This window comes from Papaver somniferum, chromosome 1 (genome assembly GCF_003573695.1).
Source record: "Papaver somniferum cultivar HN1 chromosome 1, ASM357369v1, whole genome shotgun sequence".
Classification (NCBI taxonomy): Eukaryota; Viridiplantae; Streptophyta; class Magnoliopsida; order Ranunculales; family Papaveraceae; genus Papaver; species Papaver somniferum.
The window spans coordinates 38,108,414-38,180,502 of NC_039358.1; the positions used below are offsets into that span (position 1 = coordinate 38,108,414).

The following is a 72,089-nucleotide window of genomic DNA, read 5'->3' on the forward strand; positions in this document are numbered from 1 at the left end:
TAAGGATACCCTTCCGTAGGGTTTAAAAAATAAAAATAAAAATGTCCAAAGTTCACAGTCCAAAGTCCAAAAATAAAGTGCAAAAACAAAAATGAAAGCCTAAAAAAAACAAAAATCTCTCTTTTTTTTTCTCTCTTTTACAAAATAAAGAAAATCTTCTTCTTTCGCTCCTTTAGCTTTGCTTTTCGCTCCCAAACTTTAAGTAAATCACCACAAGCTTTGGCAAAATTGTCTTTCGCTCCAATCTTCAAAAATCTGCAAGGAAACAAAAAAAACCCAAAAACGTAAAGAAGAACAAAAATAATAATAAAAATAAAAATAAAATAAATCTAAAAAAATGCTACCTAAACACAAATCCGCGTCGGCGGCGCCAAAAATTTGATGTATTTTTCAAATGATGTTGTAAAAGTGGTAAAAAGGGGTCTTTTCAGACTTGTGAAGAAAACAATTTTTTAGATTTAAATTTAAACAGGCAAATAAATTTGTTTGAAAACTTTAGGGAAAAACACCAAGACTTGGATTCCACCATTGACCCATTATTTGATAAATTCTAATAATTAATATTCATGCAATTTTTCTTTTAGAGTGATTCTAATATTATGCCTTTTTGTATATTTTTGAAGTAATAATTGTAATCACAAAGTATAAAACATCAAAAGTTTTTAAAACCCAGCATGCTTCATCAAAATAATTCACAACTATTCAATAAAAACTAATATTTCAAATTCAATTCCATGCAAATAATCAAATAATAATATTGCAAATAAATAATAAAGTTAGAATTATACCATAAATAAGGACCAATGGCTTCCTCCGTCGCCTTGGCTAAGGGGTTTAGCTCCTCATATCAAAAACTTGCTCAAAATTGCTTAATAGGTGTTTTTATTGATGATATGGTGTTTAACAGAATTTTTGCAACGCTGTATAAATGTTACAGCGTGACTGTTACAATGTTCGAAAAAAGACTGCCTGTAAACGATACTTCTGAACTGCAGCAAAACAACGACACAGTTATGCTACTGTAGGTACTATTGAAGAACGACGCTCCAGGAGCGTCTGTTCTTCGTTCTTCGTCTTCCTCCTTGAACAGCAGCAGCAGCAACAACAATCAATGGTATCTTCCTCGTTTCGGCTCTGAACTCTCTCCTATTTCTCTCCAAAATTTTCTAACCCCTCTAAGACTCGAAGCAATGCTTTATATAGCCAACAGAACCAAAATTCTCGTGCAAATCCGAGAGTATTTCTCTTTTTTTCTTCTCGAGCAGTTGAGAGAATAATCTCTTTTCTGTTGCTTTGTACGCGTCCTCTGGCCAGTTATTACGCTCCAAACTTCTCTTAAGACTTGAACAAGACTAGGTGCATAGTTATATAGCGTAAAAGTCTTCCACAAATCTCTCACAAATATTTGAAAGTGAACAACACGGTACTGTCCTGTTTGGACTTTGATTCATTCTCCCGGTCATTCCAGCCCAATTGGTTGGGTCCAATCGATCGTAACAGACTTGTTTACTCAATTACAGCCCATTAGTAGCAAATACAGCAATTGAATCTCCAAAAATCAAGTCCAAAATTCGATCACCAAATCTACCAGTGCTGTAACAAGTTTTCCCGCCAAAAACCCATTTTTGAATTTTGAGAAGGAATGCCCCCTATCCTCTGATGGGGTGCGAATAACAAGTGGGGTTGAAATAAAATTCTTGGGGTGGAAATAACCAAATCTTGGATGCCTTTAGTAATTTTTCTTGGATGTTTTCCGGACTTTTCCGGGGTTCCTCCGGGGTACTTCTGGGTGTCTCCAACATACTTCTGGGGTGCTTCTGGTAGTTATCAACGGAGGTCCAAATGCCGCATTTTTAGCCAATTTCGCCACAAAGCCTTATTCTTCCAAAAACACCTACAAATAAATAAAATAACCAAATAAGTACGATATCGAGCACCAACAATATATACAAATGAGCTATATTAGACACATAAATGCGTCTATCAAATACCCCCAAACTTATTATTTGCTAGTCCTCAAGCAAATCAACACTACAAAATAAAATCCTAACTCACTGTCGCAGGCATCGTCGATTGCATTTAGCGTATGCAATAAGCCTTTAAACCCCTAGGTCGCCCTAGTGGACGAGTTATAGTCTCGGGAGGGCTTACCAGAGATATACCCACAAAACCTGTACTCCTAATTGGTCACAAGTATCCAAAGAGCTATGAGGACATACATATTCTCAACCTATCTCCAAGTAAGTAGAATGCCAGAGAAATTAAAGGTTTCAGCTGTAAAGCTGACTGAAGAAAAGGGGAGACACATCTGCATGACTGCTAGATAAAGAGATATCCACTATACAGCTAGATAAACATTGTAAGATGTGTCCGCTGCTTTACAGCTGGATAAGATTAGGAGAGAGATAAAAATGAGAGGGACATCTGCTACACAGCTGGACTAATTACGTGTGATGAGTTAAACCAGTGCTAGAAAGATCTTGTGCCAGATTGAAAGCGGACTAACAAAGAAACCAAATGTATCTTTCTTCGACTCTCTCATAGTGCTCAGTAGAAACAACGTCTTCTTCGGTCTTCAACTGTTGATGATAAACTATCGAACCTCATAGAACCTTGACAATTAACTCTTCTCTTCGATTTCTTGCTTGACTTATAAATTTCGTCTTCCCTATGGCCTTATTGAACAAAAAGAACGTAATGATGTTTCATTTTTTTTTTTTCATCTTTTTTTTTTTTTAAATAGAAAAAAATACAAGACAAAAATTTACATGGCCATGACAGAAGGACTTTCAAAACTTGGCTCTTCGCAACTTGTGATGTCTTGGTATCATGGATTCTAACAACTTATATCATTTGCTCTTGTAACTTCTTGTAACTAAGTCTTCAACTTTGATTTTTGAATTATTCTTTTCTATTGTTGCTTCTAAACCTTAAAACGTCTTCACTTTCTTCATAGATTTTGATGTCGCTCCGCTTGTTGATGATGATAAGTTTCTACTGAGAGAGAGTCGCAATCCAGTAACTAAGACTACATTGTGAGGTTGCTTTGTCTTTCTGGCATTTCCTGACCTACTTGCCTTTCCATCATGTATGGTTAGGTCCATCACGGTTACCCTCTAAAAAGAACAAGTTCTCTCCTGAATTTCAAGGATCTCAATGTCTTTTTCTCTAATGTCTCAATAAGTTGTTATCTGTAGCATTCCAATTTCTATCTTTTCGGTGAGAAACAGTATGTAAACTTAGCTAACTGGATACCATGTGACGCTAGAAGTTTCAAAAGTGCAACACAAAAGTTTCTCCCATACCCCCAAACTTAAATCTAACATTGTCCTCAATGTTCTAAAGATGAAATTAAAAGCATGAACAAGGAGAAACTATTACCACTGGAGGGAAAAGAAATAAGGAAGGATATTACCGTATCACATGAACGCGGGAGCCTCCCAGTAAATTCTAAATTTATAGTCATTAGCTAGACATCAAATACCTCTAAAAGAATTGTCACCTTCCAAAGTCGTATACCAATAGTCCAAACAATTGTGGGTCCATAAGACCAAATAGAACTGCCACGAATAGGAGACAAATGCTCAAGATCAGAAAAATGAGCAGATAGAGCACAATCTGATCTGAAGTTTCTCGCAAGACAACTGGATTTATCTGAGGTGCCCACTTGGGCTTCATATGAGTGTCTCGGCAAACAGATTCATCCGAAAAACGGGTCTCTAACATATGGATTTTCTCCTGGACAGTATCAGGCGGATCATGTTGTGGATTCTGAATAGACTCGAGCGATACCTCAGATGCACTAGGCTTGAGTCCCAAGTTAGGGACTTCCAATGGGGATACTTGACGATTACAAGAATCATTACTACCCCCAAACTTAGGGTTTTCACTACTCTCAGACAAACCTTTAATTATTGCTTGGATTTCCGGATCTTCCCAGTCCTTAAAATGCTCAAGAGATTCTTCTAGTTCTGTACCCCCAAACTTAGAATTTTCGGTGCCTCTACATAGACTAGTCACAATGTTCCTAATTTCTAGACCATCGGGTTCTTGAAAAAGGTCAATTGCTTTCTCTAAGTTATAATCAGGTGGTTCATCCTCTACTTGCTTCATAGCTGCTATGGTTCACTCTAAAACTTCCTTATTTTATTGAAGCATGGTCTCTGGCCTATTCTCCTGATCACTATCCAAATCGGAAGTTATAGGCAAAATCTCAGATGGGCCTACAAATGCATAATTGGGGTCCAACTTAGGAGGATCTTTAGGCTCTTCGAAATAAGGGCTTAAGGTAGATCAGGTACCAAGTAATGGTTCAAACCTAGATTTCCATCTATCGGTATCTAACATAGGAATAGAATCCAACAGAGCATTTACTTGTTCAATGTTGCTATCATCGTCGAAATCCATGCTAAAACGGGCTAGACAACTCTCTAATGGATCTTCCGATTCGGTGTTTGGTACAGACTTCGGAACTAAGGTTCCTATCATGTTGACCTCTTCAATGCACGTGTCATCTAGCTCAGAATGTAGCTTATTGACATTAAAAATATTCAACTCAATAGTCATATTACCAAAGGACAGTTTCATAATACCATTTCCACAGTTTATGATCGCATTAGACGTGGCTAAAAACGGGAGACCTAAAATCACGGGTATTTGGTTCTCTGGGTCAGGGACAGGTTGGGTATCTAGGATAATAAAATCCACTGGATAAATAAACTTGTCAACCTCTATGAGAACATCCTCGATCACACCACGAGGAACTTTAACGGACCTATCAGCTAACTGAAGTGTTACCTGGGTAGGTTTCATCTCACCAAGTCCTAGCTTAAGGTACACATGGTACGGAAGTAAGTTCACACTGGCTCCTAAGTCAAGCAACGCTTTCTCAACACGGTATTTACCTATTGTACAAGAAATGGTAGGGGACCCTGGGTCTTTATACTTAGGAGTAGTGGTATTCTGAATAATAGAACTCACATGACTAGCTAGTTATGAAGGCTTTCTTCTGGACACTGAGCTTACGCTTTCGCGTACACAAGTCCTTAAGGAACTTGGCATAAGAGGTAATCTGCCTAATTGCATCTAATAATGGAAGGTTGATATTAACCTGCTTAAAAACCTCCAATATATCATTAAAGTTGGACTCCCTCTTAGTCGGAACTAGCAGTCGGGGAAACGAGGCTCTGGGAACAAAGTCGGGCTCATCAGGACCCTTATTGGTCTCTTTGGAGACTCTATCAGTCTCCTCATTTTCTGGCTCAGCAGGGTGAACTATAGTATGTTCACTATCATGCATGTAAACCTTGTTGTCAACTTTCTTTCCACTCCTCAGGGTTGTGACAGCATTCACATGATTGTATGATTTCTCTCCCTTGGGGTTAGGATCAGTATGACTAGGGAACCTTCCATTTTCTCTCTCACTTATAAACTTAGCTATTTGTCCTACTTGAAGTTCTAACTTGGCAAGACTCTGGGAATTATTCTTCAATTCCTTCCTAGTTTCTTGTTGAAAGCTCATGTGGTTCTTTGATAGCATGTCATGGTTACTTACTAACATAGTGATAATTTCCTCTAAGGTAGAGATCTTTTTCTCAGAAGTGTTCTGAAACTGGGTTTGACCTGAAGAATTCTTTAAACCAAAAACTGGGGGAGGCTGAGAATTGCTAGACTGGCCTTGACTCTGGCCCTTAGACCAAGAGAAATTAGGATGGTTTCTCCAACCAGGGTTGTAGGTTTCTGAGTATGGGTCAAACTTCTGACGGTTCTCAAACCTAGCATTGTTATAGACAGCATGGGCTTGCTCTTCACTAACCTGACCTTCCCAGAATGAGTTATCGGGCTCTATTCCACCACTAGAGACTTGGGCGGCTCTATTAGGTTCAACAAGGGACCTATTATTAGGCTGATTCAATTCCAAAGCTTTTAACCTTCTAGATAAAGCAGCAAACTTAGCATCTGAACCAAAACTTGTATCTACCACATTGGTGCTACTTCTATTGACCAAGAGTCTTTTAGGGGGTTCAACACAAGATTCCCACTGTTGGGATTTTTCAGCGATAGCTCCTAAGAAGTTAAAAGCATCATCAGCATTTTTACTAGTGAACTCACCAGCGCACATAGACTCAACCATGGCTTTGGTTGAATAGTCTAAACCATCATAAATAATCTGTACGAGTTTCATATTATCAAACCCATGGTGAGGACACTGAGATAGGAGATCATTGAATCGCTCTAAAAACCTATAAAGAGACTCTCCCTCTTGTTGCACACTAGCACTAATTTTCTGCCTAACAGCTGCAGTTTTATGCTTAAGGTAGAATTTCATATAGAAAGCAGCAATAAGTTCCTGCCATGTTTCAATGGATTCAGATGGTAGGTTGTTTAGCCAGGTCTTGGCTTTATCTCTCAAGGAAAATGGAAATATCTTAAGTTTCAAGACTTCATCAGTAAGGTATTTTATTCTAATTGTCCCACAGATTTCCTCAAAGTCCCTAATATGGAAATAAGGGTTCTCATCATCTTTTCCTAAGAATATAGGTATCATCTGAAGAATACTAGGTTTTATCTCAAAATTAGACGTAGTGGCTGGCAATTTAATGCATGAAGCTCGGTTGGTCCTAGTTGGGAACATGTAATCTTTCAAAGTTGCCATCGTTGGCACAACTGGAGTACTAGGGGTACTTTTGTCACTCAGAGATAAATTCTCAAAACTGAAGTTTCCAAAAACAGGGCTCTCAAAAGAAGAGTCTTCGAGCTCCCTGCTTAAATCAGAAGAACTACTAGGTTTTTCGCTAATCAATCGACCTAGAGTATCTCTTTTCCAAGCCCTATTAACAAAATCGGGCATACACTAAAAAGAATTCAAAAAGAAATAAAAATCCTAACAGGAAGGTTCTAGCAATCACACAGCAGGCTGACTCGACTTTACCACAGCAAACCTAAAGATTTCTAACAAACAACAAGCATGATGGCTCCACTTAGATTGTTTCTAGACCAGCTTCTAATCCTTCGAAAGGGAATTCGTTACAATTTAAGCAAACCCCTCTGGAATCAATCCGAGTTAAAGTAAGTTGAATAGAGGCGAGGGAAGCTCAGTGGAGCTTTGATACCCAAAACCTCACCGATCCAATGCGGCGCAGTCACGCATTCAACTCGCAGAAACCGTCAAGAACTTCAACGTGTGCTTAAAAGAGTAACCAATATTTTTCGAATGATTGTCCTGTTAAGCTCGATACCCTATAGGTCTATTTCTAGTCCAAATTTTAGGCTTAGGTTCGCTTTAGGTTTCGTTTTCCTAAGGCGGGCAAGAAGGGAACGGTGATGAAATCCGAACCCTTATCTTGTTTAGGCCAGGCCTTGCCCTTTACTAGGAATATAAAAATAGTCCGGTTCGTCCTCAAAAAATTATCACCTTAAGGAATACAGTAACCCGCTTGCAGTAGATTCGCGAGTGTTTCGATTGGACTTACCTCCCGTACCAGACGGGGGATGAACCGTTGTTGTCGACTTGGGCCACGAATCCTATGCCGTGTGCGGACCCGAGGGGCCGAGACGATATCGTAATCGTCGTCCTTCCCTGCAAACAGTTTGTATTTAAGGATACCCTTCCGTAGGGTTTAAAAAATAAAAATAAAAATGTCCAAAGTTCACAGTCCAAAGTCCAAAAATAAAGTGCAAAAACAAAAATGAAAGCCTAAAAAAAAACAAAAATCTCTCTCTTTTCTTTTTCTCTCTTTTACAAAATAAAGAAAATCTTCTTCTTTCGCTCCTTTATCTTTGCTTTTCGCTCCTAAACTTTAAGTAAATCACCACAAGCTTTGGCAAAATTGTCTTTCGCTCCAATCTTCAAAAATCTGCAAGGAAACAAAAAAAACCCAAAAACGTAAAGAAGAACAAAAATAATAATAAAAATAAAAATAAAATAAATCTAAAAAAATGCTACCTAAACACAAATCCGCGTCGGCGGCGCCAAAAATTTGATGTATTTTTCAAATGATGTTGTAAAAGTGGTAAAAAGGGGTCTTTTCAGACTTGTGAAGAAAACAGTTTTTTAGATTTAAATTTAAACAGGCAAATAAATTTGTTTGAAAACTTTAGGGAAAAACACCAAGACTTGGATTCCACCATTGACCCATTATTTGATAAATTCTAATAATTAATATTCATGCAATTTTTCTTTTAGAGTGATTCTAATATTATGCCTTTTTGTATATTTTTGAAGTAATAATTGTAATCACAAAGTATAAAACATCAAAAGTTTTTAAAACCCAGCATGCTTCATCAAAATAATTCACAACTATTCAATAAAAACTAATATTTCAAATTCAATTCCATGCAAATAATCAAATAATAATATTGCAAATAAATAATAAAGTTAGAATTATACCATAAATAAGGACCAATGGCTTCCTCCGTCGCCTTGGCTAAGGGGTTTAGCTCCTCATATCAAAAACTTGCTCAAAATTGCTTAATAGGTGTTTTTATTGATGATATGGTGTTTAACAAAATATTTGCAACGCTGTATAAATGTTACAGCGTGACTGTTACAATGTTCGAAAAAAGACTGCCTGTAAACGATACTTCTGAACTGCAGCAAAACAACGACACAGTTATGCTGCTGTAGGTACTATTGAAGAACGACGCTCCAGGAGCGTCTGTTCTTCGTTCTTCGTCTTCCTCCTTGAACAGCAGCAGCAGCAGCAACAACAATCAATGGTATCTTCCTCGTTTCGGCTCTGAACTCTCTCCTATTTCTCTCCAAAATTTTCTAACCCCTCTAAGACTCGAAGCAATGCTTTATATAGCCAACAGAACCAAAATTCTCGTGCAAATCCGAGAGTATTTCTCTTTTTTTCTTCTCGAGCAGTTGAGAGAATAATCTCTTTTCTGTTGCTTTGTACGCGTCCTCTGGCCAGTTATTACGCTCCAAACTTCTCTTAAGACTTGAACAAGACTAGGTGCATAAATATATAGCGTAAAAGTCTTCCACAAATCTCTCACAAATATTTGAAAGTGAACAGCACGGTACTGTCCTGTTTGGACTTTGATCCATTCTCCCGGTCATTCCAGCCCAATTGGTTGGGTGCAATCGATCGTAACAGACTTGTTTACTCAATTACAGCCCATTAGTAGCAAATACAGCAATTGAATCTCCAAAAATCACGTCCAAAATTCGATCACCAAATCTGCCAGTGCTGTAACAAGTTTTCCCGCCAAAAACCCATTTTTGAATTTTGAGAAGGAATGCCCCCTATCCTCTGATGGGGTGCGAATAACAAGTGGGGTTGAAATAAAATTCATGGGGTGGAAAGAACCAAATCTTGGATGCCTTTAGTAATTTTTCTTGGATGTTTTCCGGACTTTTCCGGGGTTCCTCCGGGGTACTTCTGGGTGTCTCCAACATACTTCTGGGGTGCTTCTGGTAGTTATCAACGGAGGTCCAAATGCCGCATTTTTAGCCAATTTCGCCACAAAGCCTTATTCTTCCAAAAACACCTACAAATAAATAAAATAACCAAATAAGTACGATATCGAGCACCAACAATATATACAAATGAGTTATATTAGACACATAAATGCGTCTATCATTAAGGTTACCTAAATGTTTCATATACATGTGAAATAATAGCCACCCACAGGTGACTACAACTCACATTATATTAGATTGAACATATTTAGAATTATTGGAGTTTGTTAATACATTTTAGGACGTGAGTTTCCCACAGGTGATTCTAGTTATGGTGTTAAACAAACATAATGTTGTATGTATGAGAAGGTAAAATATGTACTAATGTTTTTCATGTCTCACATTGTTCCTTGATAAGGTTTTTACCCACAGGAGAATCTTATAGAAGGTATGTAACTATTGTAAGCTTAATTGTCATTTATCTCTATTATAAATTTCAGTTTTTGTTCTTATTAATTGTTGATTATGATTATTTTGTAGACTTTTAATGGTCCATTTTTTGAAGATAAAATTGTTTATCACCTGAATTTTTTTTCGCGTTACTGTGTACATCTACCAATTGCATTATGAATCCCGATCCGTGGATGTTTTCGCGAACATTCATTATTGAAATTGAGAGGCAATTATAGATAAAGTGAAAATCATAAAGTCTGACAAAGGTGGTGAATATTGTGAAAGGTATGACAAAACAGGATAATATCCTAAATCTTTTGCATAATATCTTCAAAATTTTGGAATTTTTGCTCAATACACAAGGCCAACTTATCTTTGGCATAATAGTGTATATCAAAAGGCTAAATCATACTTTTATGAAAATGGTTAGAAGCATGATAAACCATGCATAATGGTTATACATTTGTGGATGTTTTTTCTTTCTGCAATTGTGTAATTTAAATAGATTTCCAGTAAAGCAGTTTCAAAGACACACTTTGGACTAGAAATGATGAAAACCTAATTTAAATCAAATTTAAGTTATGGTTTTTCAGTTGGAGGTGAGGGCTTACATTCCAAAGAATGAATATTGCATTTGAAAACTATTACTGGATCATTGGTTTTCCTAAATAATCCAAATGGTATTCATTAATGTTCTAACCGTAGTACGGGAATTATTGAAATCGAAAATATAAATTTATTAATGATGGCATAATCAGTGGGAGTACGTGGATATATCTGTTCAAGAAATCATGATAATGATCCCTTTATTTAAGATTTCTACAGATATTGTGAATCTTCTCATTATCAAAATGTTAGATAATGAAAGACCACAAATTACTGATCCAATACTCCATAATATAACTAATGCCAATAAAGAAATTTTTTGATAACAACATGAACCAACATTAAGAAGGTCTCAACATAGATTGAAAGAAAGTTATTCATGTTGTTTCAGTGATTTTCTTACGAGAATTTATTACATTTTGATATGGAATAGCAAAGACTCGGTTTTAGGTTCACAAATATTATGTGTAATAATTTTGATTAATGGATTGATGCTATGTGAGCAAAAATCATTGGTTGAAAGTCAACTATCGTATATTGTTTAATTGCTCGAAAGACACAAATCAGTTGTATGAAAGTGGGTCTTACTGACCTAATACGACTGTAATATCAATTTTAAACGGTATAAAGAAAGAGTTATTACCAAAGATTTTACTCCTAAATGATGCATTGATTATAAACAAAGTTTTTCTCTCGTGTCAAAGAAAGATTTATTCAGAATTTTCATAGTATTATTAGTAGCTCAGTATGACCTAAGATTTGCATTAATTAAATGTGAACGTAGCCTTCATTAATGAGAAATTTTAGTCTACAAAATTTTAAAAGTCAAAGTATGAAATTGGAGCATCCTCCCATAATGGTATATGAAATTCAACAGAACTATAAATGTTTCAATTTTTGTATGAAATTATTACAGATTTATGCGTATACCTCAAGATCAGTGGGAGAAATTCATACTCTTGGTCTTGTATGTTAAGACGTACTACCTACGAGTAGTGATCTTGACTTTATGCATATCTCTATAGTTTTTTGAAGTAAAGAATAAGAATGAATCTTACCATGTGATCGTAATATCATATGGATAAATAAAGCTCTCATATAAGGCATATATCGAATATTCAAGGAATTTTGAGATAATAACATATTTAACAGATTTTATTTCATGTTGGATAGAAGATATAAATTTAATCTTCATTAGTCTTAATTCTGATATGAAACTTATAACTAGTTGTTGATATGTTAAAGAATCGAAGAACAAATTACAGGAAAGCTATCAAGAATTTTGAGATACTATTTTAACTTATGCCTTATAATTAGTTAGCAAACCCAACAAGAGTTTATTGGGTTTTTATAGACTTCAATTTTGTGGATGTATGGATTCTATAAAGGAAGAATCCATTAATACTAGTCCCACAATTGAGTTTGAATATTTATGACTGCGATACTTAGGGACTTAAAGTTTGTTTCTACATTGCTGAAATTTATCGTCTTAGCTTCGCAGCATTAAAGCACGATATGTATACGAAGCGAACAAAACACATGAACCTTGAGTATATATGCGTGAATTACGAAATTCATAAACAATAGTTGTTAATTTATCGCTTAAGCACAATTGCATTCGGAGATGCACTTAATGAATAATTACCTTTTAAGACCTCTTAAGAAAAGATTAAAATCGCAGGTCTGTGGGAGTAATTGATTATTTTCAGCTACTTTATGTGCTTATTTTTGAACAGTTATTGATCTCTTATTAATATTATTCTGAATTATTTTTGTATCCATGTTTAGTATACATTTATGTGAATGGATAAATGTTTACAGAAATCGTCTTTCTCAAATACATCACTGGACCATTATGATACTCCTCTTAAAGGCCTAGTTGAATAAGTTGTTTATGTTGTAGTACATGGAAGGGAACATGTTGATAACAAGACAATTTGCAACTGCTATGACTCGCATGAATAGGTTATTTGATCAAGGTATTACGTTAACCACTAAAGTTATTATTTAGAAATCACGCGCGCCTTATGTTTCCTGAAATTAACCATTTATAGATTATCACATGGACCAGTGGGAGAATGTAAGATAATTTCTTATGTGATAATTATCTCTATTGCGCCCATGTGAGAATCTGGTTATATTTAGGATATTGCTAAATGTCTAATCCATGGTTTATATAAGGAGTTAGTATCCTATTTATGCTCTTCCTTGATGGACGGTCGAGATCTAATGTCTAATACTAAAATCCTAGGAACCTGGTCCTCTCTCTACCTATGAAAGGGAAACAAAAACCATTACTATTGTATCTAAGAAATGACCTCTCATTACAGCTAAGGTCAAGAGAGAGAAACCATGACCTCCACAAGGTATTATTCCTACTCCAAACATGATCGGCGTATGATGGATTTGCGATCCCAGATACTCCGTATAAACTTATTCTTGCGTGTTTTATTGTGTGATTATCATGAAGTTCACGATCCTTAATTAAGTATCTATAAAATTAAAACTTATATCGATGAGTTCAAAGATAAAAGGAGACAGTTAAGACGACCCGTTAAAGAGTGAATTCCGTTTAAAAAAAACGTGGCAGTTTGGATTTTATTTGATTTTCTGTTGATGAAAGACTATTAGGATGGCTTGTTTAATTAGTTATACTTACTAATACTTTGGTGTTGCCAACCTCTCTTCTTAATTCTGTTATTTGAATCGATTTCTTTATCGATTAGTTTTTACTTTGTTGTTTTCTTGAAACAAACAGGAGAAGTTTTTTAAGTAAAGAAAAACTTACAAGGAAGAGGATTTGACGAGTTCCACCAGGTACAGTACTGAGTTGCCTGCATATATAAAGCATGTTGGAAGAGATCTTGAGCCACTTTTGTTTGATATGAGTGAACTAGCAACATGAAATTTCTTGAGAGTAAACAACGATCCTCGATGGGACTGCCAATACCTCTTTGTTAAGGTTTTAGATAATCCACCTTGGGTTATTACTTGGCATTCCAATATTACTCCTTGTGCTTCTGCTAGATTTAGCAAACATGATCCACCTGCAAGAATAATCAACCTAACAATAGATGCTGCCAACATTACTCCTTTAATTAATTATATCAACCTAGCTACAACTGCTGCCGAGGACATCATTCTTTGGTAGATCAGACCATATACTGTAGTAGCTCGTTTCACTCAGCTCATCCTTTTGATTGGATCGAATTTTTTCACTTATTAATTTTCCATGGCAAGCTGTCACCGTAGCAAAAAGTGTCATTCCTAGATAGTCAACAATCAGATCTTTAGTAGTGTATAACCATGGACGGTATAGAAAAAAGGTGATCTTACACAAAAGCAACAAGTTGGTTCAATTCGAGGGATTATCAAGAGAGCGAATGCCAAGGCCCTCATTTGTTTTACTCTCTTTGTTTACCACTCCCACCAGTTGATGAGGTGAAGCTGGCTTGTACGCTTGATTACTTGTTTTAGGTATAATGGCGGTTGCCATGAAATAAACAGGAATAAATCCCAAATCAGATTGGATAAGCTGTGTTACACCTCCGTGAGAAAATGTGTGACGCTTCCGCCCTGTTAGCTTAGCTTTCACCTACTAGTCATACGACTTGCACCGGTTATAATATTTGAATCCCAAAATACTTTTCGTGGTTCCCCATTATATGCACTCCCATGGCAGCAACAACTTCTAATTGAGTAACTTTGGCAAAACATCACGGATGATGACTTGGATAGATTGAATGCCTGCCCAGACCATAATTTCCTTGTTAGCAGTGAGAGTCTTACTGTTTATGTTCCCAAATACTAACAGGTCAGGGAACGTACTAGGCACCACCAATTAACTTTGTAGCCGTTATGGAGACTTTCGATCTCCATATTCTATAGCCCCCCTGCGTGAACAAAATAAATAGGTACGGTGACAATTGGCAGCTTTGCCTAATGCCCCCGCTGTTATAAAAATAGGAAAAAATACGGTTTAGTCCAAAATTCCTGACCCATTCAACTAGGTACAAGTTAGTCCTTTTTTAAGGAAAGTACACAAATAACCTTCTGGATTTACAGTTTAGTCCAAATATTTACAGTTTAGTTCAAAATGACTCACGGTGATGTCAGCAATTTTAAACAATATAAAATTTTTAAAACAATTTATCTTTCGAACCGTTTGTCCAAAATTCGCAAACTTTATATATTTTTTGAAAGATCTTTCCGAGAGCTACAAAAAGATTACCCATATGACTATAAAATTCTCATTTTCAAAAAAAACTTAGTTTACATTGGTGTACAAAAATTCATCAGTGTCTTCCAATAATAATCCACCAAATGGAATAGACTGATGGTCGTTTAGTGACATTGCGAGTGCTTGCTCTAGCAGTGCAGTGTCGTCCTCCTGTTACCATATTCAGAAGAAAAAAATGTTAGGTACATATCAACATACTGTCATAGTGAATTTAGCAAAAAATATGCGGGCAACAGTTGTGCACATTTCCAAGGAACAAAAATAACCTAGAGGAACTTGTATGTTCTACATCAAAAAGATTGTATAAAACGATATGAATATAAAACAGTGGATGCTAGAGAGTGCATGGAGAAAATGCAGTTAAATCAGTACCAGATATAACAAGATGCACTGCAAGAAAGACTTTACGAAACTAATAAAGTACTAGTACAGAAGCATATGGAGATTAAAAGGGTGCGGAGCGAAAATTACCTCGAAATTTAACACAATTGAAAGAATTCGTGGTGTCTCCTAAAATTTTGAAGAAACTAAACTCTAAGCTACTCTAACAAGACATGGTAGTTCACGAAGATGTGGACCTAGGGATATAATATTCTCATTTTTGAATATCATGTAATTCACATTCACAGTAAGGATATAATATCCTCATTTTTGAATATCATGTAATACAACTACAATCAGACAAAAACTTAGTACATGTAAAACAGAAAAAGCACATATTGACAGAGAGAAACACATACAACAGGTGTACAATTATGTACACATTAAAAACCAACATGTGTACAATTATGTACACCTTTGTTATTTACATGTGCACTAGTTTGTACACCCTAGTTTCATGGGAGCCTATACTCAGTAACAACTAACAAAGAAAATATCCATAGCCAGAAGGAAAAATTTAACAAGTCCACAAATAGTGACCTATATAAAATCTCATCTGCCGGCCGAGGTGCTAAATGAACGATAATATGATTTAACCGAAATTTGCGACTACATGGAGACATTGTAAAAATGGAAAGGTTCACATACACCGCAACCATGACAACTTCATTGAGAGCTAGTTAAATCCAATATTTGTAATAACAAAAAGTGAGGTTTTCATTGATGTCAACCTCATGCACTTTGTAATTGTGCTCAAACACACTTAAAATGCAAAAACATATGTCATTCTTTAACTTGCATGGCCTAGTCAAACAAGAATGCTATAGTTTCGCTAACAACTACGTAATTTACATGAACACCAATTGTAAAAATACAGTAAGATGAAAAAAAGGATATATATACCCTGGTCTTTTTCCATGCATTATATTAGTGGCAACAAAATCCACTGTATTTGCTAGCTCAGCTCCGCTACCATGCCTCTGCCATACTAAAGACGATCATAGAGTCTACATCTTCAGCGATTGGCAAATATATACACATTAAAATCAAGAAGCAGATCGATTAATATCTTTCAAACCTAGAAGTTTCAAAAATTCAGCATGTGGTTCAACTATGTACACATTAAAATCAACAAGTGTACATTTATGTACACGTTAACAATAGCAGGTGTACATTTATGTACACGTTAATAATAGCAGGTGTACAACTGATGCAGTAACGGTCTGTCCAACTGCAACTTATGCAGCCTAAAAAATATTTGGTAACAACAAATTAGTTACATGCTTGACAAGAGGAACACAAAGAGAAAAATTAAAGCGAATCTTTTGATTCACTAACCTTTCTCAGATCGAGAAGGACAAGAGTTGTGTTTCTATTGTCTTAAAATGCATGAAAACATTGAACTGTTTTTTTTTTATCAGAAAATCATGTTAAAAAAAGGAGAGCAGTAAAGTTATTTCCTCTTAACATAACATCCAAGTGGCTCTCACCTTGACGTGGCTCCCAACCAACTTTCTTATACACAATACTAACAGAAACATAGTCAATATGTGTACAGTTATGTACACATTAAGAATCTACAGGTGTACATTTATGTACACATTAAGCCTCCCTACTGCTACAGATCACACTAAATTAAGAAAGTGAAGATTATCTTCCTCACTGTATAGCTCCCTAGAGGAACGAAAATCATACGATATGAAGGGAGAGCATGAATCAGCTAGGGACCTACGATTAGGTATTCCTTGCCTATCAGTCTACTTGTCCTAAGCAAAAGAAAAGAGTATAACAAACAACATCCAATACCCCCGCTGCAGTATCTAGTTTCACTCAGCCATAAGCATACATCAATGACTCACCAGATTCAAACAATCCCCATATTGATGCCTCCAGTAGGAGGGCATACACCTACTTGAATTACCCCTAAACTTAAGCCAAGTTTGAGAAAACCCCACATATTATTGAATATTGCGGAATATAATAGTTCTCTGATTTTTTTAATTTTCCTCCCGATTTTTAGTTGTTCATAAAGACAGAACACACTGTCATTCGGTACTCATATATAGTTTCTAAGGACAATGCCAGGAGTAAGAAAAATTAGCAAACAAAAATCCAGATATCAAATGCAACTAATGGACAAAAGTGTCGTTCAGTTAGCAATTGTGAGAAATGATAATAGTGAGAAAAGCTATCCTTGAGATTACGACAAGCTACACTTCTTTTATAAAAAAAGAAAGAAAATGAAAATCCATCTTGTTTAGTCAACCAACATACACAGTCAGTTTTGTTAGGTTTTATCAAAGTATTAATAACATAAGGGTCTTGGTTATACAAATGTCGTCAGAGTGAAGTATTTCATCAGTTTCAGATGATTTATTAACTCTCGGTCACCAGTAAGGACGATATACTTATCACTGCTCGGATCTAGATACAAAAATTAATTTGGCGTCCCAAAATTCAGGTAGAAAGGTTGCATTGGTTCAGTATATTATTGGACTTCTTAAACATTCTTATTAAACCAAAAGAAAGAGAACCAATGTAAATACCCTTACCAATGTATCATTTCTACTAAAGATTGTCTGCCATAAATATCCTGAAGCAGAAAAAGAAAATTCAGAGATCAAAGTGCAATTTAAATGATCACCAGACAAACATCATCACTAGTAAAAGCATCATAAGAAGGTCCACCCCGAGCAAGTTAAGTCCTAAGAAATATCAACACTGTTAAGCACACCATAACATTATGCATTAAGTGACAAGTATTCAAGAAATAAGTAACATTCAGAGACATGAGCATTTTTCCCACCAAAAGCAACAAGGCTTTCAAGCAACAGACACATAAACCTTAAATGGGGAATAATACACAAACAAAATTACGATTGCCCATCAATAATCACTGAATGCAGAACACCAAAAAAAATAGAAGAAATGGACTAATAAGATGATAAATGAATCTTAAAATGACCAATAGCTCAAACGCAAAACTAAAATACAAGCAATAAGATTAGGTATGATTTGTGACCACCTATTTAGATCTAAGACGGAAAACGGCATTCAAATGGTTTCCATTTTTGGGAAACAGGTTCAGCAGCGGAGAAAGTTTTAGAGTAGGAAGATTTAGATGACGTGATTATAGATCTAAACTCTTATTTAATCATTAGTCAAATAAAAAAATCGAAACGAAATCAAAGAAATTAGGTTTCAAAAACCGTTAAAAATCCTGAAATCAAATTTTAAATCGACATTTTTAACAATGGAAATCAAATCAAATTATAAGAACAGATTCAACTTATCTTCAAATTGCTATCGATGATGAAAATCGTCAAAGTAATTTGCTGTACTTGAATCTCCTTAACTTTTCATATAAAATTCGAGTTAATCTTCGAAAAGAATGAATCGACGATGGAAGGTTTAGGTTTATCAAGCTGAATCGAGTGTTTCTTCAATTACCATATCATATTTGGTGATTGAATTTTCGTTGAGACGTCGAGATTACTCAGAAAGCTGTTTCCGTTGAATGAGAATGGGAATTGGATTATGAGAGTAAGAACTTGGCTTATGGGGCATTTTTGTCATGAAAAAATTATGCTTTGGACTAAATCGTCCATATCATGACTAACCCGTCTCAGATTTGATAAGTTTGAACCTTCTTGTACCAGGCTTGACAGGACAGGATTAAAGCGTCCAAAGTCCACAAACTTTGGGACTAAACGTCAATTTCTACATAAAAATAATCATAGTGGGTTGCCATTGATTAGAATTAAGGAGGGGACAAGCCATGACCTGCAAAATAGAGCTCAAAAATCCCTAGTCCACTCTGTCATTTGCATTACTCGTGTCCAATTTAAGTGCAAAAGCACCAAGGATCGAGTTCAGTTTATGCACAGAGATGATTAGTTCCATCGTTATAACCATGTTATCAATAATCTTCCGACCAAGGACAAACTCTGACTGACTTTTATCAATGAATTCTGCTAAGAATAGTTTGAAGTCTGCTAACCCAAAGCTTGCCTTAGGGAGTAATACAAAGTTGGTATGACCGAGTCCCACTGGATTGAAGCCGAGCTGAAATCCTTCTCGATCAACTTGACGACATCCCATCCTACCGCATGCCAACATTCCTATAAAAGCATACAGGATTCTCATGCGGTCCTGGGGATCTTGTGGAACCCATTTTTCTTAGACCTACTCAACAAAGATTAGTCTAAATATTTGAACTCTGGGATGTTTATGGTGGGAACGGCATCAACAGCTCCAGTAGCGAACATGCTAGCAAAATGGGTGAGCAAGGCATCTTTAATCAGACTCGACTTAGTCAGATGTCCACCGAGAGGAGTATTTTTGTCACCTTCGGGGGATCCAGTTAGACTTGCCTCTTTGTTCCCAATAGAAGAGTCCGTCTTGAATTCAGTTAGTTCCTCTATCGTGGATAGCTTAGTTTCAGAGAGGATAACTAAGGTAGGTTACATGGTTTTAGGAATGCGCCGTTCACTTGTTTTCCAAAAGTGGTCTCTTTATCTTTTCCTCTTGATCTTTTTCTGGTTTTTAACCGATTAGTCTTTCAATTATCAACTCCCAATGTATTTCAGTGTCCGTGTACGTCTAACTGCGTCAGTACTTCAAATGGGCCATAATACAACCACTGATTTGTGGTTGGAAATTGAAAACAAAATAAAATAAAGAAAGTAACAAACCAGAGAGATATTTAGCCTAGATTGAGGAAAATCTCTGTCTATTATGGAGATTGGAGAATCATTCAAGGAAATCTCAGTCACCCACCCAATTGGTTAACTCAAGGCTGCCAGCGAAACCTCTAATAGACAGAAATAATATTCTCAGCCTGTTCTCATTAGGATTCATGGACTAAATAGGCCTTTTACACTGTTACAACAAGGGGAGACCAACGCATATATGCAACCCGAAACTCACATATATGGCACTTCATTTCTCCATTTCTGTGGTAAATTCATATTCCGTAGCTGAAGAACATAAACTTAAATATGAAAGTATAGCTGCAAAATACATACTAATATATGGTCAATTCTACAATTGGCATACCAACAAAAGCTTAATACTAAACCACACACAATTGGCTTACCAACAAAAGCTTAATGCTTAACCACACACAATGCAGTATACTTGCTAAAACACCTCTCCTATAAATAACTTACCAACAAGGAATATAGAACATTAATATAATAAACCTACTTTTTCGTTTTCCTAAAGCATGTAACAAACTTGCTTAAACATCACTTTTGCTTATGGAATCCTTTTTCTTCTTCACTTCAATGGCAATTTCATTACCATCGTTCTGCTCTGATTCGGCCCTATCCTCCTGTGACTTGCGCTTCTCCTTTTTCTTCCTCTCAGTTGATATATTCTCCTCTGAAGCTCCATCTTCGATATCCATGTTAGTTTTCTCTTCATCTGCAAAGTCATTGCAAATAAGTGAGGAACAAACCACAGTACCAGACAATTGTAAAAGAGGATATCGACTAACCAGTACCATTACCATTACATAATGTTATTGAACAGGACTATCCAAGTAAACAGCAGACAATGGAATTGACAAAGCAAATGGACTCTGACGACTCATTAACTAGACTTGTGACTGCATCTGTTCCCCTTTCTCGGCCATCTACAGATGGTAGTATTAGATCCGTTAATAACGAATCTTCACATTTCTTTAAAAAGGCACACTGGTTTTTGAAAAATGAAGTAGGGATCTTGTTCAATTAAAGATTGCCAACTTCTGAATAGACATGTAAACCTCACGAGACGAGAGACTTCACTTAGAGTTTGCTGAGCATCTCACAAACTATAAAATCATATAAACAGGAGAAAAGTTGGGATTGTTACCACAACTGGGATGATGAAAATTTGGTTGTGTATCCAGACTTGTTCCTGTCATGCCTGATTTTTTCTTCTCATCCTCTAAGATTTTGGCTTTTTTCACAATATCCCTCGCGGACGTGGACAGTTCACTCCATTCAACCTCATCATCATCATCATCATAAAAACATTCACCATCATAATCATAATCATAATCACCAGCAGTGTATTCTGCATCCATAAACAAAATAGATTGATATATTTATGTTTGATAATTATCAACAATTTTTTTTTGAAGATGAATCTTTCAACGAAGGAGTAACTAGTACAACAGTTGCCATGGTGGGAGGGCCGACAGACCGAAGAACTTGTAAAGGAATTTTTTTTTGTAAAAGAGATGTTCAAACAAAAATAACACCCAAAAAAAAAAAGTAGTGTGGTAACCTTTAGATGACAAAAATACGGAATTAGATAACACTGAAAATGGATAGTATGTGCTAATCAGAAAGTAACACCCAACTCTAGAGTAATTTTAAGATTGGAAATGAGGTACATGCGTCTTCTTTTGTTCGAATTTCCCCTAGGAGTCTCCCATTCTACTCCGAGGATAAGATTGTGATAACCGTACCTATTGAGATTGTGAATCGCCCTCTCAACATCTTCCTTGTTCACAAAGTTTACAAAACCAAATCCTCGACTAATGCCAGTCCTCTGGTCTACAGCAACATGAACATGACTGACAGCACCAAATGTTCCGAATAGCTCAAGCAAGTCAGGCTCGCGAGTATCTTCTGAGAGGTTGGTGACGCAAACAGAGTTTTCTTCGTTCCTCCGTCTTCTAGGTGCAACAGATACATCAACTCCTTCACTACATCACCCAAGTTCTTCTCTGTATCTTACTGCCAGCAAACCCATTGGCCATTGCAGAAACACAGCAAATCCATCTGCATCCCTAATTTCTCACTGAGTGCCTCCATTGCAGCTGCACCCATTCCTACTGCTGCTACTTTTTATAATCTCATTTCTCACTGTTGACTGCAACAGCTACCAGTACCTAAATCCATGTGCATCTTCCTGGTCACAGACCATCAATCCACAATTCAACCACATTAACTCAATCTTCTTGCGCACAGCCACCACCAACACCTTGCTGCTCCTTCTTCCCATTGCAAACAATTTCAAATCCCCATCGAGACAACACAACAACAACTACTCTCTGTGGCTTTCTCGCCCAACAGTTCACCATACAAACTCCTCCATTAAGAAACTAGTCGCAGTTCATTCAGGACTTACAAACGTGTGTTGTGTATTGTATTTGTTATGTAGATATGACCTACTGGTTTTATCTTGATCATTCCCATACCTCCTTCCCTGCAGTTAATCGTAAATTCAAGACAAACCCACATCTCTAGTCACCGACAGTCTCTAAACCAAGCCAAGTACAAATCTAATTCAAACCCAAGTCTCCAATTCTTTGTAAACTCTCAGACCTTGAATATCTCATTCCATCATTCATCGACAAAAGTTAATGGAAGCAGTTCAAAATCCAGATCCTCTTTCTTCATTCAAACAAACTACACAGCACCATACAGACTCGTGCAATTCAGACTCATCTTGATGTTCATCCTTCTTCTCTTGAGTTCATGCTCCAGCTCTATTTCAAGCCGAACTTAAACAGATTCATTACCCATCAACGGCATCGATATAAACTGATGGATTCAGTAACGAAATAAAACAAATTCATTACCGAACATAGAATTTGTTTACTTCGTCGCAAAAATTCCCAATTTCATTCACTTCTCAAGTCTCGGCATTCAAGTTCTCAACTCCACATAACTGCCTCAAACAAAATAAAATGTCGATATTCATACTTTGCTTCTCTGCATTTTTTTTAACTCAATCTGATAGGCTTGCAGATCATCGAGTGTGTTCTTGCAGTCTTGGATATGCTGGTTTATCTCCTCTTTGAACTTGTCATGTATGAGCTTCAGGCGCTCTTGTTGCTCTGCAATATAATGAAAGCTATCAACCCTTATAGTATATACAGAATAAATTTAGTTCACTGTCCTCAGCAGCACTGGAATTACTGTCAGTGCCTAACTCAAAAATCAATAGATGATGATGCACAAGCATTCAGCAAGCTCTTGATTTTTACTAAACTGCCAAAGACACCTTAAGCACATAGAAGTTAAGTCAGAAAAACAGAACGATTCAACTGAAACCGACCTATACAAAACATTACAAACTGTTACACAAGTCGGACATATCTCAAATCGCAAAAATCTAACAGGGACATTGTATAATATGCTGGAATTGTTGTTCATAGAGCTATAATCCTCAAGAAGCCATCCTAGCTTAGTTCGATAAAAAAATTGGCTATAATCAAACCCAACAACAAACAATAAATGAAATTTTCTGAAATGATGTTGCTTATTCCAATCCAACAAATTTGCTTATGAAATCTAAAATTCATGGTGGTTTTTAAGATTACAGTATACCTAATCTCAATTCCAAATAAAATTTATATCCCTATCATGTTTCAGTTTCCAGCAGTGTTGAAATCAAATCCTAAAAAATTCTTTCCCTATCATGTTTCAGTTTCAAGCAGTGTTGAAATCAAATCCTAAGGAAACCCTAGGTTCTTCATACTTAATTCGACAATAAAATTGATAGCAGTTTGAGTGATGATTAAATCATTGAAGAAGATATGATGAACGTTGCTTGAAATCGTACCTTAAATTAATCATCATTAGCTTCAAAATTCCTTGAACACTCGTTGAGCCAACACACAGCATCAACAGTTTGCAGTTTCCTCAAAACCACCATCACAACAAACCCAAGAATTCCTAATTTTTATCTCAGATCCATCAAATCGACACCCATTCCATAATTCGAGCAGTAACACATCCTCCAACTTGTTTCTTCTCTTCATTCCATTAGCAGCAATTTCTTCTCGTTCTAATTCAATATTGAGATTAAACTCAAATTCAATCTGAACCACCAGCTCCATCTTCTACCTTGCTTTATTACTACAAATCTCCATCAATCGAACATCTCAGATCCACATCTTGAATATCAAATACAACCGAAACCTTAATTTCCTCTGAAATCTCAGTCGACGAAATCTCACCAACATCAATCAGACCGAAATCAAATTCTCCTTCTGAAATTCGTCGATTTCATTTCTTGATCTCTCGGGATTATTCACTCAGGCATCTGCAGGAGCAAATCTTCTCTCAATTTATGTGAACCAAAATCGAAAGAAGAAGGAAAAAAAAGAACAAAATAGAAATTTGGAGGTGGTCGGATTCGAACTCAGGGCTTCAACTGCCCCTCAACATTAAAACATTTCCAACCTCCGTGTCCTTTTTTTCTTCCCACGAAATTTATTTGATTACCCTTATTTTGTGTTGTATTTACGCTAGTTTTTAATGAGAAATGAAAACATGGAGGGACTCTTTAGTCCTTTCATTGTCGATTGAAATTTATTCGTGACACCAAAATTTACAAAAAAATTCAATCTTTTTGCGTAAATTGATGACACTAACGATTTACAAAAAAATGGCCATATAAAGGTCCTTCGTCGCTTCGTTTGGTCGGTCCAATAAAGAACAGAATCCTGAAATTCACTTATGAATGTGATGCGAGGATGAAAGAATACATGTGGAACACAGCCTATGAAATGGAGATAATCAGAAGTTTTGGTATGAAATATAGAAAAGTTAAAAGGGAAATTTTTTTGGAAATATTCTTTCAGCTGCCAACTGGTAATAAAACTCCTCTTTATTGTGTGTGATGGGGCATCTAAAGGGAACCCAGGGATATGGTTTTTTATTGGCAGAAACAATAAAGGGGATTATCTTATTGCAGTTGCAAGAGGACTGGGAGTAGCTGCAAACTATTTTGTTCAAGTGATGGCAATCTTGCTCGCAGGGGATGGGCAATAAAAAATGGTTTTATTTCATTGATATTTAGAACACACTCTAGAGCTATACTCAGTGCATATACAAGAAATCAAGTTCCTTGGTATGCAACTACAAGATGGTCAAAAATATGTTCTAGTATCTCTACTTGGGAGACAAATTAGCAAAAGAAGGTGTAAACATGGACAGTAAAAATTTTGAGAACAAGCCAGAATTCTTGGAGGTGCTTGAGAGTGAAGATCAGCCATACTTTAGAGCCCGTTAGAAAATAAGTATAGGCAGAGGCCTTAAAGTGTAAAGGCTGTCATTTTTGGTGGTCATCCCTTTGGGTATATTTTGTATTCTTTTTGTTTTTCTTTGGTTATAAATGAAATCCATTATTTAAAAAAAAAAATCAAAATTCGCAGCAGCAAGTTTATAATTAGGTTAAAATTTAAGAAAACCCTAATTTCAAAAATAAGTTAAACCACCACATGAATATCAAAATTAATCATATATCATGCATTTGATTGTAAGAAGAAGGATCATTATAATCAAGATTCAACTAACTGAACCCAAACATAAACTAGTTCATGAATTGAAGTCAAACGAGAATAATAAAAATAGAGAAATAAGTATTAATCGTTCTTACTTTCTCGAGTAGATTTGGTTGGATCATAACCACGAGATTCTTCCTTTAATATCTTTGCCAACTCATACCCAACATCTTGACGAGAAAGAGAAAGAAAAAGTGGAAATTGAACTATTGTCCCTCTTTTTGATCGCACTTCACAAATATCTCTAACATACTTTATATATGTCCCTAGTGGCATAATTGAAATTTTATCAAAAAAAGTTATTTTCATGGTTCCATATTTATCCTTTATGTATCAATTCCACGCCCTTCCTTCTTTACTTCTCATCAAAACACGAACCAGCATCTTCATCTCGTCCTCACCATCTTCATCTCCGTCGCCACCACCATATTCATCGTTCCCATCACCACCACCATCGCGATCTCCTCCACCAAAACCAGCACCACCACCTCCGTGACTTCCGCCACCGCTATCAACAGATCTATTAAGGTCAATATATTTTGTTGCTGTTAAATTTAAACTGAGAGATTGAAGAACGAAAGGTGAAATTAGGGTTCCTGAGATGAAATTAAGATTGGGATCGAGTTAGATTATCAAAGAATCATCATCATCTCGAGTTCCTCCACCAAAACCAGCACCATCACCTATGTTACCTCCGCAACCGCTATCAACAGATCTATTAAAGTTAATAAGTTTTGTTGTTGTGAAATCTAAACTGGGAGATTGAAGAACGAAATATGAAATTAGGGTTCCTAAGATGAAATTAAGATTGGGATCGAGTTAGATTAGCAAAGAAGATGAAGTTTCTGTTTGATTTGGGTCACATTTTGTGATGGGACTATTGGTGCTATTTTTAATGGAGGTTTGAATATGTGTTCGAGATCGAGTTCAATATGTTGATGGTGTTCCAAGTATAGCAATTGTCCTTTCATTAACTACTTACTTCAGTTTTTATTGGATCAACTACTGTTGTTGACGCCTTTTTTTAGGTTGGTGGTAATGACTGTATTATAATTGTATTTGTGTTGGATGTTTTTGATGGTGGTGGAAGGTATAGTTGTGGTAGTGGTTGTTTAAGTTTTGCGGCAGTGGTGGTGGATGTTAGGGCAGTGATAAATGTTGCTTTTGAATGGTGTTTATGTTTTTATGGGATTAATTCTTGTTGTTGATCCATTTTATGGGATCAACTCCTGTTGTTGACCCAATTTTTATGGGATCAACTATGGTTGTTGATCCATCTATGGGATCAAATCCTGTTTTTGACCCAATTTTTTATGGGATCAACTACTGTTGTTGATCCTTTCAACTCCTATTGTTGATAATATTACCTTGGATAAGTATAATCATGCTTGTAGATTAAATCATGCTTTGTAGTTTAAATCATGTAAATTTCTTCCAATGTTGAACTTGTGGTGCAATGGTAGCATGACTGACTCCATGTCAGATGATGCGTGTTCGACTCACGCCAAGTTCACTACATTTACATGGATCAACTTTCATTATTGATCCAATTTAGTGGATCAACTACCATTGTTGATCCACTAAATTGGATCAACTTCCAATGTTGATCCTTTTTTTTTTGATCAACTATCATTGTTGACCCCCTAAACTGGATCAACTGTTGTTGATACAAAAATATCTGAACTAGTTGTGGCGGCGGCGGCGCTGATGGTGGCGGTGGTAGCGGCGGCGGCGAACTAGTGGTGGTGGCGGCGACAGACTAGTGGTGGTGGAGGACTGTTGGTGGTGTAATGGTGGTGGTGAAGGAGTGGTGGTGGAATATTAGTGGTGGTGGCGGTTGGTAGGTGGTGGTGGAATGGTAGTTAAATGTTGGTGGTGGTGGTTCTAGTGGCGGTGGTGAAGTGGTAGTGGAAAAATTTTGTTCCATTTTGAAATAATGAAAATTATTATATGAGTGAGGATATTAAGATAATCTAATTATAAATGGATAAGGTTATTAAAAAGTAGGAACATATTTATTGTTGTATAAGGATATATTTATTGAGTGTCAAAAATAGGAACATATAAATAATGTACCCGAAGAGAAAACTGGGAAACGACTTGGAAAGAGAAAGAGAGAACAAATTCAAGGATGAAGAATGAGGCGGATGGTGCCTTAAATTTTAAAGACCCATTCCCGAAACTATTTCATGGATAAAGCCCATGGGTTATGCCCGGTTATTTACCCCCGTTTCTGAGAGGTATAACGGTGCGGTGCTTTGTAATCTTCTTTAGCTTTATTAATTACGAACCCTAATTTGGGGCATACAAAATAATTTGGGGCATATGTAATAAGACAAAAACAGGGTGGCTAATAGTATTTTTAGGGTAGTCTTTATCCTCATCTTTTCAAAAATGCGAAAATACTCTTGATTGATTAGTTTTAAATTAGTGTTAATTTGATTGATTAGTTGTTAATGCTTGTAGTTAGTTTAATGTTTATTTAGAATAATAATTGACTTTTTAATGAGAGTTAGTGAATTTTTTTAGAAGAAGAAGAAGAAAAGAAGAAGAGGAGGAAAATAACTTTTTTTTTCCTTTGAGATTTTTGTGATTATTGAGAGATGTATGATCCAAATTCGAGTGAGGAAGGTGAATCTTCATCACGTAAAGCTAAGAAAATACATATCAATTACGACGGAGATCCAGAAATGGCTTATTTGTTGGATTATGAAAATGATTTTACCCAAACTCAACTTTTTTCTCAAGCTCAAAATGATGACTTTATGGACCCAAATCCCGAAGATGAGTACATGGATGAGGAACCCAATGCTAATAATACACAAGTATGGTTATAGATGTTGTTTAATGTCCATTTTGTAGCTTGATTTCACCAAAAATTATGATTTTTGCATATAGTTCGGCTCAACAGAGTTAGGTTCGGCAGGTATAATGTATGCCGAACCTTGTTAAATAAGAACAGTTCGGTTTGTGCGATTGAAATAATTATACGCGAACTGTCATTCAATTATTTTGGCGCCAAATAGTTTTCATGGTTCGGCTTGAATAGGATATGTTAATATAAGCTGAACTTTTAAAAAAAAATTATGCGTTACACTGTAATGTTTGACACACATGTGATCCGGCCGAACATATATTTTTGTTTTCATACATTTTAAGTATTATGGTTCGGCTTATAATATAAGTGCCCAATTAGACGAACCCATGTATGACCAGTAGTTCGGCTTTATAAGTGAAACACGTATTATCCGAGCTACTAGTAGTACTACGACTAAGCCGAACCTAACTCAAAATCTCTGTGATATTGTTGTAGATTGTTCAAGAAATGGAAACTATGGAGGATCAACCACCGCCTGTTGATGTCATTCATGAAGATACTAAAGATCACTTCCAAACTGACTTGGTAGATAACATAATTTATGTTTTTATTAATTTTGAAGTATGTTGTATTCAAAATCATTGATAAAACTTAATTTTTGTACTTGTGGATATATAGACGTGGAAAACTAAAGAAGAAGCCGTTAAATGGGCCGAGGAACATGGTTGGAAAATCAATTGCGTCTTAGTTAAAGGTAGATAAAGCCGAAAGGAGCGGGTTGACCTTCCTCACCAACATCTTCATCGTTGTATTCCTCTTGTTCTACAGGTAAAGAGCAAGTCGTGTCAGTTCCTCTTTTCCCTGCATGTAAGTTCTTTGTGCCACCACCTCGAGGTTTGGGAGTTTTTGAGTTAGAAGGAGTCACTTCCATTGTTCTCCTTTTAAGCTTGGCTTTCAATTTTCCCGGATGGGTGCTAAAACAAATGATAAACCTTAATTAGTTTTCTAAATTAAATAAATATGATTCTACTACGCAATGTGATAAGTCACCTATAAGCGGACAAGTTTACAGTAAGCTATTGGCCATACACAGAGTAAAGTTCGGCACATTCGATATTTATCATTGTGAGCCGAACAATGTGCCCAACAGTTCGGCTCATTATCATACAAAAATATTATAAGCAAAACACAAAGGTTCGGCGCAATCGATTTTCAAAACATAAGCCGAACTATTCTTCGCCTGTAAAAAAAATGAAGTTCGGCTGCTAAATTTCAGCCGAACACTACTCTGGAACTTCAAAAACCCAGAAGAATCATCAATTACATGTCACAAATCAACGAAATACGAAAAACCAAGCAATGGGTTTGTGAGAAATACATTTCTATGTGCAATTTTAAAGAATCAGGCTCTATTTCTCGCTCTCCAACACCAATCAATCAACTATCCTCTTCATCACCATCTTTTCCAAAAACCCTAGATTGAGATGCTACATAAGCAACACCAAGATTCGACACCGTATTTATAGGGCATCGCTTAACACGAGGTGCCATCAATGTGTTTAATCGAGAACTTAATCGAACAAAGAAATTTTCATAATTTTGTTTGTGTTTTTGGAGAAGAAGATGAGAAGAAGAGTGGGAGATAAGGGTTAATTAGTAACGGTTAGTGAGTGGTTAGTTAATTAGGGGATGGGTTAATTAGTTCGAGAGTTTTAGGATTAGAATTTAATTAAGTAGAAGGGTAATAATGTAATTTAAACTATACAAGGGTATTATAGTAACTTAAACATCATTAGGACATCCCTTATAATTTTGCATTGGGTGTCATCATAAGTCTGTATGCCCCAAAATTATCATGTATGCCCCAAATTAGGATTCTTAATTATTAGCGCAAGCGCTATCGGCCGCAATTTAGCTTTGTCTTTGGAGTCTGGAATATATATATATATTTATTTATTATTTTTCGAAGCATGAGTTAAATTACAAAATTAAAAAGCAATTACAAATTACAAAATTAAAAAGCAATTACACGTGGGTATTAAGCATCCATGGAGTCATTCCGTAAAATATGGCCAAGAAAATACGGGATTTCCCGGTCCCAGATATTGTTGTCGAAAGGTTTCCCGATTGGCTACCATCTGTTGTGAAGTTTGCCAATCCATCTGTTGCTTGGTTTCCTTCTTTGTAATTATGTTGTATGCCGCAGTGAGGTATTTGTGGCACATTCTGCTTAATTTCAGCAAAATATCCCTGGAGGATTTTATGAAGCAGTCGGCTTGTCGGAGTCCGTTTCAAATAGGACTTTTGGCGATTGTCTTTCCATTGCAGTTTTGGTTGCTAGTAGAGTGGCGCGTTCTCTACTGATAGTGCAGTGGTTATTCCCAATGGTTCCGTTGTCGCCTCTGAATATTTGCAATTAAAGTCTGCTTCTGCCCATCCTGGATGACCTCTAACAGCTCCGTCGGTGTTGATTTTTATCCAGTCCCTATTTGGAATGGAGCATCCTACGGATATAGTTACTATAGCTCGGATGTTAATTTTTGGATTTATTGGTAGGTGGTTCCCCGTGGACTAACGACGGGGTGATTTCTTTAGCCCCCTCAAATTCTTGCTATTGAATCAAATTAAGTTCTCGTTAGAATATATTTAGGTGTTGTATGACTCTCTTTGATTTCTGGTTAGCCATAGGGACTAAAAGAGAAAACATAACGTTGCAATGGAAGATTTAAGGACATTTTTCTGCAGGATCTTAAAAATGGTTGCTTGGGGTTTAGTACAAACTGTGTGTTGTTGTTGGTGGTGTGGTCAGTTGAAAGGGTGGGTAGCTATAGTTTAAAAAAAATTCAAATGATCGAATGATCAATACGAAACATTTTGAGTCTTCATCTAATGTAGAACCTGTTAACAACTTGTTGAGAAGAACGCAATACTGAGATTGCAGGTGATACGAAGAGACGAAAGAGATACGAATATGATGAAATCAAAAGATTAAAAGTAAGAGAATTGAAAGACTTGATAAAGATAATAAAATTGATTTATAATAATAATAATAATAAGATGATGATCCACAAAACAGTAAGACATAGCCTATATATAGTTTACAAGAACCGACTAAAAAGAAAAGAAAAGGAATTTAATCTAAACTAGGAAAGTAAAATGTCTTGAATAACAAGTAAACTAAACAAGGTTGATTACCGAATGGAATCAACTTGTAAAGGTTGCTTCAGTCGAGTGGAATCAACTTGTTAAGGTTTCCTCAGTAACAGAGGGATCAACTCGTCATAGTTGATACTATCTTGAAGTAAAGGATGTTCTACATCAGTCCCCCCTTCTTGAAACAAACTCTCCCTCGAGTTAGCTAGTAAAAAGAACTTCATTCACTCCATGAAATGGAAAAATTTCTTGCACATTAAATATATTAGAGATGTTCCAATCTGCTGGAAGATCAATAACATAAGTATTATCACTGATTTTCTTTAGTATCTTGAATGGACCATTTTCTTCATCTTTGTTTTGTTGTAAGTTCCAGAAATCGTTCTTTTCTTAGATGAATCAAAACTAATTCTCCTTCACTAAAATTCTTAAGCCTTCTATGTTAATTTGCATCTTCCTTGTACTTGTTGTTGGAATCTGTAAGTTTTGCTTTCACTTCTTGATGAATCTGTGAAGCTTTCTCAAGCATAGTATCAGCTATTGCATTTGACTGCTGCATCTTTGGAAGAACTACCAAATCCAAAATATGGTTAGGAACTTTAGAATAGACAATCTAAAAAGGAGTTTTACCTGTATACCTATTAACAGAGGTGTTAAAAGCAAATTTCATATGAGGAAGGAGAGTGTCCCATTGTTTTTCTTTTCCTCCAATAATCTTAGTTCGAATCAGATTACCCAAAGAACGATTGACTACTTCAGTTTGTCCATCTGTCTGGGGATGAGCAGTTGTACTATACTGAAGTTTAGTTCCCAAACGCATCCATAAGGATTTCCAGAAATAGCTCAAAAATTTAGTGTCTCTATCAGATGTAATAGTCTTGGGAATTCCATGCAAACGAACTACTTCTCTGAAGAATAAGTACACAATATGTGAAGTATCTGTTGTTTTCTTGCAGGCTATGAAGTGAGCAATTTTTGAATAACGATCCACCATCATAATAGAATCATTCCCCTTGGAAGTACGTGGTAATCCAAGTACAAAATCCATGCTAATATCAACCCATGAAGCTTCTGGAATAGGAAGTGGAGTATACAAACCTGTGTTTTGAATAGTTCCTTTAGATTGATGACAAACCATGCACTTTTGCATGTATTTCTGAACATCTCTTTTAAGTAAAGGCCAATAATAACGTTCTTCTACCAAAGAAATGGTTTTATCACGTCCAAAATGTCCACCAAGACCACTGCCATGCAATTCTAGGATTAGATGAAGACGTAAAGAGAATTGTGGAATACATAAACAATTTCCTTTAAGAAGAAACCCATCTTGAATGAGAAAATCATCAACACTGCCTGTTGAAGAACCACATTTTCCCCACAGACTCTGAAAATCTTTGTCTTCACTATAAAGGTCTTTTAGAAAATCAAAAGCCAAAATATCATGTTTGACAGTGATTAAAAGATGAGCTCTCCTACTCAAAGCATCAGCTACTTGATTTAATTTTCCGCTCTTATATCTTATCGAGAATGTATATTGATTGATAGTCGATAACCATCTATCATGCATTCTATTAACTTTAGTTTAAGTTTTCAAAAATTTAAGAGCTTGATGATCAGTATTTACTATGAACTCACTATGAATAAGATAAGGATGTCATTTCTTCAATGCTTGAACAAGTGCTATCAATTCCAGTTCATAAGTAGACCATTTCTTCCTTGTATCATAATTCTTCTCACTGTAATAAGAAACTGGATGATCTTCTTGAGATAGTACTGCTCCTATACCAATAATAGAAGCATCACAATGTATTTCAAATGGCTTGTAAAAGTTTGGCATAGCAAGAACATGGGCACTGCACAATTTTTCCTTTAGAAAATTGAAGCTCTTATCTGCTTCTTCAGTCCACACAAAGGTGTCACGCTTCAAACAATCGGTAAGACCAGCTGCAATAGTGCTGAAATTCTTGACAAATCTTCTATAAAAAGAAGCTAACCCATGAAAGCTTCTCACTTCACAAATAGATGTAGGAGTAGAACAATTAACAATGGCTTTAATCTTTGAATCATCCACAGAAATACCAGTACTTGAGACCACATAACCTAAGAATGTCACTTTATTTGTAAGGAAAGTGCATTTCTTTAAGTTCACGTATAACACATTCTCTTGTAATGTAGAAAATCCTTGAGATAAATGTTCAAGATGTTCTTCTTCATTGCTACTGTAGATCAAAATATCATCAAAGTATACAATGACAAATTTTCCAAGAAAAGGTTGCAACACTTGATTCATAAGACGCACAAACGTGTTATGAGCATTGGACAAACCAAACGGCATTACAAGTCATTCATATAATCCTTCACGAGTTTTAAATGCAGTCTTCCATTCATCACCTATACAAATGCGTATTTGATGATAGCCACTATGTAGATCAAGTTTTGTAAATACCTTAGCACCAGAAAGCATATCAATCATATCATCTAGTCTAGGTATTGGAAATATATATGGTATAGTTATTTTGTTCAATGCTCTACAATCTATACATATACGATGACCACCATATTTCTTATCCACTAAAAATGTTGGGCTAGCACAATGACTTTTGCTTCATCTAATCAATCCTTTTTGTAACAGATCATCAACTTGTCCTTGTAAAATCTCATGTTCTTTAGGACTTAACCTATAGTGATCTTGATTATGAAGAGAAGTTCCTGGTATAAAATCTATTTGATGTTGCAAATCCCTTAATGGAGGTAAGGTATTAGGTAATTCATCAGGAGATAATTCACCAAAAGTAGATAATAGAGTTTGTACCTTAGAAGGGATATCCACATAGGATTGGTAGACTTATGAGAACTCAGAGTATGAGTTTGTTGTAAAGAACTAGTGATGGAAGCAACTAGAGTTGTTGTTTCCGGTCCATAATGCTCTCTTGTTGAAGTAGAAGACTGTAAAGGCCATAATACCTTAGTAAAGCCATTATGAACAAAAGTGTATGTATTCTCATAGCAGTTATGACATACTGCCATGGCCTTTCCAAAAGTATACTTGCTGCATTCATATTAATCACATCGCAAAGAGCATAATCTTCATATCTTGGGAATGAAAATTTTACCAAACACTGATGAGTTATCTTTTGAGTAGAAGAACTGTTTATCCATCCTACCGAGTATGGATTTGGATGAAGAGTTACTGGTATTCCTAACTTCTCAAACAATCTTGCAGCTATGTAATTCTCAGTACTCCCACTGTCAATGATTATACTACAAAGTTGCTCTTCAATAATACACTGAAATTTGAAAATACTATGCCTTTGTGAGAAACATGGTTCTGTAATCAATATTGGACGTATAACTCCTAGAAAATTTGCATCATAAGACTCATGTGCATGCAAATAATTCTGCTCTTCATCTTCAAGGACGTCTTCTTCTTGTGTATCTTCTTGAGTTTCATTAATATAAGCATGAAACTTGCGACAGTCACTAGAAGTACGACCAGTTTGATTACAGTTATTACACTTATCTCCTCTAAACTTGGAATAAGGATTAGTAGGCTTTGATAATGGAGGAAATTGTTTCGGGTATGTATTGCTTCTAGTTTTTGGAACAATATCTCTTTGGCTTGAAGTCTGAGATGACTTAACAGGTGGAATATCGAGCAAAGGTGAATTTTCAGTAAGGAGAGGTGTTTGGTTGTATGAAAAGTTTGGTGTTGGTGGTTGTTGAATAGGTCGACTAAAAAAACTTTCAGGAGCATGTGAATAACCATCTTGGTTACTTGGAGAAAAATTAGATGGTTAAGAAGTTCGGTAATAGCCTTGAACACGATTTTGTCGTGGATATGCTTGGATAGAGTTACTAAGTACTCGTCGCTCAATCTTAATAGATTGTTGAATAGATTCAACCATTGTATAAAAGGATTGAGTCATTCCTTGCTGTATAAGCCTATTCAAACCCTTATAAAACGTGCTACCAATTGTTCTTCGGACTCATTCAATTGATTACGTGCCACTAAACTATAAAATTCAACTACGTACTCTTCAACAAGTCTAGCACCTTGTCTGCAGTTGTGTAGTTTGATAAATAGTTGCTGCATAAAATCTTTAGGTAAAAACTTATCTCTTAATAAGTCTTTCATTCTTTTCCAAGTACGTATAGGAAGTTTATGATACTTACTCCGATCGTCACAGAGTTTTCCCCACCAAGCTGCAGCTCCACCTTTAAGTTTATATGCTACCAGTTTCACTTTCATAGAATTAGGCACTTCCATAAATTGAAGAATGATTATCCCTCATAAAGCCAATTCGACAAATCTTCTATTTGTAAACCTCCATGAAAGTTGGGTATATCAGTGATGAGTGCTAAAAAGTGCTTATTTCTATATATTTTTCTTGGCATTTAACTCATCTTTTGTGCATTAATTCTACATTTTATCCCATATTCTGTATTTTCTTTGTTTTCAAGAATAAATATTTTTATTAATTAATTTTGCATTTTTAGGTACTAAATAAAGTTTGGATGGAATTACGGAGCGAAAAGAGCAGAAAAGTGGTGGAAGCCGAGAAGAATTACGCAAGGAAGCTGTGAAGAATGTTGTGCGCAAGACCAAAAGGCTAGAAATGGGCTCAACAAGGAGGAAATTGATCTTAAAGAATAAATGGGCTCGGAATTACCCCAAGCCCAACTTATCTCCCACACCAAAACCCAAATTCACAACCCACTTCTCCTGTAGCCGTCAGATTGGATCCTCATCTGAATCCAACGGTCGCTTCATCGCCAGTACATCAAATTTGCTACAACCGCTTCACACCACAGCACCTTACTCGATCTTGAGCCATCAGTTTCGTTGTATTTTTGCATCCAACGGTCGCTCATGATCTGTCTCCATCTCGCCGTTAGATCCGTTCCATAAGATGTTACCCACGGCTCAGCTTTGCAAGACATCAAATCTTGATGTTCCCGATACACACCCTATAACCCTAACATATTTTCCCAAAACAAACAACACCTAATTCATTCTATCGGGTTTTCTTCATCTCATCCTTCTTCTTCTTCTTCACAGCGCCTCCACCAACTCCACTGCACTGTCGCCATCACTACCACTTGCTCCGCCACCAACTCCACCTCAATCACCACCATACCCACCACGTATAACAACCAAACCCATCACTCTACCTACCTATTACATCAACCTCTCGATCTTTCTTTCTCTCTGAAACCCTAGTTTTAGGGGTTGATGATATAGGTTAGTTAGAGAAGAAATCAAAGGCATGGGAAGATAGAGAAGAAGATATGGAAGCATGGGTCGACGAAATAGAAGAAGAAATCAGAGAGTTAGGTGAATGAATTTCGTATTTGGTGAAACCCTAGTTTCACTGATTTGGGGGTTTTTGATTTTTTGAGCTTGCATGTATAAATTGAATGCTTGTGTGACGAATTGACGCATGCCTGGATTAGCGAGAGCACCATTTGGAGGCCTGGATTAGCCAGTGCTCTCCACTGTTAGGTTTTGTAATTTTCTGTTTTAATTCTAATTCTAAATTTCAATTTCAATTACTCTTTATGTTTATCATGTTCTAATTTCATGTGCTAGGGTTTAGATGAAACTCTTGATTGTATGTTAAGATAGTTAGTAATCATGTCATTGTTCTTGTAGTGCTAAAAATGAGTTAGGACTGGTAGTAGCCATTTGAACAAGCAAGCCTGTGATCAGCTGTGCTGTAGAAAGACAGCTGATGCTAGGGGTAAGTGAGTGATAATGGTTAAGAATTCATCCCATTAGAAGGATTGTGCTCAAATGCCTTAGGATTGATAGATTAATTGGTTGTTACAAGTAAGCCTGTGATCAGCTGTGCTGTAGAAAGACAGCTGATGCTAGGGGTATGCTAGTAAAATTAGTTGATAAATCACCCATTATAGTATTTCCTGAGATGAAACAAGATATGATTCGATTAGATGCTGCCTTAGCTTAGGACCAAGAAGTGGATTCAATGCCTTAGTAACTTCACACAGTTCTGCATCTTTTTCATTCACTGCACTAGTTCACTGCCTTAGGCTCACTGCCTTTGTTTAACTTCCACTGTCACTAACACTTCCACTGTCACAATCATTGATTCATTAGTTCACTGCCACTGCTTAGCTTAGAGAACTAGCTTATCTTAGGAAAGCTTCAACTCACACCCAAGTCCCTGTGGAAATGACCCGTATTTGCCCTGTATACAATCGACACCGTGCACTTGCGGTTAACAAGTAGGCTTCTTCATTGTCTTATTTTCTTACACTCTTAAAAGCCTACCAAGTTTTTGGCGCCGCTGCCGGGGACTGGTGATGTGTTGAAGTTGTTTTCTTGCTTACATTTCTGCATCATAACTTGCATATTCATCTTAGCATTGCATTCCTGCATGAGCATTTAGTGTAGCATCTAGTGTAATTTTCCTGTTCTTTGTAGCTTGATCTTAACTGATAACTCTGTTGACTAACAGGTGCCTTCTCCAACTGACCTGTTGCTTGCCAAGGACCTGTTGCTGTTTTACCTGTGCTTAACCCTTGGTGTTGCTGCCAACCTGAGCTGTTGTGGCTCCTGTTGTTGCTGGCTGCCTGGTGTTGTTGCTGTTGTTGCTGATCTGCTCCTGCTGCTGAGCCTTGATTGCTGCTGCTGGTGCTAGAAATGCTGCCTGAAGCCTACCTGTGCTGCCTGGTGCTGCTGCTGTTTCCTGCCAGGCCAAGCCTGTTGTTGTTGCTGAGTTGGTCTGGTGTTGTTGTCTGCTGCTGCTGTAGCTAGACCAAAACACAACTGGGCTACACAAGCCAAAGAAGAAAGACCAAAGCCCAACTGGGCCTTGAGTGTTGAAGCCAAAGCTTAGGATGATCCAAAGCCCAACTGGGCTTTTGCAACCAAACTGAACAGCTGGGTTGTGCTTCAAAGGTAATCCTAAACCCATTAAGAGAACCCAAACTGTGGGCTTCCATTTTTAATTTGTGGGCTTGTAATAATTTTTTCCATTTTTCTGTTGGGTTTGTAATTAATTTCTTGTGGGGTTGTTTGTTTAATTTCTTGTGGGCTTGTGGTGTTAGACTGATTTGGGCCTGTAGTTTTAAATTAGAAAAACTGAACTTTTGAAAGCCCAACTGGGCCTCAGACCAAACAAGCAACAGTTAGGCTATTTCAAAAGCTACTTTAGGCTTCAGTTTGCATACACATTGTAGGCTTAGTTCACCTTCCCTTGGCAAAGAAATTTCTCCCACCAATGTGGGCTTGCTCCCAACATTAAAAACCAAATTTGCTCCCATCAAAACCAAAAAGCCTTGCTCCCGATTTTAAAACCAAATTTTCCTTTTCAGACCCGACAAAACCAAATGTTACCCATAAAAACCAAATTTTTCCCAAAAATCCAAACCCATTAAAAACCAAATTTTGGGCTTTGTAATATAGGTACTTATCTTTTGAGCCCAATCATGTCTAGATCTTGGTCTACAGTTGGGGAATACAACAAATCCCTTAGAGAACTTGCGTATGGAAATACTTCACGTCATGAGCCTCCCATAGACCATGATGCCAATAGTTATAGGAATTATTATGGACATTTTCAAAGTCCCGAGCTTCAATACATGAACCCTACTGACTATTCGCACATGCATCGTTCGCCACAACGTGAAAATGAACATTTTGCTAATGCCTCATTCACACAATCATCTCTTGTGGATCAATTAGAAGATCGAATCGCAGCTTTAGAAATGCAATCACATGAGGAATCTGTCACATCTAATTTTCTTAGGCAACCTGAAATCTACGCATGTCCCGCATGTGGTAGTTTAGACCACCCTGTTGAGAATTGTCATATTTTTCAATCTAGAGAAAATCCAAGGTATGAAATGCCCATAAATTGTGAGGCTGGTAGTCATTGGGACCATAATCAAACCTTTGAGGGTTGCGATCAATCTTTTATAAACCCTAATGACCACGCACACATGTACCAATCACCACAATTAGAACATGAAGAATTTTGTACTCCCATGAATTTAGACTCCACCACAGAAGCTTTCAGACTCAGTGAGCAAAACTTCGATAGATCTACATCACGAATTCAGGCATATTTAGATCAGATTTTGCTTCACCTACAAAAGGAGGAAATTCATGAGGAAATGTATGTTGTCCCTAATGAAGTGTCTAGTCCCATTCATGTAAATGATGTTGAATATGAACCTAATTTAGAGGAACATGAATCGACTAATGACACCACCACTGTTAATGAGGACCAATATGCATGCTACCATGATGATGATTATGATGATATGTTAGAAGAACATGAAAATATTGTGGAACCTGTTGGTTCAATAACATATGGCTTCTCGCCCTCGACCTTCATGAATGTTGTTTTTTCTAATACTCATTGTAATTCATATGATTTTGATATTGACATGGGATTCGTACAATTATTCTGTGAAGATGAGCATGACATAGGAATAGTTGAATCTTCTGTAGACACTAATGTTATTATTCATGAAAATATAATTGATGTGTCTGATTCTCCACCTAGGTCACATTGTGATATTTCTCCTGATTTGCCGATGCATGAGAATAAATCTGTTGATGATGTTGATTCTGATTGTGGGCTTGCTAATTTATTTGATGAATGTGAGCATGTTGTGACACTTGTAGAAGACTTAGGAGATATTGATTTGATTAATAATGATGTGCCTATCGTCCTGCCTGAGTCACAATCTAATGGCCTTCCACCCAACCTAGATTTGGTTTGTACCGATATTGTCAAACCAACTTTTCTGAAAATTTCCAACCTAGGTTTGGAACTGTGTGCCTCTCAAGTCCTCTTGGACTATTTTGCATCTAAATACAATACTTTTAAGGAGCCACAGTTGGAATTAGCATGTGTACCCGTCCCTAGCAAAGTTCATTTCGAGCTAGACCTTGTGCATGATGAACCCCCAAAACTGCGAGATTTTGTATCCAAAATTTTATCTGTTGAAAAATCCAGGTTTGGGGGTAGCTCATTTTGTTTCACAACTTCACTTGCATGCCTATCATATTATTATTGTGTGAAGCTGTTGAAATGTCTACACTTCGTCTTTTGGGTTGATCCTCAACTCTTTAGATTGTTAGTGTATGGTGAATTTTTTGTATATAATCCAGTAGATAAAAAATTTAAAAATCCTTTTGTTCATTTTGTATATATTTTGCTAATCCAATATGATCTCGGCTGACATATGTTGGATTTTTTCCTTGAATAACGGAGTTCTAATCTTGCTTTCGCCAACATCCGGGTATTCTCTTTCCTTTTTCTATGCCCAGCATGGTCCTATTCGTATGTTGTAATTTTATTCATCTTTTGAAACATTGAGGACAATGTTTAGTTTAGGTTTGGGGGTATAGAGTAGATATCCCGATAACATGCTATATTGAAAAATTTGAACTCTTCCTTTTTGAAAAAAATGAAAAAAATCAAAATAAAAAATTAGAAAAATGATAAAAACATAAAAATGGAGCTCATTTACCTTGAAATGTTGACTCTTGTGCAAATATGTAATTATTAGGAGTCTTAGTCTAGATATTTAGGCACCCTGATTCTAGCACAATTTACATAGTGATAAGAAACTTGCACGCGCACGATCTACCAATACATGTATAGCCTCGATCTTCAAGGTGTTTGATAGGAAGTTAGATTGCCAATCACTTTAGAATACTGAATGAGTCTTGACTAGCTTGTTCTTTGGTTGTCTGGGATAGAAGTTGGAGGATACGTTAAGAAAAGCAACCATAGAATTTGACCGGATGCATTCGATAAGGGCCACCTCTTGCTAAGAGTCATGTAATTATGTTTTTCTTTTTGTTCGTGTATCAAAAGTGTCACTATGTTGTAAAGATCAAAGTTATTTCTTCAAAAAAATATATATATATATCAAAAAAAAAAAAAAGTTATTCCATGTTTTGTCATGTTAAAGACAATAGTTCTCTCTTGTTCCAAAAATAAAAGAGAGTAATCAATGTAAATAAGAGTCATGTAAAGAGTCATCTTTTTGTTGTAAATAGTCTTGTAATAAGCAAGGAGGGTGCAGCCATCGATGTATAACGCGGGTAAACTGAAATATCACCAACTCATTGGGTGAACATTCACAATTCTCGTAAAGCCGGACAGCTAGCTTGGCTTAGAATTCGGTTCTTAGCCTAAAAACTATCTCTTGGTGATTAGTAGCCATAACTTCAGGTCATCCTAGAAACATGTGTAGATACACTTTACACTCTTATCACGTGTCTTTAGTTGTTATCAGTGCTAGGATTGTGCCTTAGATAGCTAGATTGACATCTCCATTTTGCTGTGAGCTTCTACTGTCTTGCACATGTCACATTTGATGGAATCTGAGCTTATATTTTGGCCTAGAACTTTGTAGGTACGTTCTAAGCAAACCTTCACGAGACTTCACTCGTCCACTAGGGACACTTAGTGGTTCAAAAGGCTTAGTGCATACGCTAAATGCATTCGAGAGACCAGCGACAGTGGTATAGGTAGGATTTCCTTAGTTTTGTTTTACTTGAGGACAAGTAAAATTCAGGTTTGGGGGTATTTGATGAGTGCTAAAAAGTGCTTATTTCTATATATTTTTCTTGGCATTTAACTCATCTTTTGTGCATTAATTCTACATTTTATCCCATATTCTGTATTTTCTTTGTTTTCAAGAATAAATATTTTTATTAATTAATTTTGCATTTTTAGGTACTAAATAAAGTTTGGATGGAATTACGGAGCGAAAAGAGCAGAAAAGTGGTGGAAGCCGAGAAGAATTATGCAAGGAAGCTGTGAAGAATGTTGTGCGCAAGACCAAAAGGCTAGAAATGGGCTCAACAAGGAGGAAATTGATCTTAAAGAATAAATGGGCTCGGAATCACCCCAAGCCCAACTTATCTCCCACACCAAAACCCAAATTCACAACCCACTTCTCCTGTAGCCGTCAGATTGGATCCTCATCTGAATCCAACGGTCGCTTCATCGCCAGTACATCAAATTTTCTACAACCGCTTCACACCACAGCACCTTACTCGATCTTGAGCCGTCAGTTTCGTTGTATTTTTGCATCCAACGGTCGCTCATGATCTGTCTCCATCTCGCCGTTAGATCCGTTCCAGAAGATGTTACCCACGGCTTAGCTTTGCAAGACATCAAATCTTGATGTTCCCGATACACACCCTAGAACCCTAACATATTTTCCCAAAACAAACAACACCTAATTCATTCTATCGGGTTTTCTTCATCTCCTCCTTCTTCTTCTTCACAGCGCCTCCACCAACTCCACTGCACTGTCGCCATCACTACCACTTGCTCCGCCACCAACTCCACCTCAATCACCACCATACCCACCACGTATAACAACCAAACCCATCACTCTACCTACCTATTACATCAACCTCTCGATCTTTCTTTCTCTCTGAAACCCTAGTTTTAGGGGTTGATGATATAGGTTAGTTAGAGAAGAAATCAAAGGCATGGGAAGATAGAGAAGAAGATATGGAAGCATGGGTCGACGAAATAGAAGAAGAAATCAGAGAGTTAGGTGAGTGAATTTCGTATTTGGTGAAACCCTAGTTTCACTGATTTGGGGGTTTTTGATTTTTTGAGCTTGCATGTATAAATTGAATGCTTGTGTGACGAATTGACGCATGCCTGGATTAGCCAGAGCATCATTTGGAGGCCTGGATTAGCCAGTGCTCTCCACTGTTAGGTTTTGTAATTTTCTGTTTTAATTCTAATTCTAAATTTCAATTTCAATTACTCTTTATGTTTATCATGTTCTAATTTCATGTGCTAGGGTTTAGATGAAACTCTTGATTGTATGTTAAGATAGTTAGTAATCATGTCATTGTTCTTGTAGTGCTAAAAATGAGTTAGGACTGCTAGTAGCCATTTGAACAAGAAAGCCTGTGATCAGCTGTGCTGTAGAAAGACAGCTGATGCTAGGGGTAAGTGAGTGATAATGGTTAAGAATTCAGCCCATTAGAAGGATTTTGCTCAAATGCCTTAGGATTGATAGATTAATTGGTTGTTACAAGTAAGCCTGTGATCAGCTGTGCTGTAGAAAGACAGCTGATGCTAGGGGTATGCTAGTAAAATTAGTTGATAAATCACCCATTATAGTATTTCCTGAGATGAAACAAGATATGATTCGATTAGATGCTGCCTTATCTTAAGACCAAGAAGTGGATTCAATGCCTTAGTAACTTCACACAGTTCTGCATCTTTTTCATTCACTGCACTAGTTCACTGCCTTAGGCTCACTTCCTTTGTTTAACTTTCACTGCCACTATCACTGCCACTGTCACAATCATTGATTCATTTGTTCACTGCCACTGCTTAGCTTAGAGAACTAGCTTAGCTTAGGAAAGCTTCAAATCACACCCAAGTCCCTGTGGAAATGACCCGTATTTGCCCTGTATACAATCGACACCGTGCACTTGCGGTTAACAAGTTGGCTTCTTCATTGTCTTATTTTCTTACACTCTTAAAAGCCTACCAATCAGCTTTCAACTTATATTCTGGTAAAGTTCCATATGAATTCATACTAGATTTTAATCTTCTTTCATCTTTCCACCTTTTTTATTATTCTTCTTTAATCTTGTATTCCTCTTCATCATTGTGAATATTTACGGTTGCAGGTTTCTTAAAATGACTGTTAAGAAAACTCTCAAACTGTTTTTTGAACGTAAGAAGTCATGAAACTTCCTCAGGTATATAAGTATTCTGAACAAAATAACTTGGTTTAACTTTCTTTGTTTCATCATCTTCCTTTTCTCATGTTTTCTTCTTCTTCTTCTTCTTCTTTATCATCAACTAATCTAGTCATCTCTTTGTCATCCATTCCTACATGTTTGGCTATCATGATTATGTAATCTGCATGTGATTCTAACTTCTTTTCTAAATCATCAATCTTTTCAAGATTCTTTTCAAAATTTTCTGTGAGAGTTTTGATGCTTGTTTCATTGGTTTCAAGTTTGTTTTCAATATTAGTAATAGAAGTTTGAAGTGGTTTCAAGAAATCTTTCATGAAGACTTCAAAATCAGCTTTAGTAAACGATTTTTCTCCCATTGAGAAAAAATTTTAAGAAGAAGAAAATTGTTAGGGTTTTGAGTCGCAGAAGCGGTTTAAGGATCTGTCTTTAGATAAGAATTTAAAAACGCTGGATGTGGTACCAACTAATGTAGAACCTGTTAAGAACTTGTTGAGAAGAACACAATACGAAGATTGCAGGTGATACGAAGAGACGAAATAGATACGAATAGGATGAAATCAAAATATTAAAAGTAAGAGTTGATATAGATAATAAGATTGATTGATAATAATAATAAGATGATCCACAAAACAATAAGACGTAGCCTATATATAGTTTACAAGAACCGATTAAAAATAAAAGAAAAGGAATTTAATCTAAACTAGGAAAGTAAAATGTCTTGAATAACAAGTAAACTAAACAAGGTTAATTACTGAATGGAATCAACTTGTCAAGGTTGCTTCAGTCAAGTGGAATCAACTTGTCAAGGTTTCCTCAATAGCAGAGGGATCAACTTGTCATAGTTGATACTGTCTTGAAGTAAAGGATGTCCTACATCAACATCAAATGATTGTCTCACACAAATCATGTAAGATATTTCAAGGCAATTTTCACATGATCATCTTTTGACTCATTATTTAGTGATGATATTTTGACTCATTATTTAGTTTCCACCAAATAAATTGTTTCCAGCTAAACTCGTCAAGAATAATGATGAACGTAGATAAAGCAAAAAGCTTCCAACACGTATTTCGAGAAAGAAATAAACGAGTTAAACTTAGCTCGGAATATTAAATGTGTATAATGTAAAAGTCTATATAGCTATACGACTTAGTCTCAATAGGAGATAGAATAGAATAGACTTCTGAGTAATAGATAAGTTTTAATCTCCACATATCTTTTGTTGATGAAGTTCCTCCAAGCTCTCCTCAGTAGATCTTTGTCTTCAATCGATGAATGTCGTGAAGTTTAAATCTCAACTACGTACATTTTATCTTATTCCGAGACATAACTATAAGTATACTAGAAATAAATACTTATAGTTTTGATCACCTAAACTTGACAAACAAGCTTGAGATAGAAACGCTTGCAAGTTCGACCGAGCAGTGCTCTAACAGGATTCTTAATCCCTACAAATTTATTTGAATAAACATCAAACACTTCATAACAGTCACAAATATGTATTCCTTATTTCTTTTCCTATGAACTTGAAATTATAGCAAATGTTTGTCGCAAATCAATTGCATCCTTAAACATGTTAAAAGTGGAGTTCCATATGGAGTCCACGTCTAAACTGACATACCTCGTAAAAAGCTTGTGCAAAAGTCGAACCTTTCTTTTCTAACCTGTAAAGACTTGACATATTTCACACACTTTCTACAACTTTCTATAAATGCAAAAACTATTTTCGTCCCACATAATATAACTAAATGCAATATATGATTGCTACACCTCATTTGAAATAAAGGCCCCTCAACAACTAGAGAATCCTTACTATCAAGCCAAGTCTTCAGATATGCTATCATAACATCACTGGCTCTAGCATTGTGAGCAGTTAATAACAGAACTTGTTATCCATATTCCAATCTAGAGCTACTACTTTCACAAAATCTGCAAGAACTTTTCCAGTATATATGTGGTGATGACAGTAAAATGTATGCGAGTGTTTTATCAGTTTCCATTCATCTTCTTGTAATGACATGTGACACAACAATAACCATCTTTTATATGTTTACAAATCCACATTTTAGTTATTAGACTATATTTAGATATGTCATTAAATCAAATTATTTTTATAATTAAACTTTGAACTTAGCATACGATTTCATCTATACTTATATTCCTAATGTTATAGTTGACTGAAGGGTTCAGAGACCTGTCAAACTCTCTAAAATATAAATACTCAGCCATATTTATTGGATAAACATTTTTAGTAATCATATTAGAAACAAGTAATCTAGTAGCAGGATCATATTTTCAATTAACTAACTTAGTTTGTATGTTAGCTATGGCAGTTATCTTTTTTTTTGTCTAGGTTGATTATTCGGCTTGTTTTTGTAGGTATTTAGATAGGATGTCAAACGACTGATTCCTTGTGTACTTGTTGCTTCAGTTCTCTTACTGCAATGATTGCATTCACATATAATTTAACCACCTTCTTCCCATCTACTCCAATCTTTTTTTCAAGTTCATTCCATACATCTCACTTTGTTGTACGTTTTTATTCTTTGCTTCAACTACAAGTGGATCTTCCACTTCTTATCCTTCTTCTATACGAAGACTCACAAATGTTGAGTTAATTTCTGAACCTTGAACACTTTCTTCTTTTTCTTGTAAACTAGAGGTCACTGAACTTAATGAATCGTTTGAGGTACCAACATGATTGGATGATATTTGATTTTCTGGCATAATAAATTTACAATTCAGTTATGTAAATCATAATTTCTGAAACCCCAAATTGAATATTAGCTTTCAAAATCAAAATTGAACCCAAAATTAGATTTCTTATCACGAATATTTTAAAACACCCAAAATTGAACAGAATTAAAGAAACCCTGTAGATGTAGACTAGAGATGAGGAGAGCCTAAGACGAATTCGAGGAGGAGGGAAAGAATAATAACATATATGGTTGAAGTATGGAGTGCAGGAGAGGTATTTTTTGTTTTTTTTCTTAGTTTGTGTCGAAGAGAAAAGAAGAAGATGTGATTGGAAATGATTAAAGGTATAATGGATTAATATGCCTTATATCATATTGGTAGTGGAACTTATCATGACAGATTCTGGCTCATTCAATTCTGTTATAATAACTCAATAATTTCCGATATTCGATGGCCGTTAAATCGGAAAAAAAATCCTATGAAATCCGAATTATCGGAAATAGCTATCGTACATGGGATAGGAATTGCCATCCATATTTTTATGTACTTTAAATGGATAATCTATCCAGCACTACTGACATTTCAATCGGAACCTATGTATTTGTCCAGGACTCCTCCTGGCCAGTTACTCGATTTTCGATGAGGACTTCCTCCCCACATAATTTCCTCATATGCGAAGAAGAGATCCGAAGAGGACGGTAGGGAAAATGGGATGTTTCCGGTTTCCCAATAATTTTCAGCTATTAAGGCCTTTCTGATGGGTCCAAAAGAAATATTGTACGAGACAGACACCTAGGATGTTGGCAGTATCACACTTCATATAGAAAGAACAATGTTCTCTCTCCTAGATTCACCATTCTCCTCTGGTTCCACCATTTTTTCATCCCTGTTAGTGTCTAGATCCTTAGTTTAGATCCCTATCTTTGCCTAGTTTAGCTTAGATCTCTCTTAGAACCTCCACCATGTCTTCTGAAAACAAATATGTTCAAATAGATCGAAATTTTTTTAGGTTTTCATGTAACAAAAATATCAATTTTTCTCCAATCATCCTCACTGAGTTTTATTCAACTGGATCTTCCAAGGGATCGTTCACCTTATCTCTTGCTAAACACCTACAATGTATCTTTTTTGAAATTGCCAAAAACGGTGATGCTGGTAGATAGGTTTGGAAGTTTGATGATAATCAATCTTGGTTTGTAGCCAACAAGCAATCTAATAACTATGGATTCTTCCTAACCGTTACCCTTTTTATGGCTAGATCAAAAGAAGATCTAATATCTTTCTACATCCCAGCAAGAGATTGTTTTGAAGGATGGTTTTCAATGCCAAATGCCTTGGAAGAGATTACCAACTACTCTATATCTTTAAATAAACACATAACAAAGCCTATCCAACCAGTCACTAACAAACCTACCTATGCTCAAATCTTAAGAACCAGACCTAACTATGCCCAGAAAAACCAAATTCTTCCTAAACCATCTAAGAATCCTACAGTCTCCAAGAGTGCTAATAACTTGGGTCTCTGGAAAGATGCTTTCATAGTTTCATCCCCCAAACCTGTTGAGAATTGGTCATTTATTGCTACAACACTCAGTAGAGAATTGTAAGTTTATTCTTTATTTGTTGTATACCCTACAAATTCTCACCAAGCTATTTTTCATGTAGACAAGGAATTATCCAATTTGGATTTTGAATTTAAGTTTTCCTGTGAGAATGTGATTTACTCAGTCTACAGGTGGGAACAAGATTTTTGGAAAACTTCACCCACTCTGCATGTGGAGTTCAATCTAGAAATCTTTGGGGTGTCATATCAATTTTGGTCATCGGAGGTGATGCACAGAATTGGTAATTTTTGTGGTGATGTCTTCCTGGTAATTTTGGTCATCGGAGGGTAAGTTTTCCTGTACCCTCATCACTTTTCCCTTACCCAGCTATAACCCTCCAATTATCCATTACCCACCTACCCGAAAAAATCCACCTATCCTAAAAAATCCACCCACTCAAAATCTCGTTGCGACCTTTTCATCTCACACCAATATACCTTTCACATCTGTCCACTACATGCCATCTCATAACCCTAATTTCAATCATAATATCATATTCCCAGAATGGATTGTCAGTGAAGCTCAACGTCTCTTCAAGTTGGGGGTCACATTAGGTATAACTTTTGATGCAATGCCAAATCATACTACGAGATTCTAAAATATCATCAGAAGGGCTAGTGATTAAAGATCATAAAAATGGTACATCAACTTCACGTATTATTGAAGAGGACTTTGCATTTCAAACAATGGTTCTGTTTGAGGGTGTTTATTTAGCTACACATGAACCTAAAGCCAAATATAAACCTATGGATGGTCTGGAATGTACTTTTATTGTCCATCTTGATGTAAAATGCAACTCCTCTACTTCATCATCTTCAACACCAACCTACCCACCTGGTTTCGAACCGACAATGGAAGAGATAACAGATGATGCAAGTTCTGATAGTAAGTCAAATGCTGTCATGCCAAAGAGGTTGAAGACTGAATGTAGGAGACTGGGTTTTTCTGCAACAGATGTGGATCAGTCAGGTGTTAAACCGAAAAGAATTAACAAAAAAGGGAGACAAAGTTGAATAAATGAATCTTCAAATCCTCTCTTGAAATGTTAGAGGATTATGTTCTCCATAAAGAAGAGTTATTGTCAAGAAAATGATTCAACTTATCAAAGCTCCTATAATCATGTTACAAGAAACCAAGATGGTGCATTGCACAGATTATGACATTGCTCAAATTTGTGGGGATCAAAACTATGGATGGACTTATCAACAGTCTTTTGTAGAGGAATGATTATTCTTTGGGATAAAAACTGTGTGGATGTTAAAGACTCTCTGGTGGGTGCATATACACTTTCTATTTACTGCACAAACAAAGTGGATGGTTTTAAATGGATGTTAACAAATGTTTATGGTCCAAATAAACCACATGAGAGAGCTGAATTTTGTGAGGAGTTGGACAACTCATGTAGAAGCTGGGATATCGCTGGTGCTTGGGAGGTGATTTTAATGTTATCACCAAATGCGATGAGAAGAAAGGTTGTACCAAAATCACAAAGAGTATGGAGAACTTTTGTGATTTCATTGCTCAACATGACCTCATTGATCTTCCTCTTAAAGGCGCCAGATTCACTTGGTCAAATGGCCAGCCAAATCTCGTCATGTGTAGGCTAGATAGATTCCTCATATCTCCTTCTTGTGAAACTCATTACCCTTTTGTGTCCCAGTTAGCTAAAACTAAACCCACTTCGGATCATATACCTATCCTTTTAGATATCTCTGACCCTTCTTGGGGACCTAGTCCTTTTAGGTTTGAAATAATGTGGTTCTTGGAGAATGGTTTCATTGATTTACTTGAGGATTGATGGTCTTATTTTTGTTTTGCAGGTACTCCAAGTACTATACTGTGGTGTAAACTTAAGGCTTTAAAAGAAAAACTCAAAGAATGGAACAAGCTTACTTTTGGGCAAACTAATACAAAGTTGAAGCATCTTTTATCTGAGATTCAAGTCTTGGATACTTTAGCATAAGATACTCTTTGTCTGATACTCAACTGCAGGACAAGTTTATTTTACAGAAGGAGTTTGAAAAGGTAACAACTATGGAGGAAGTGTCATGGAAAATAAAGTCCAACACAAAATGTCTACAAGAAGGTGACAGAAATACATCTTTCTTTTATGAGCAATGCAACAACAAGAAGACGACATAATAGAAGCAGGCAGTTGTACATTGATGGTGAGCTGGTGGATGATAGAGTAAATCTACAAGATCATATAGTAAGTTATTATGAGAATCTTTTTAAAGAAGAAGAGATAATCATGCCTCAGTTAGAAGGTATTGTGTTTGACAGTATTAATTCTGCTGAATCTGATATTATGGATGATATGTTCACTGAAGATGAAGTTTTTCAAGCTATTCAAGAGTTAGGTCAAGACAAGCCTCCTGGTCCAGATGGATACCCTATTATGTTCTTTCAAAAGTGTTGGAACTTCACTAGAAATGATATTATGAGCACTATGCATGAGTTCTGTGAGAAAGGTAGTATTGATACAAAGCACAACACAACTTTCATTACCCTTGTTCCAAAAAAAGATCATATAGAGACTGTTAAGGATTGTAGACCAATATGTCTCCTTACTAGTGTATATAAAATCCTTGTTAAAGTCTTAACATCCAGGTTAAAGTTAGTCATGACTAAGTTGATATCTCCAGTTCAATGTGCACATATAGAAGGTAGACAAATTACAGATGGGATTCTTATTGTTAATGAGCTGGTAGATTCAAGATTAAAAGCTAATAAACCTGGAGTCATTTGTAAAATTGACTTGGAGAAGGCTTTTGACAGGATAAATTGGAGCTATCTTGAGTCTATGATGCAGAAAATGGGTTTCAGCAGAAAATGGTGTACATGGGTCAAGTTTTGTTACTATACTGCTACTTTCTCAGTTCTCATAAATGGTTATGCTTTTGGTTTCTTCAGTAGTTCTAGAGGAGTTAGGCAGGGCTTCCCTATGTCTCCACTTCTCTTTAACATATCTATGGAGGGATTTTCAAGGTTCATTGACAGAGCTGCTCATTCTCAATTATTCACTGGCTTTACAATGGTTGATAATGGTTCTATTGTCAATCATTTGCATTATGCAGATGATACCATCTTCTTTATGGATAACAACAAGGAAGAGCTTACAAACTTATTCTTCATGCTTCATTGTTTTGAGTATATTGCAGGACTTACAGTAAATACAGCAAAGACAAGACTCATAACCATTGGTGATGTACCTGATTTAAATTTATGGGAAGCTGATTTAGGTTGTGCAACTGACTCACTTCCTTTTAGTATCTGGGAATGCCCCTGGGAGCTAAATCTACTTCAAAGAATATATGGGTGCCTATCATAGAAAAGATTGAAGCCAAATTGTCTTTTTGGAGGAAGATTTCCCTATCAATAGGAGGTAAGCTGGCTCTGTTAAAATGCATCCTTACTTCTCTTCCCATGTATTACTTCTCACTTTTCAAGGCTCCTATTTCTATCATTAAAATTATGAAAAGAAAATGAGAAATTTTCTGTGGGAATTCAAGGAAGGTAGTAGCTACTCTCATCTTATCAAATGGGATTTTGTGTGGGCTAGTAAGGAAAATGTAGGCCTTGGAGTGCTTAACTTAAGACTTATGAACCAAGCACTTTTAGCCAAATGGTGTTGGAGACTTGGGGTAGAGAAGAACCAGCTTTGGTACAAGCTGATTGTAGAGAAATATGGCAGCAATTTTTCTCACTGGGTGCCTGGTAAAGTTAATACTCCTCATGGAGTTTCTTACTGGAGAACAATAGCCGAAACAAATGTTTTCATCTCACAAAACTCAACTCTCATCATTCATTCAGGGAACTTAATTTCATTTTGGCATGACAAGTGGATTGGCACATCTTGTCTGGCTAACAATTTTGATCTTATTTGTAAGTTAGACAGATTGCAGTTTGCTAGTATTGCAGATCATATCACAGCTGGTTCCTGGAAATTTGATCTCAAAAGAGTTTTATCTGATGCTGAAGCCGTGCAATTTTCAGAAATGCTTAATTTGATTGGCCCAAACCCTCCCATGATAGACAATCTTCAAGACACTAGAAGATGGTCATTACATTCTTCAGGTGTTTTCTCTGTCAAGACGCTTTATGGAAAAATGATTAAAGGTGAAGGTATGGATAACTTTCCTCATCAGTTCACTTGGAATCCTAATGTGCTTCCAAAAATTTGCTTCCTGATTTGGAGTGTTGTGCATGGAAAGCTAAATTCTATGGATACGCTACAATATAAAGGGATGGATATTTATAGCTCATGTATCTTGTGTGGAGACTGCACTGAATCTCAGGACCATATTCTACTTCATTGTAAAGTAGCATATAAACTTTGGTCTGCAATTACACCTGATCATCATTGGGCTTGGGTGTTCCCAGAAACTCTATTTTCCTTCGCTCATTCGTGGTGTTTGAATGTGGTTTCTGGAACGTCAAAAGTGGTGTGGGATCTAATTTCTGCTTCTATTATTTGGGTGCTATGGAGGGAAAGAAATTGTCGCATCTTTCAAGAGAACTACCCTTTTAAAACAGACTTGGATCTTATTGCTGATGCTAAGACATTGTTAACCATCTTATGTCAGGTGTGTTTCAAACGTAGTCATGTAGCTGAAAAGTGTTGGCACAGATTTGATAGAGATTTTGTACCACGAAAGTCTAGACAATCGGCTGCTTTCATTGCCAGGCCGGGTGAAACTGCTTCCAACAGCTGGGTAACCGATACAGGGGAAACTCATCATATCACAGACGATTTGAACAAACTAAATATCAAACATGAGTACGATGGATCTGAGGAGGTTACTGTTGGTAATGGTAAATCTCTTCCCATTGCTAATGTTGGTAGATCAACCTTCACAGTTAATAATAAATCCTTTTATCTCAATAACATATTCCATGTGCCATCTATCAAGGCCAACTTGTTGTCTGTTTCACAATTCTGCAAAGACAACCATGTTTATTTTGAGTTTCACTCTTCCTTTTTTGTTGTGAAGGATATCAGCACAGGGACCATCATGTTGAGGGGTAGAAATCGAAACGGTCTCTACACGTTTGATGTTGTTAGAGAGATTAGAGCTCCACCTTCAACATACATTGCAGATTCATTTCCTTTGTGGCATCAACGTTTAGGCCATCCTATGCTTCAAACTATTTTCAAAATTGTCAAGAATAATTTGTTATCTCTTTCAAATAAATCTCTAGACTTTTGTCATGCTTGTCACTTAAGTAAAAGTAGGAAACTTCCTTTTCCAACTAGCCATACTGTCTTTGATAATCCTTTAAGCTTAATAGTTCTGATCTTTGGGTATCACCAAATTTATCAAGAAATGGTTTTCATTATTATCTTTTACTTATGGATGCCTACTCTCATTATACATGGATTTATCCTTTGGTTCGTAAGTCTGATGCACTTCCTACCTTTGTTCACTTTAAGAAGCAAATTGAGAACGTAACTGATCATAAAATTAAAATACTTCAGTCAGATAACGGCGGGGAATATAGAAAATTCACAGCATTTTTGAATGAATCTGGTGTCATTCACAGATTCTCATGTCCTCATACTTCATCTCAGAATGGATTAGCTGAGAGACGCCATCGACATATTGTTGAGTCTGGCTTATCATTACTGTTCCATGCCTCTATGCCCGATTCTTTCTGGTCAGACGCTTTTATGACCTCCTATTATCTCATAAACAGAATACCAACTTCACAGACCCAGTCTAAGACCCCTCTAGAATTGTTGTTCAATAAACAACCTGATTACTCCTTCTTAAAAGTATTTGGAAGCCTTTGTTATCCATGTCTGTGTCCCTATAATAACAACAAACTTGAGCCTAGATCATTAGCTTGTGTCTTCATAGGTTACAGTGGAACTCATAAAGTCTATGTGTGTTTACATCGTCCAACAAATAGGATATATATCTCTCGGCATGTCAGATTTGTGGAGAATTCATTTCCTTTCTCTACCAAGCAACAAGATGGTACTGTGAAAGAGAGTTCATTGTCTCTTTATCCACACACAAAGGTATTATCTTCTCCAGTGTTCTCAAAATTACCATCTGCTGTAATACTTAATGAGCAGGCTCAAACTAACCCTATTATGGGCCAAGTTACTCCTATTTTTTCATCAACGGCGACTGATCCAGTAGTTCCAGATGTTTCAATGAGTGAAGCAGTAACTGACACACAGGAGCCAAGTAGTTCTTCTCCAGCTACGTCGTCAACTCATGCATCTCCCAACTGTGTGCAAACTCTTCCTACTACTAAGGTTGTTAACACTTCATCTACCATCTCACATGTACCAGTGCATCCAATGGTTACGAGAGGAAAAGCCGGAATCACCAAACGAGTGAATCGTCTTTGCTTAAAAGCTACTAAACATCCACTACAAGAGCCAACATGTTATACAGAGGCCAGTAAAAATCCTGTTTGGCGTAGATCCATGGATTCGGAGATTAATGCTCAGCTCAGAAACGGAACTTGGACCAAGGTTCCTTACAACCCGGAATGAATGTTGTGGGATCGAAATGGGTGTTTCGTGTGAAGTATAATCAAGATGGAACGGTGTCTCGCTATAAGTCTCGTCTTGTAGCCAAGGGGTTTAATCAACATGAAGGAGTTGATTATGGAGAAACTTTTCTCCTGTCGTCAAACCATGCACTATAAGGTTGGTTCTGTCAATTGTTGTTCAAAATAATTGGCCCTTGAGACAACTAGATATTCAAAATGATTTCCTTCATGGAGTGTTATCAGAGGAAGTTTTCATGAAGCAACCTCCGGGGTTCGTGGATCCTGAAAACCCTAATCATGTATCTAAGTTACATAAGTCGATCTACGGACTCAAGCAAGCCCCAAGGGCTTGGTTCTCCAGGCTCAGCAATTATCTCATTCGTATTGGGTTCACAGGTTCAATATCTGACACTTCCCTGTTTATTAAAAAGGAAAGTTCTTTCACTATATACGTACTCATCTATGTAGATGACATAGTTGTCACAGGGTATAATAAATTTGTGTGTGATGACCTAATATCTAACTTGAGCAATGAATTTGTTATTCAAGATATGGGCTGTCTAAGTTATTTTCTAGGTATTGAAGTCTATCGACAAGGAAGGAGTTTAGTGCTCAGTCAGAGAAAATACATTACGGATTTGCTCTGTAGAACAAAACTTGATGGAGCCAAACTTGTCTGCACCCCTCTGGCAGTTCAAACAAGACTTCAAAGAGAAGGTACTTCGAAGTTCTCTGATGCAACTCTATATCGAAGTGTAGTAGGCGCACTACAATATCTTCATCTGACACGTCCAGATATCTCGGTTGCTGTGAACAAAGCATGTTAATATATGCATGATCCATATGTGGAGCATTGGGAATTGGTGAAGAGGATTCTGCGTTATCTTAAGCATACAGTTAATTATGGTATGTACTTTAGGCCATCTCAAGATATGTCTCTACAAGCCTACACTGACTCGGATTGGGCAGGCAGTCTTGATGACAGACGTTCTACTAGTGGATATGGTATTTATTTTGGGGGAAATCTGATCTCTTGGAGTGCACGAAAACAGAAGACGGTTTCGAAGTCATCAACGGAAGATGAATATAGAGGTATTGCGATTGCGACCTCAGAGTTAATTTGGATTCAATCTTTGCTGAAAGAGTTAGGCATATCAATTGCTGCACCACATTTGTGGTGTGATAACTTGGGAGCTACGTACTTAACGGCCAACCCAGTGTTCCATGCTCGTACGAAACACATTGAAATAGACTATCACTTTGTTCGGGAAAGAGTGGCTAAGAAACAACTACATGTCATGTTTCTATCTTCGAAAGATCAGCTAGCAGATATCTTCACCAAGGGCTTAGATTCTCCTAGATATCAACTTATAAGGGACAAGTTAAACATTCGGCCACTCATGCTTAACTTGACGGGGAGTGTTAAGGACCCAGTCTCAGAAGATCATATATTGTCTCAGTCAATATAGACTGAGGTGTTTTCAGCTATATTAAACAGCTTCTCCTAGTCTATCTCCGTCTATAACTTAGGTCAGTTACATCTGGAACTGAATTGCTAAACTATCTTTGTATTCATTAGGGCTGAACATGGTGTCGGTTAACCGTTGGAAACCGACCGAACCAGACCAATAAGCAAGAAACCGAACCAAACCATTTAGATTTGGATTGGTTTGGTAAAAAAATGTTGAAAAACCGACATTACTGGTTTGGTTTTGGTTTGACCTGAAAACCGAACCAAAAACCATTGGGGAACCGATTAATTTTTAAACTTAATTTCTACCGTCGATTTAAAAGTATTAGATTCTACCCATTAATTTAGAGGATAAATAGAAACCCTAAATCTAATATTTCATTATGATACTCTCCCTCTTTCTCCTTCTCTCAGCCGCCTCCCTTCTCCACCCCCAACTACAGCTGCTGCTACTCGACTTTTTTCTTCCCGTCTTCCTTCTTTTTTATTTGTCAATATCTAAATTAAGATATATTATATATCTTCATTTGATCTCTAGAATTAGAGTAAGCTTTAACTATTTTTGATTTTTTTTTGTCTGTATATTTGTGTAAACCAATACTATCGGCAACTACGATTTTTTTATCTGTAAATTTGTGTATTTTTTTTTGGTTTGACATAATTATTGGTTAACCAAAAACCACTGGGACAAACCGAAACCAACTGGAACCATTTGTAAACCGAACCAATGGTTAATGGATTGGTTTGGTTTAGATTTTTAGAAACCAATAATATTGGTTTCGGTTTTGGTTTGGCTAGAAACCGAACCAAAACCGACCATGAACAGCCCTAGTATTCATGTGTATATAAGTGATGTGAATCCTGTAAAGTCATTAAGAAGAGAGAAATAAACAAACCAATTCTCAACTGACATTGATCCTGACTTGGGCTGCAGCTTCTGGGAAGATGAATCATTTGAATTTTTCTTATACTGTAACAAATTGGAATACTGTTTTTAGTTAGTTTTCCTTTGTGTTTTGTCTACCTTTGGTAGACTGCATTTTGGACATTCTTTCTCTCTAATAAAATCTTCACTTCTGATCAAAAAAATAAAACATGAGCCGCCGGTACTTTTTATATCAACGACAGTAAAATAATTGTCAGACGGACACAGTCAATTCGCTACATTTGCCATGGAAAATAATGCTGTCTGATAGATGCGTCATTTCTTAGTGGATATGCGATTGGATCTAATAGACAGATAACAATTAGAAATTGAAGACACTGTTTTTATGGAGCAGTGGTATCATGCTCCTCTGTGTGCGCTGTCGAAAAAATCTATATGGATGAGATTGCCATCAATTTTAATGCACACCGAGTATGACCCAAACTTTAATTCTTATTGACTTCCCTTTCGCTTTTGGGACCGTTGAGAAAAAAAATCAAAAATCAAACACCAAGTATCTTATCCCAGAGATGCAAACTAATGAACCTTGATTTGCTCTTTAAATAGTTATCTATAACTCCCAAGATTAAATCGTAGAAAGGGGATTGAAGTATCACCTGAATTCTCGTCGGATGATGTGCACAAAATCCCATGATTGATATGGGCTGATATCATTTTATATGGGATAAAAAGATCTTAAACGAGTCCGACCATTGGATCGATAAAATGATATTAGCCCCCGATAATACTAGGTATCATCCCATATAAATCATCAAATTCAGACTCACTAATTCTTACAAAATAAATAATGATAATTTATTTTCAAATAAAACCAATATAACATTATAACTATTTTAACCAGTTTGTGATACTTTAATCAACCAAAAACCTCATGATTTATAAGGGCGGATATCATCTTTTTTGGGTTTATACCAGTCCATCGATCCAATGACCAGGATCGCCAGGATTCTTTTTTATCCTATATGGACTGGTATCATCCTTTAATAGAGCTCGTATCAGCCCTTATAAATCATGAAAAAACTGGTTTGCCATAGTGTTTGACTGTTTGTTATTTTGGTCTGCTTTGAAAACTAGCAGATTTTCGAACCACATTTTCAAAGACAGCTGCCATTACTCAATTATTGGAAGACTCCGTCACTTGTGCGGCGCGGCGGCTTGTGCCTCTACTTTCCAAAAATGCCCATGTCGGTAGTACGTTGCTAAAATGAATCTCGTCTCGTTATCATTGCCTTACAAATCTATAAGTAGGAAATCTCACCAAGGGATAATTCATTACACAAATCTTGAACCTTTCTGAAAATCTCATGGCTTCTTTAAGTCCTATCCATTTCTTTCTAGTTTTCACTATCCTCCTTTCCTTCACTGTCCAAATCCAATCTCAAGTTCCGAAAGAAAAAACTTTTAAGTACATAAACGAAGGGTCATTTGAAGGTTATATAGTTGATTACGATGGAGATTATCGTATCGTATCTGGTTCCGGTTCAACTCGACTTTCTGTCCGCCCCTTCACTCTATGTTTCTACAATACTACTCCTAATGCACATGTTTTAGCAATCAAAGGTGGTTTTGCTAACGATGAAGATCTAATGCGTTGGGTATGGGATGCTAATCGTAACGACCCTGTTCGAGAAAATTCTACTCTAACTTTCGGCCGGAATGGTAATTTAGTCTTAGCGGATGTCGATGGTCGTATAGTTTGGCAAACCAACACGGCCAACAAAGGTGTTGTGGATGTTTCCCTGCTGCCCAATGGGAATTTAGTGCTTCTTGATAAGAATGGGAGGTTTGTGTGGCAGAGTTTTGATTATCCGGTTGATACCCTTTTAGTAGGTATGTCTCTTAAGCTCAACGGTGGAAGAAAACAGCTGGTGAGTCGTACGTCGGATAAAAACGGCCGAGATGGTCCATACAGTGTTGTGATTGACAAAAAAGGGTTCACGATGTATCTAAAAACTTCATCAGGCAAGTCTCTACAATATGGAGGTTGGCAAGGTGATGGTCTTTTGAATGTATCATTTGATGCAGTCCCTGAAGAGCAAAGTATTTTCGCTTATGAATTAACACTGGCTTTCGGTGAACAACAACAACCAAACACCCCAACCAGACACTTACTCCAATCAAGACCGGTAGGTAATTCGAGAGGGATTATTCTTAAGAAACTCAACTATAATGCAACCATTTCGTTCTTTCGGTTAGAATCAGATGGAAACATAAGAGCTTATACTTACTTCAGAAACACATCTTACTTGAAATGGGATCGAACTTACGAATTCTTCGGAGACGATGTCAGAGAATGTGGGCTACCATCAAAATGTGGTTCATTTGGGTTCTGCGACAAGAGGATGTGTATTGCTTGCCCGAGTCCCAAGGGTTTGTTAGGATGGAGCGAGAGCTGCAAACCTCCTCCAGCACCCTCCTGTAAGAGTGGCGCTGCCGCTGCGAAATATTACAAGATTGCCGGTGTGCAGCATTTTACGAGTCCATATAATGAAGGAGAAGGACCAATAAAGGTGACTGATTGCAGGGATAAGTGTAGCAAGGATTGCAAATGTGCTGGTTTCTTTTACAGGGAGGAATCGTCCAAGTGTTTCACTGTGCCTGTACTTGGGACTCTTATCAAGGATGTCAATACTTCTCATGTTGGGTACATCAGGTATTGAACTAGTAGAAGAGTCCGAATAAATGGAATAATAATGTAATCTTCTTATCGTATAGAATTATAATAAAAATAATGAAGTTTAAATTTAGAGATATGATGATGTACCAACCATGCAGTCAAATTATGATATCGAGTTCGGAATTTCAAAATAGGCACGAAAAATGAATCACCAAAGAGCCTTGACCCTCGAGTATGTACTATCATGTTCCAAAGCTTTGTAAATTTCGCTTTTTGCCCTGGAGAGAACGGTACATTTTTGTGCCGGCACATTGGCCATATATGGCTGTACCCTGGACCATAGCGTGGAGGAGACCTGGATAGGGTTCCTGATCAGTCTCTATCATTTTCCTGTTTCTTGTTTTTGTGCTAGCTAGTTGGCAATGCCGGCTTCTTGGAACCATTTGCTCTAACTAAATTTCACTGCTCAGAAGCATATACAGAAATTACCAGAAATTACAGTTTTACTCTCAAGTCTTAACTGTAGTACACTTTACACCATTTCTGGCACTAAGCTGGAAAATGTCTCTAGTTTGATGGATTTTGGGCTTTCGTCATATAGGCACAAATATGGACTTTAGGAAGCTTTATTTGTGCGCATATATTATGAATGAATGCTATTCGGACCAATATTTGTTCGATGAACTAGACCATATTTTTGTGGTGTTTCTGCTACTTTACTTTGTGGAATGAGGTTCACTACTTAGCGCAGGAACCGATTGGATATGTTTTGCTATACTGGCCTCTCTTTTTGATGAGTGGAGTTTTGCAGCTTTGGTGCAATAATCGATAGCCTTGATGATCAGCCAGAAAAATATAACAACACTACGAAAGCTGGCCGTGGAATCATGATGTTTGTGTAGGTACACGAAACCCATGATGCATCTAAATGAATCATATACATACACTTTCTATTTGGGAACACTAACAAGCAGTTATTGGTGCTAAATTGCTAATCGTGTCTCCGGGTTATCGGAAAAGATTCAACTGTTTTGAGAACATGAGGCTAAATAAGAACCGTTAGATACATGAGTTAAACGGTTGATGCACATCTCTATGATATCAGTAGATTAGAATAGAACATTAGGTAATGGGGTTGGTTATAATCAGTTATCCACTAATGACAATTTCTAGCACTACACTATCCAAATGCTATATACTATCTCAAAACTTTGACTTGACACATTTTTTGTTTCTGTTTATGTTAGCAAAAAGATTGTGAAGATGAACAAGAACAGCAAAGACAGTCTCATGATGAATGCTAACTCATCTGCATTGCAGATCAACACTGTGTTCGTTGAAGAAGAAGCTAGGACTACTACAACAAACGTCAACAACAACAGCAACACGAATCTTCAGCCTTACTTCTCTTACTCGTCAAGGAACGATATCATGGAGATGAACGTCTCTAGTCCTACTTGTACGTACTGTGATTACTGGAAATCCAGCAACACATCCAAATGGAGAATATGGAAGACCTAAGACATAATAAACACTAGAACTTAAACTTATTTATTAATCTTAAGCGAAATACAAGTTACACTCGTGGGTTACAAGGAAATCCTAATCCCTTCTTTCAACCTATGAATTACAAGGAAATCCTAACTCTCTTTCTCTCCTATGTTAGACCTTTCCCTCTCCAAAAAATCTCTCCCTTTACATTGTCCAGAGGTCTCTATTTATAGGCCTAAGCAATATTAGTGGCATACAACTCATATCATCTCGCCGAGGTTACTTTATGCTTCGTCCGGAGCATATTCTATAAAGTTTTTCCCCACATTTCGCTGACTTCACGTGGTCTTGTCGGGACACCTGTCATTTTTCTTGCGCCCTACTGCTCCTACTTCGTGGCTTATCTTCTTCGCCAAGTAATCTTTTCGTGACTTCGCCTTAGTATCTTGATGGTCCTTCTACTTTATTTGGGGTGGAGAGTTACCTCGCGCTTGGGATTTGTATTTCTCCTTCTGATGTTGACTGATTTGACAAGTCACTGACACGGATCTTTGACTAGGATTTCCTTACCTTACTTGGTATGACATGTGGCAATCCTATTTCGTGTACCTACATTTTGCCTTTTCTTATTCTGTCCAAGTTGCTGCGAGGATGGAATAAGAACCGTTTTAGTGTCCTTAACCGTCACGTTCTCCATACCCATAGTTCCACGTGGCCACGTTCCCTGGGTAACCGTCCGTCAACGGTCACCTTTACTTCGATCATGCCGCTTCCCGGTTTTACCGGTCCCTTGTTCTTTCTATAAATACACTTCTCCACCCTTACTTGAGTTTCTTTTCTGCCTCTTCCAATCTCTGCTCTTTTCTTGTTTGATCTTTACTCTTACTTTTACCTTATTTTCCCGAAATCCTCTACTTTCTTCATCATCATGTCTCCTAAAGGTGTTTCTGCATCGGCTTCACTTAAAACTCTCGAGGAATTTCAAGCCGAGCTCCAGGAGTTATGTTTAACCTTAACTCCAGCTGTTGATTCTTCCCCAGATCCCGTTGTTCTTGCTACCCAAGAGATGGAACTGAACTACCGGTGGCTTGGTTCAGACACTTAGTCTGTTGATAAGGTGATAATCTCTCTAAGTCAGTTGAGAGCGGGACTATCTTTCCCCTTGTAGGGTCCTTCAAACCCCATTTTCTTGGAGATTCTCGGTAGGATGCAATGCGGGGTTTTCCAGCTTACTGGTAATGCGATTCGGATCGCCAACGAGTTCAAAGTCCGTTCTCGCGATGGTATCTCGCAAATCCTTTCTTCAGCGGACGAATTTGATTCCTTTGATTTAAACATAGACTCTTTCATGGACAACTATTCAGTTGTGTTTACAAGCACCGGGGAGCATCAGGAGTGGGGTCTTGAGCTTGTTAGGAAGGTGGTTTCTCCCCCTCTTAAGGAGCTTCTACTGGATGTGGATTCCCAACTTCGTCTCTCTGTTGATGACTGGGCGAGGTTTCCTTTAGTAGTTGGCGGTTCCTTCGTCTGGGGTTACCACGAAAGGGCTTTCCTCGCAATGGTCCCCTTCCCAGACATTGTTACCTCGCGGGATGTGATCCCTGGAGACTTCGCTGGACTGTTCCTAGCGAGGTATGATTTTTCCTACTGCGATTTGTATCATCTGGAACTATCAATTGTACTTATGTTTCTCAATTCTTTTTAGTATGTGATGCTTGCTGCTGGACTTGTCAAGGCGCGAGTCGCGCGACAGGATAAGAAAGTGGTTGCTAAGAAGACTCCCTCTGAACAGGTATCACTTTCGTCTGTTGTTAGCGATTTTGTGATAATTGTCCATCCTGACGTCATGCCTCTTCGCAGGGCGAACTACCCATTTTTGGGGTACCCAAGGGTCACAAGAAACGTTCTCATCCTACTCCTCCTCCTTCTTCTCAGGTACCATCCTTATCACATTTTATTTGTAAATTTTAGCCTTTTTGGTTTTTAACTTTTGACTTCGCAGACGAGTAATCCTCCGTCTGGTGCATCCAAGAGGCCGCGAAAGACCCTGGATGTGGATGCCTTAGTTGCAATACATCCCTCCTCTCTCCTTGGTCGTCCCGTTCGCACTAAGCAACAGTCCCCTTCAGTTAGTGCTCCTGCTCCTCCGAAAGAAGCTGATTCTGTTACCCGTTCCAAGGTCGCTGATTCCCCTGTTGTGCCAGGAGTTGAACATCCTAAGAGTTCTTCGGAGGTTACTTCCTATGGCGAGAAGGGAAACCAGCCTGTCCGGCCTGTAATGTCAAATCCTCTCTTCGACCCTGACATGCAATTCCTTCGAGGTATCTACCACAAGGCTCAAGAAGATCCGGCTATGAGATCTCGCGCTTTGGAGTCTTTGTCCGCCTTTGTTTCTGACGACTTCCTCTCCCGAGACTCGTCTGCGCTTTTGAGTGCTTCAATGAATATGTCTCTCCAGCAGCACTCTGCCTTGATGAACCAGGTGATTTCTTTGTGCCTTTTCTGCCATTTTTCCATTTCGTCTCCGAGATCTATTTTCCGAGTTCAAGTTTGCTTCGCAGGAAGTCTATCGTCACATGGACACCCTCGTGGAAATTCGGCTTGTTCGCGAGATGGCTAGGAAGGATGAAGCTAAAATCAAAGCTTTATCGTAGGAACTTCAGAAAGAAAAAGATCATTTTCGCAAGCAAGGCCAAAAGATAGAGAAGCTTTTGAGTAAGTTCTTTTTTCTTGGACGTCCCTCTATTGTTCTTGCCTTTGCTTCCATTATTTTCTTATTTTATGCTTCGTCAAGCTCGATGCATGCAACGTCAAATGAGCGCCGACGAAGCTTCCTCCTCGCTGGAAGATATTCGCGCTGAGATGGTGAACCTTACAACTCAAAACGATATTTATGTTTCTGAGAACTCCATCCTTAATGAAAAGGACGAGACCTTTTGCTTGCAAGTGGACCGTCTGTCAATTGAATGCTTCCATAGAGAGGAACTGAACCTCCATCTCCACAATGACAACTTGCGCCTTAAGTCAGAGCTTCAACGGGTCTCTAATTCTCTTACTACCTCGCGGAGCCTCCATTCTTCGTTGATAGCCAACTATAAGTAACTGGAGGAAGATTACGATCGAGTGATCAAAAGCAAAACCGAAATCGCAGCTACTCTTCGTAGGTTTCGGAACACTGTGGATGGTCTAAACGAGGAGGTTGATTGTTTGAAGAAAAAAGTGGAACTCTTGCAAGCTAAATTAGCCACTTCCTCTCGTCCAAAACCTGCGAAATCCTCTCCTCTGATCAAGCCTGCAAGTCTCCGTGGAAAAGGCGCTCTCGCCATTTAGTCTGACAAGAGCACTTTGAAATCCTCTCATGGTGAAGGTTGGGATAGAATGTATCATGATTTATGTGTTCAACTTGAAGATTCCAACCTCAAAGTCGCCAAGATCGATCATCTATACTCTGATGTTCAGAGTACTTTAAATACTACTATCCTTCATGCGGAAGGTAGTTTTTAGGTGTATTATTATCTTTGTTTGACCCGGCTTACTTCCTTGTTTCTAATGTAGTTTGTCTTATCTTCGCAGAATCAGATGAACATCATAAGAGTCAGGTCCTTCGTATCACCAGGGAGAGAGATGAAGCTCGTGGTGACGTTTCTCGTCTTAATGAGGAGATTGAGAGTCTAAATGATAATATGGATGAGATCATCGATTCTTCCAAGAAGGTATCCAAGACGGCCCGCAAGAATACTCAGAGCTATTTGGTTCCACTCTTCAATGACTATTGCGCTGAGCATGGCATTCCTCCTCCTTCTTTTTCTTTGGAGATTTTTTCTAATGATGAGAAGCCTCAGGATGAAGCTGCTGATCCTACCAACGAGGAATTGTCTCTTGATGACGAAGAGGAACCAAAAGTTGACACCGCAAAGGACAAAGAGGGGTCCAAGGGAGCTTCTACTTAGCATTACCGAGGCAGGCGGCGAGATCCTTGAGTCAACCATCATCGATAGTGCCATTCCTCAGTAGCAGTTTTAGTTTTGTCTTCTCTCGTCTCAGATTAGTGTTTTATAACTAACAAATTTTTTTATGGGCCCTCCCAAGCTTGGGGGGAAAACGCTTTATTTTGGGAAACATCACATTTCATGATATTATGATTTTGTTTTATCAAGCGTGTGTTTATTTGATTTCCACCATTTGCCTCAAGTATATACTGACCATGGAAACTATCAAAATAATAGTGAATCCTTTAAGTATATACTTTCCTTTTATTCTTTTGCGAGTTTTCATCTTCGTTTCTGCCTTCACCTTTCAAATCACCCTCAGTTCTGGCTTTCTTTCTTCACTCATCCCTGCTGCCTTTTGCTTTTCGGCGAGGTTGAGAATGCTAATTTAAAAGAGTGAGGAGCACTTGTTGCTAAAGTATGCGCTCGGTCTTAGTTTTTTGCTTCAGGTTCCTTAAGCGCTTTGTAGTTTCGTTCGGATAATTCCAAAAGAACAAAAAATATAAAAGTATATACTTGCCTCTTGTTCTTGTTGGCATTATCCAATCGAGACGAGATGGTTCTGAGAATGCTCTTTAAAACTTTGTTGTTTTAGTAGTTGTGTCTATTTCTTGCTTATGAGGTCTTATTGCGCCTCCTAATTAAGGTGTTATTGCGACTCACCCTGTTTTTAAGGGTATTACTTCGGCGAAGTCTCAGGCGCTTGTTATTTTTGTGAATAGCAATCCATCAACCTCGCCTTAACATTTTTGATAAGTTTTCTTTTTGCGACAATATGACAGGCCTATCTATTCTCACGAATAGCAGCCCCATGACATTACCTTCTTTTTTGGTCACACAACTCCCTAATCTGGAGGGTTTCATCCCTTTATATTCCCCCTGAGTGCCCCTTCAAGGAGGTTAACCCTAACATGCATGTTGGTCTCCTCCCATTCGGCTATTACGACATTCAGTTATTTTCGCGACTTCATATCCTCTTCGCCGATAAGGCTCGGAGTTACGAAGTCACACCCTAAGTGGGGTTTCTTTGGGATCGAGTGCATTGTAGCCAAGACTTGCCAGACGGACATGGCCGGTAACGCTCCAGACGTCTCAGGCACCCGCAGCTCAACCGAATACGTCGGCACCTTGGTCATATTTCTGCACTCCTTACCGAAGGCCATCATAAAAGGGACCCTCAGCGGATAGTTTTTATCATTGCGCCTATCTTTCTGCCTGAGAGTTGTCCACGACATGCGTTAGGTCTTTTCCTCTTGCATTTTCATGCGAACTAGGGTGCATGCCGTGGATTCCTAGCCTTCCTAGGCGAAGGTTTTAAGTTTCCCTACAAACTTTTTATTTCATATTCATTATTTTCCTCTTAATCTTGAGGTCTTACTGTCTTTGGTTTCTCGGCAAATATTTATTTCATCAATATTTCATCAAATTTTTATTGTTATGCTCTTGAAAGTTGAGTACATCGATCATTTCATTTTTATCATCAAAATAAAGCGAATACATTTATCTCATCTCATTGTATTTTTCCTATTCTTCCTCCATACGAATGTGCTCGGCTTGGTATTTTTCAACTCCTTCATTCGTACTGCATTTCTTATCTTGAATAGTGCGGAAAATAACGACTGCCCGGTTGATAAAGCATAGATGAATGGTTGCACCAACTCCTCTTCCGAGATTCTTCGCTTCAATTCTTTGCATACTGCTTCCCATCTTGCGACGAGACTTCGCAAGTTCTCATGCTCCTTTTGCCTTAACGAGAAAAGCGCTACTATTTATGGCTTGCACGGTTCATTCCTTGAGCATTTGTTTACCATTTGCAAATCACTTTCTTCCTCGAGTAACTGCTATTGATTGTCGCATTCAATACTCCCTTTCCCTGAATTCTCTTCTGCTGCTTTCTATGGCCTTCTTCAAGTCTTTTCGCTCCTTTTTCTCACCTCGTCCCAGGCCTTCTCTTTTTCTCGTGTAATGTCTTTCTTTAGTTCGTGCTTCTCCCATAGCATCTCTCTCAACCTGCATATTACTATTTACCTGTTTCCTTTTCAAATGATTATTTCTGATGATCAACTTCTCATTTTCCCTTTCTAACCTTATTCGTTCCCTGACCAGATCCTCTTTCCTTCGCCTCTCTTGGTAAAGTTCCTCCTTTAACCGGGCCATCTCCTCGTCTTCGCGATTTTCTCTCAATTTATTTTGTGAATTTTGTATTTCAACGCTTTCCTCGGCCTCTTGTCCCTGTGCCTTTTTGTCTCTTGACCGGTTCATCTCCCCTCCTTCTCGTGGAATTTGCTTCTCCTTTGTCGTGGGAGTTTCCTTTTTGTTCTTTGTCATTTCATTTCCTTCAGCAACCTTCCCCTTCTTGGCCTTTCCACCTTGTTTTTGATTGATCTTGCCTTCTTCCTCTGGAATTGCGTTATTATCTTCCTCGATACGAATTTTTGCTTCATTGGTTTCTTCCTCATCCTATTGCGCTCCGCTCAGTTCTTTCTCTAGACTCTATTGTAAATACCATCAGATGTTCGGCTCTTCTTTCTTGGTTGACTTTCTTCCTTTATTCCATTTTTTTCTTAACTTCTCCTCGTAGTTATGCACGTCTTTTGTTATACATTCTTTTGCGTCTCTTAGATCTCGTCTTATCTCGCCGATTCCGCTTGGCATTGGGAACCGGATCGCCTGGTGATATGTCGACGCAACTCCCTTTATTCCATGTATCCAAGGCCGCCTTATTAGAGCATTGTAGGGAGAATCGACATCTACGACACAGACTGTGACCTTTGTCTCTAGTTCGCCAGCGAGAATCTTCACGGTCAGCTCCCCCTTTGACTTAGACGCTACCCCATTGAACCCATATATGTTATATGTAGAAGGTACAAGATCCGAGTCCTTGTATCCCATGGTCCTAAAGGTATGGTAAAAGAGGATATCGACTGAACTCCCAGTATCAATGTCTATTGCCCAAACTCTCCTTTCCTCGGCCCGCTCTTCCTCCCATCTGGAATATTTTCCGAATCCCAAGGTCACGACCAGAGGATTTGTGTGCGAAATTTCCCCATCGGGTGCATCCTTCGCCGAGAAGGTTATCTCCCTCTTCTACCATTCCTCTAGCGGCTCTTTCGTCATGACGCTGAATATTTCGTTTCCCTCGAAATCCCTCTTGTGTACTCTTTTAAGCACATTGTCATGAAAGTGTTGATTACTTCTTGCCATGTGAATTATCGAATTACAGTTTAATTGTTGCTTTCCTCGGTCTATCTCGATCCGGTATATTGGCTGATTCTCACGAGGTGGCGGGGGTGGCACATAACCCTCTAGGAAATGCGCGAGTTTCCCTTGGTCTATCAAGAAAAGTATAATTCGCCGAACGTTCCTGCAATCGCCTGTTTGGTGTCCATGGAAGCGATGATACTTACAAAATTCATGACTTCGAGACCCTGGTGGGGGCTCTTTTCCGAAATTTGGTGGGGGCGGGATCTCCGTCAGCACTATTGCCTCCCACACTTTTTCCACAGTTGTGTTAAGTCGTGGGAGTTTCACATCTTCAAAGATTGGTCCATTGGGCCTCCTTTCCCCGTATTTGGGTCCCTGATTATTCCTAGGTTGGTATCCCGTATTGTAGCTTTGTGGCTCATGATTTCTTCGTTTTGACTCCTCATACCTTTGTTGATCAATCCACTCCTGATCTCCACTCGAGACGGCCACAAGCTTCGTTGGGACGGGAACTGCTGGCTCTCCCTTTCCTAGCCCGAGTGTATCCTCTACTGCGTGCACCTCCCTTGGTAATAGCCTAGAATTCCCTTCTTTAGCCGGGGCCAACGTCATTTCGCTGACCTGCCTCTGCTTTTCCTCCAACGCTATGTATTCCTCCTGGTACTCCCTCAGCTCATTCATCGTTATCGAGTTTCGAATAATGAATATATGTGTGTACAACAGGTCCGTTGGGATCAAATCATTCACGAAGGCTAAGATGAAGTTTCGTTCATCAACTCTCTCGGCTAACTCGCTGCACACTGTTCTCCATCTCGTGACCAACCCCCGCAAGCTTTCTGTTGGCCTTCTCCTCAAGTTGAACAATGTCTTTATCCCTGGTCTCAACAAGTTGTTGCTTATGTACGTCGTCAAGAATATCCTCTGCAAATCTTTGAATGATGAAATTGAATTTTCCGGGAGTCCATCAAACTAGGCTAACGCCTCCCCTGTTAAGCTCGCGGGGAAATGTCGACAAAGTACTGTGTCATTTCGTCCCCATTGCATCAACGAAAGGGTATATTGCTTCAAGTGTTGCACTGCACTTTCCGATCCACTGAATATGCTTGCAAGCGTTGGTAATACGCATTTCTCCGGGATGTCCGCATGCATGATCTCATAGGTGAATGGCGATTTATCTGCTTCCTTTATTGCTTCCGCTAACTGTACCTTTCCGCCTCTTCTTGAGTTATTAATTAAATCCCTCATGTCTCTCAACTCGTTCAGGACTTCTTGGTTCAAGTTTCCTCCATCCTCCTCATGGGGACGGCCTCTCATCACGCTAAGCCTCCCTTCGCCTGGTCGTCGCCTTTCCTTCTCTCCTCGGATAAGGTTCGCCCGACGTTGCAGTTCGTCCTCCTGCCTCTGTTCCTCCTCATGTCTCCACCTCTGATCTTCCCATTGTGAGATCTCCAGTGCTCTTCTCAAGTCTCTTTCTTTTTCTTCATTCGTTCGTCGTCTGCTTCTTCGTCCTCCTTCATCTTCCTCGTGGTCATATCTCCTTCACCGCAGTTCATCTTCCTCCGAAGATACAGTGTTTCCTTTCAAATCTATGGCATTCATCTCCACGTTTTCGTTAAGTTGCCAGTTTTGTTGCCTCAACCTAGCATTATGCTTTTCCAACTGCACCTGTTGTTCCGCCAAGTCCCGGTCTCGTTCTCGTTCACGATGGAGCGTCTCCCTTAGCTGGTCCAACGTCATGTTTTCTTCTCCGATATTCTCTTCCATCTCCTCGCTAGTCATCTCCTCCTCGACAATGGTGTCTGTATCGGATGTGTGCACTGAACCTTCCCTGAGGCCATCTTCGTCCATCTGCCGCTGGTTCTCTTCTCGTCTGCCTCTTACAGCTGATGTTCCGGCCCGTTCCATCCTTCCTCTCCTCGCCTCTATACGTTTTCTTCTTCTTGTTGCTATCACATGCCTTGCTCGATCTGGTGCCCTGTCCATCTAACAATCTTCAACTTCCACAATCTTTCTCTGCTCTCCACGCGAAATTCCAAGATCTCTTCCCATTCTATGTCCCTAACCTTGTCTACGAACGTAACAACTCAAGATCTACAACCCTAACTTCAAACAACTCGCCAGATCTATAACCTCTACAATCTCTAAGACAACTTCTTTCATTTTCTAACTCTTAGATGAGGATAAATCCCCAATCTAAGTTCCCTGTTTCTGGACGCTAAAATGTGATTACTGGAAATCCAGCAACACACCCAAATGGAGAATATGGAAGATCTAAGACATAATAAACACTAGAACTTAAACTTATTTATTAATCTCAAGCGAAATACAAGTTACACTCGTGAGTTACAAGGAAACCCTAATCCCTTCTCCCATCCTATGAATTACAAGGAAACCCTAACTCTCTTTCTCTCATATGTTAGACCTTTCCCTCTCCAAAAGATCTCTCCCTTTACATTGTCCAGAGGTCTCTATTTATAGGCCTAAGCAATCTTAGTGGCATACAGCTCATATCATCTCGCCGAGGTTACTTTATGCTTCTCCCGGAGCATATTCCATAAAGTTTTTCCCCACCTTTCGCTGACTTCACGTGGTCTGTGGGGACACCTGTCCTTCGCCAAGTAATCTTTTCGTGACTTCGCCTTAGTATCTTGATGGTCCTTCTACTTTATTCGGGGTGGAGAGTTACCTCGCGCTTGAGATTTGTATTTCGCCTTCTGATGTTGACTGATTTGACAGGTCATTGACACGGATCTTTGACTAGGATTTCCTTACCTTACTTGGTATGACATGTGGCAATCCTATTTCGTGTACCTACACATGACATTACCCTAAACGTCAAAGAATCTGTAGCCAACATCTTTCAAGCACAACTACTACAATTTTTCATGCCAAAGATAGTTTTTCATTTGTGAACAGCTACTACATACTATGCCGAAAGTAGTTTTCCAGTAACAGCTACTACAAGTACTAATGCGTCTAACCGGAGTTATCCTTTTGTCACAACCGGAGATGAGACCCACAAGAAGGTTCAAGGAAAAGCTCGTGTTCAGTGGCGCGGTAAAAGTGTTCATCGTGGTGGTTGTCGTGATTGAGCGTTTGAAATTGAAATATAAATCTCTTTTGAAGTTGTTATTTTTAGTAAAACGTTTTAGTTACCCTTTTAGTTGTGCATTCCGTATGTTTAGTTTGTAGTAGACTTCGATGGTAATGTTCTCTTTTAGTTAAGGAATTTCGTAGTTTGATTTGTATTACGCTTTTATGTTTGTTTTAAATCCTTTTGGTAACTATTTTTTTTTTCTTTGATTGGTAAAGAATATGGTCCTTGTGGTGACATTTGAATTGGTCTTGGTTTAATGAGAGTCCAATAACTATAAGTAAAAAGTTCCCCCAGGCGAACATAATATCATTCTAGCCGAACCTACCAAAATTCCATTGTTAAGCTACAGAGTGAAGCTCGGACCAAAATTTGGGGTAGA

General features: G+C 37.6%; 3 protein-coding genes across 3 annotated transcripts in view; 2 read left to right on the plus strand and 1 right to left on the minus strand.

Annotated features, from left to right (window-relative positions):
* Window positions 1-20,083: 20,083 nt before the first annotated feature.
* LOC113283501 lies at window positions 20,084-24,211 on the minus strand. Its single transcript, XM_026532781.1, has 4 exons — window positions 23,655-24,211; window positions 21,550-22,926; window positions 20,949-21,152; window positions 20,084-20,516 (listed from the first exon to the last, which is right to left on the minus strand). The coding sequence occupies exons 2-4, from the start codon at window positions 21,578-21,580 to the stop codon at window positions 20,332-20,334; spliced, it is 420 nt and encodes a 139-aa protein (XP_026388566.1). The 5' UTR covers window positions 21,581-22,926; window positions 23,655-24,211; the 3' UTR covers window positions 20,084-20,331.
* Window positions 24,212-58,567: 34,356 nt separating this feature from the next.
* On the plus strand, window positions 58,568-60,118 carry LOC113283511 (EP1-like glycoprotein 2). The gene has a single exon (XM_026532793.1). The coding sequence runs from the start codon at window positions 58,617-58,619 to the stop codon at window positions 59,970-59,972; it is 1,356 nt and encodes a 451-aa protein (XP_026388578.1). The 5' UTR covers window positions 58,568-58,616; the 3' UTR covers window positions 59,973-60,118.
* An 11,465-nt stretch (window positions 60,119-71,583) lies between these two features.
* Window positions 71,584-72,089, plus strand: part of LOC113288306 (putative transcription factor bHLH086) — a 3,374-nt gene continuing 2,868 nt past the window's right edge. The window contains exon 1 of the mRNA XM_026537339.1: window positions 71,584-71,670. Within this exon, the coding sequence (XP_026393124.1) occupies window positions 71,584-71,670 (87 nt within the window). The remainder of the gene's footprint in view (window positions 71,671-72,089) is intronic.

What these genes read in the sequence shown, in the direction of transcription:
- LOC113283501 (XM_026532781.1), bottom strand. Translation starts at nt 21,580, where the DNA reads ATGTTGAGAGGGCGATTCACAATCTCAATAG. An exon ending in GCGATTCACAATCTCAATAG is followed by an intron (nt 21,153 to 21,549) that starts GTACGGTTATCA and finishes TTATGGATGCAG; the next exon opens with AATACACTGCTGGTGATTAT. An exon ending in TTTTCATCATCCCAGTTGTG is followed by an intron (nt 20,517 to 20,948) that starts GTAACAATCCCA and finishes ATGACTTTGCAG; the next exon opens with ATGAAGAGAAAACTAACATG.
- LOC113283511 (XM_026532793.1), top strand. Translation starts at nt 58,617, where the DNA reads ATGGCTTCTTTAAGTCCTATCCATTTCTTTCTAGTTTTCACTATCCTC.